Consider the following 72,089-nt stretch of genomic DNA (forward strand, 5'->3'; position numbering starts at 1 on the left):
TTATTTTGATATTTTAAAATTAGATATGATTCTGTAAAATTGAAAAGTTATGAAACCCAAAAAAAGTTATCTACCGTCACGGAGTTCGAATTGTGGTATCTAGTAGACATATACACACGAAGCTTGTATTCTAAACCATTGACTAGGGGTATCATCACGTTCATTATGTGAAAAAAATTTATTTATTAAAATGTATCTATGGCAATTTCGGCGAAACTTTGGTGTCTCCTACTATAATTCTGGCGAAACTTTGATGTCAATTACAATTCCGGCAAATTTTGTGTGTCCAATTTCAATTTCCGACAACAAACATTAAACCAATTTTCTGCTACAATTTCACAAACATTTGACAACATCAACATTAACTAAATTAATTTACTTACAACATATATTTCCAATTTTTATTTTTAAACATCAACCAAACTTTTATTCAAATAAGTTTATTCTTCATAAGTATTATCATTAAAATTTAATTTAATAATTGTAACCCACTGCGAGTACGACGGGAAACAACAGGCAGAAAAAAAAATAAAATTGGTCGGCGACGTTCAAATATTCACCAAAAATCAGTAGAAATCGTACAGGGGTCAAATTACTCAATGAAGAAACCAAGAATGTAAGATTTCTTCAGTGTTCTTCATTCGATGGAGAGAGAATAATTTGGCAGAGAAAAAATTTAGGAGAGAGAATAAAATAAGGGGAAAAAATCAGAGAAAATTTATTTGGGGGATTATATACTATATTAATTTAGGTAGTTGAAAGGCTTGATAAATTTGAAATTCAAAATTGAAAATTTAAAAAATAAGGTTTAAAATTCAAATGAAAATGAGGGTGACCCACACAAAAAAAAAAATTCATATTCAACCAATGGGATGCTAGTGTACAAGATACCTTTGTACATAGTATGGCCAGCATGTGACCAATACTTTAGTCATGAGGAGAGAGAATAATATATTGACATTTAAATATTGAAAATAAATAAAAAATAAGGTTTTAGGGTGATGACTAAGGCTTCCCCATGACCAAAACTAAATTGTTGGGCAAAGCATGGGAGAGTGCCATGTGGTAAAATAACTCCATGATGGTGAGATTGAAGAAAGATAATGTATGGTAAAAGGAGGAGAGAGAAAGTTCATGAACAAACTTTCTTGGGCAACCATTGGGGCATTAAAATGTGAGTGGTCATGAACTTTGGTCATTAGTGAAGTGGAATAGAGAATAATAATACTTCCTCCGTTAACTATAATTTGCAACATATACTATAAATGGATGTTAACTATTATGTGCAACAAATGTTTTCTTTCCTTTTTAGGTTATCATTTCTCTCTATCTCTCTCCTCATCACATGCACCCAACTTTTTCTCTCTCCATTTTACACTCACAAACAATTTGTCTAGGAATCCGCAAACACCCCTTTTGTTGCAAATAATAGTTAATGGAGGAAGTATATAATTACATGACCAAAATTTTTTGTCATCCAATGGCCGTGCTCTTAGAGTCTTAGTGTACCCCTATTTGCTCCCGTTTTTTTTTTTTGAAACAATGGGTAAATAACTAAATGTCCATAATGCAAACTGTGAGAGTGCTTTTTTTTTTTTGGAGTAAATACAACCAGTCCATAAATGTCATAATGATAGCAGTTACGTCACTCACAATAGTAATATCCATAATGTGAGACTGTGACTCTGTGAGAGTGCCTTTTTTTTTTGGAACGTAATCTGAGAGGTTGAGACTTGAGAGTCTTCAAAAAAAAAAAAAAAAAAAAAGACTTGAGAGTGCCTAAGATTCTAGACTCTTTGGATATTTATGGGTAATGAATAACTAATTTTCATAATGTCCGTAACAGTGATGATGAGACATACTAATTTCCAGTATTTTTGTATGTATAGGTATTAAACATCAATTTGAAAAATAGTTTCTCCAAATTTCAATTTCTTATGTGTTAGGAAATATACGAAGTATATATTTGTCTCAACTATAACAAATGTGATCCATTGACCAAAAAATGTCATTTAAATTATTTAGCCATGGGATTATTATTCATGCCACAACAACGATTTGTATTGAGTATATATATACAACCTAATTCAGGAGCTTAAACTTAGCCCGTTAACACTAAATACAAAATATATACGGGCTTAACATAAATGAATTTATTTGTCATGGGAATACTCGTGCCATAAAATTCAAAGACGGAGACTCAAATCAAAGCAAAACAGATAACTATAAAATTAACACAAATACACAATTAGCTTAGGAAAGCAAGAACAAATATATTAAAGGTCACTTTAATATATTTGTTCATTCCTGCCAAAAAAAAAAAACTTAGGAAAACGCAATACTTGTCACTCATGGCACACCTCCTTTACCCCAAATGAATTTTTCCCCTTATCAGAAATTCAGAATGTTGAAGGGGAAAGACAAAGATGTTTGATGGAGATGTTGATGTGGACTTGTGGAGTTAATTTACGGCCATGGCATTACATCAAGGTTTAACGCCGATAGTGAAGTCGGAGAGGTGTTCCAAACGGAGGGTTGTGAGACAATGAAATTATGTCTCGCAAGGGCATTAAGGCATTCCAGACGTCATTTTAGAGATGTCTCATTGAGCTGTTAAAACATACCACTGGAACTTCAGTGGTACAAAATACACTCTCAATGGTCTAAAATGTAGTCTCAGTGGTACTCAAAAAAATTCAACTAGAGTTTCAGTTGAACAAAATATAGACTCAGTGGTAGTGGTCCCGTTAAATTTTTGTCCTTTTTGCACGTGAAGTGGGCCCTCACTACCTTTTTTACTCTTCCCATCTCTCTCCACAGCAGAGTAAAGTTATAATTCTGTTTTCCCCAAAAAATGGAGATGCTAGGAGTCGAACACTAGCTACTTGGCCTGTTTCAACCTTCGAATCTAACATCTTAACCAACTTAGCTATAGAAATATATATTATTATTATACAAAATTAATTGTTAAATAAAATTAATTGATTCCAACCCTGAATATTTCCACTCTAAGATCACAATTGAAGACTATATATAACAGCCACTGTCTCCTCAATTTTCCACCTTATACCCCCTCCACAATCCATTATCATTATAAAGCCCATCAATCCTACTGCATGCCTTCTATTACTTGCTTCTGTCTGCTTAATTTTCTTCTTCACGCTGCCAAAAGTTTTAGCAGCCCATGATGAGAGACACTCCGCACAGTTAGCTAGCCTTTGCGCTGCTTGTAACCCCGAGCTGCTATCCCACGCTTCTTGTATAACCTTCCCACAGTCGTCGTTTGAAAGCTCATCATCTCTTTTACTAAATTATTTATGAGAGAATAGCTTGAATTGTATTGATGATCTTGGCTATTATTTATAGCCTACAAAAGATAACCTACACAATATAAATTCTATGATCATATAAACTTCCATAAATCTATCTTAGAATATCACTAAGATATATTATTATCCTAAATATAATATTATGAGATCTATATGGAAAATATATCACAATAATATATTTTCCTATATTCCTAACACCCTCCGCAATCGTAACGGCAGTAACACGAACGTTACGATTGGAAATTCGCACTTTGTTGAAGTCGATCGAGTTGCACTACTCTGTTGATGTCGCCTTCAATTTTTTTTTATTTAAAAAAAATGAAATTTTGCTACCACGACCCTTTGCTGGTGTCCATGGTCTTCTGTCACGGCCCTTTGCTGGTGTCCGTGGTCTTTTGTCACGGCCCTTTGCTGGTGTATGTGGTCTTCTTTGCCACGACCCTTTGCTGGTGTCCGTAATCTTCTTTGCCACGGCCCTTTGCTGGTGTCCGTGATCTTCTTTGTCAGGCCCTTCGCTGGTGTCCGTGGTCTTTTGCAATTTTAAACGCCAAACGTGGCTTTTCTTCATCTCCATGGAGATGCAATAATGGAGGAAGCACACTCAAACACTTCAACCTAACCAAATCACATATGATCATTCATATTGATCACATACACCAATAATAACCCACGTATCACATGGTTATTCCATAAAAAAAAATTAAATCAAAAAATAGAAATTCAAAGAGCAATACTATTGCATAGCGGAAGAAAATTTATGAATCCCACCGGTGGGTTTAATATGCTAACCCACCGGCAGGGGAATATTTGTGTGAACGGTCCTAAGATTTAACCTGCTCTTGATACCATGCTAAAGTATTTATGAGAGAATAACTTGAATTGTATTGATGATCTTGGCTATTATTTATAGCCTACAAAAGATAACCTACACAATATAAAATCTATCATATAAACTTCCATAAATCTATCTTAGAATATCACTAAGATATATGACAAATTAGGGTGAAGAGAGAATAGAACAGCTTTTGTATTGCTTGATTATTATTCGTCAATAGGTTGAGTATTTATACAAAACCTACGCTCATAAGATAGGAAACAATATTCCTAAAAGATATACCATATATCCTAATGATATATTCTCAAAATAATATCTTAACATAAATATCCTAAATATACTATTCTCTTAAATGATATATACGGAAAATATATCACACATATATTTTCCGATATCTCTAACACCCTCCTGCAATCGTAACGGCAGTAACACGAACGTTGCGATTGGAAATTCTTCACTTTGTTGAAGCCGAGATGCACACTCTTGTGATGTCGCCTTCAATTTTTGTCTCTTCTTTTCAATGATGAGAACGTTCATCTTTTCGAACTCATCAGTCATCAATCAAACAGGAACGTTATTCTTTTCGAACCTGCAAATATAACAATTTTTGGTTTTTCCAGAGCAAAACTGAGCTCCAATCAAATATTGGTTTGTCAGAGTAAACCACACTCAAATTTCTTATTGGTCTTTCAGAGTAAACCACACTCAAATTTCTTATTGGTCTTTCAGAGTAAACCACACTCAAATTTCTTATTGCCCTTTCAGAGTAAACCACACTCAAATCCAAAGAAGCAAAATTATGCTCGAATCAACTCACAAACCTCGTCTCACGGCATAAGGAGAACCAAATATATCTTGTCTCACGACACAAGAGAGCCGTTTTTTTTTTCTTTTAAATATTGGGTCAAGCATAACGCAGTTTAATTTCTTCATCTCCAAAGATGTGTTATAGTGGAGGAAGTCCACTCACATACTCCCAAAAAAAAAAAAAATTCTCCCAAAAAAAAAAAATTTACATACACATATATGATACGTGTACCAATTTTGAAATAAAAAATAAAAATTTAAAGAGTATTAATATTGCATAGCAGAAGCAAAATTTTGAATCCCACCGGTGGGTTTAACTTTCTAACCCACCGGCAGGGGGGAAATTTTTGTGAGCGGTCCCAAGATTTAACCAGCTCTTGATACCATGACAAATTAGGGTGCAGAGAGAATAGAATAGCTTTTGTATTGCTTGATTATTATTCGTCAATAGGTTGAGTATTTATACAAAACCTACGCTCATAAGATAGGAAACAATATTCCTAAAAGATATACCATATATCCTAATGATATATTCTCAAAATAATATCTTAACATAAATATCCTAAATATATTATTCTCTTAAATGATATATACGGAAAATATATCACACATATATTTTCCGACATCTCTAACAATATATTATTATCCTAAATATAATATTATGAGATCTATATCGAAAATATATCACAATAATATATTTTCCTATATTCCTTACATCTTTCTTCAATTATTTTTCGTTTAAGTGAGCCATAATGAGTAAATCCAAGGTAATTTTTTTTTATTTGATTTGGTTTAAGTGAAAATACTATGAGCAATATGGCTATTTTATTTACGAAATACTATGAGCAATGTTATGAAAATACTATGAGCAGTAAAATCCGTATGTTATTATGTTTGTTCGTTGCTATTTTATTTATGCAAACAATATATATTATTTTTTTATTATATACATTTGTTAATTTCTATAAATATACATTGTTAAAACTTGGTATTAAAAGTAGAAAAATAATGGAAAATAATAGCTCACTGTAGTTAAATTGTTATTAATTTACAAAATGAGATATGATAAATAGAATTTTTTTTTTTTTTTTTTTTGAGGAAAATGGTAAGCCACATGCTAGTTTATTGAAGAATGAATTGGATTCAGCTGCTATGCCATGGATGAATTCTATTGTGCTTTATGTGGTTGGTGTTTTTCCTACTATTGCTAAATATGCACCGTTATATTGCTCGTGATTGGAACTTTGTGAGTAAACCTACTGTGTTTTATCATGATGATGGCTACTTCCTGGTGACGTTAAATTCTATGGAGGATAGGGAAAGGAATCAACCAGTGGCGGACCCAGGATTTGGGGAATGGGGGTACGAAATTACACTTAAAATACAAATTACAAAATAAAAAGTAATATGTGGAGCGTAATAATTTTTTCCTAACTAAATTTTAATGTGAGGATTTTTTTTATCTAAGATACCTGTTATTTGTAACAGTAGGTCTCTTTGATAAAAAGTGCTAATCTTCCATACAAAAAACAAACTTTATCACTTAAGAGAACTGCTTTTGTAATAGTAGCTCTCTTTGATCAAAAGTACTATTCTGAAATTTATGGGCTTCTAGCGTGGAAGGTATTAAAAAATCACCTAAGAGACCAAAGTTTTACATAGGCGGTCTCTTTAAATTTAACATTAAAGGCGGGCTGATTGGGTGTTGCGGCATGCTACATAACAGTACCTAAGAGACCGCGTGTTATATATAGGCGGTCTCTTTTGTTAACAGTTTTTTTTTTTTTTTTTTTTTTTTTTTTTTTTTTGCGGAATGGGGGTACAGTTGTAACTCTATGTACCCCCCTAGATCCGCCACTGGAACCAACACTCTTGTCATAAAAAATTTAGGCCCATAGCTTGCTGTAACACCATCTATAAAGTAATTTCTAAAAATGCTTTGTAATAGACTAGGTATTTTTGTTTATACTACGCATATGTTTTTATTTTTACTAAAGTAGATGAAAATATATATTCTTGATTGATAATGAAAGAGAAAAATATTTTTTGATTAATTATTAAGAATCGTTTGGCATTGCTGTGGTTTTCTGTTTTTTGGTTTTTTGTTGTATAAAAATATATAATATATGTCACATATTGAATAAAAAATTATTTAAACTTATTAAAATCATAATAATTTTGAAAACTGACAACAAAAAAGTGGAAACACCTTTTTCTTGTTTCCTGTTTTTGGTTTTTAGTTTTCAAAAAAACAGGAAACTAAAAACCAAAAATGATGCCAAACAAGCCAGAAAGTGGTTTTTTTTTTTCCTAAGTACACGAATTGAAGAAAATGGAAACAAAATAAAAAATCAAAAAGAAAAAGTTATTTATGGGTCTTTGAACCAACAACCTCAAGGAGGGGCATACACAAAGAATGCCTTCCCACTACTAAGCCGAGCATAAGTTTATGCAATTTATGTGCTCCACATTGGTCTTAAACATCATAAAGGTTTTTATTTGGGGGCCCTGGGAAGCCGCCCCGGTTGCCCGGCCTCAAATACGGGCTTAATGGCTAAATAAGGTGGATTTTTTTTCTAAGGACAGAAAATAAGATGGATTTATTTGGGCTAGTTTGGGTCATAAATAGATTAATTGGGCTTGGTCTAGAAACCCCGTATTGTTGCGGTTTTTAAGTTTTGAGTTGAAAAAATATTTATTGTTTAATTTAATTTAATATTTCTATTTATGGTATTCTATAAAACATATAGATCAATAATAACATAATAAAAATTTTGTTTTGTTAATAGGGGAAAATGACGTTTACCGCTGAGTTTTCCGGTAACGTAATTATAGATAACAATACTTCTTATTCGGGCTTTCACATGGTTCAACATGAACCAGTTAAGGCCAATAAGATGTTTGAGTTTATTCACACAAATGCTCATTCCGGGTTCGCTGACTGTTTTCCTCCGGCTGTAGCTGGGACAAAATATATTTTAGCTCATCATGTTTCTGGAACAACTTTAGCCACTTGGATCAACAGTAATCAGTCTAGCTTGGTGTATCTTGATAATAATGGAATTCCAATTCAAATGATCGATATGCTAAGATTAATTATCCAGTAAGTATTACTTTTTGTAAACTTACTTTTTTAAATGATTTTCTTCTTTTTTTTTTATTAACTTATTAACATTTTATTCATTAACATATGTAGAGATTTGGGTTTGATTGTCTTGCATGGTATTTCCACCGGAATCAAATTGTTTTTGGAGAAGAATAGCATTTACATAAGCAACGATGAGCCTTATCGTGTGTTAGCAATAGCAGAATCAATCATACAAGGTAATTGCATTAGGTGTAACTCATTAACCTCAATCAATTTTCTATATAATTAAGTGTTGTAATCCATTTACCAAATATGCTAATTTTATTTGTGGGTGTGTAGATGATGGAAAGAAGACTTGGGCGGATTTGAGAAGCTTACTAAACCAAATTTGGATAAATTGTCAACTCGTGAACAACGATGAAGCTAAGCGGATAACTCGTACTTTGACAACTAATCTTGCTATGGGGTAAACTTTATTACAAAGTATTATTTTTCAAAGCTCATAGTGTCGATCATTTGTTTTAAATTTACTCCTTTAAATTTGAATTAAAATTTTTAGTAACCTAGTAGGGTATATATAGAGCCAATTCATTCATATTAAGATGACCGTGTCAAAGTGTGTGATTTAGGGTACTAGGGTAAACTTGCATCAATAATCAAGATGGTTGAATGACCATGAAGAAAACCTCCGTGCCACATTAAAATGTAAGAAAGACATTATAGTTAAGGTTGATCAAAAGAAATTAAAGATGATTAAAATTTATAATTTCTTGATGTGCGTTCAATTTATGTTGTGCATGCTTTCCTCTATAGCTAGTAAGCTACTAAATCATAGTACCTAAATACAAACCCGTAAAGTGGTTTAACTGGTTAAAATGCATGTCCTCAAATAATAGAATTTAATTTGTAAAAATCGACTGGATAAGTGGAAATTGTGACAATTAAAATCAAAATTGTATCAACATTAGGCTGAATCTATCTATCTGCTTCATTTTTTCTTTTTTCTTTTTTCTTCTTACACTTTTTAAAGAGTTGAATCATTTTAACAAGTGAATTTATCATTTTAAAACTAGGCCCACTCCATAGTTTAAATTTATTTTTTAAAAAAAAAGATATTTTTTGAAGATGATAGTCATTGGACTCATTACTCTTCAATTGGGAAATGTGTATCATAATCCCATATCCGTAGTAATAAATATAAGGACTAAAACTCTCATTTCCACCCCCAATAATCCCACACACCTTACATCCCATGAGTGAAAATGTAAAATTACGTATATCGGATGAGGCACACAAAAGAGACATGTTTCAATTTTTCAGGCTTAACTGTAATTAACTGATTAACATTGGCGCATTGGCATTGACTTTTGATATATACATATTTTTAGCCTTTAAGAAAATTGAATAGGTTCTGTATATTTAATATTTTCGTATAATTATTAAACAATGAATTTAAGTTATGTAATAGAAAATGATAGCCTAATTTGTGAAATGTTATAATGATTCATTTTGAATTTTTGTTCTTTATTATTGGCTAGTTCAATTGAGAAATTTCTGTACTCGCCCGTATTTTGGACGAAAGAAACTATAATTTATAGCATCATCAAACTTGGAGAGATGGTCGATTGCGCAAAGAATGTTGTTGCAAGAAACAAGGATCATTTAATAGTTTTACAGAATTGGCGGGCTAAGTTTCGAAATGATCCAAATCTAAGTACTTTGGTTACATTGGCACCACAAGGGTCAAATGCAAGTGGCGAAATTGACTGTTTAATCAAGTTTTTGTCAGACACCTTCTCACATTTTTCTCGTATGTGCAAGGTATGTTTCACTATTACTCCATACATAAGTACTTCGTATTTATTTATGTAATTAGACCGTGATTTGCTGAAAAATATCTACCTTTGTACTCTTTTGCAGACTAGAACAACTTTTCGTAACAAGGTCAAAATGATAGAGTACTATGACAACTATTATCCAGATATGATGGACGCACTGTATGAATCACAACTTAGACTTGTTTATAATTTCTTTAGGCGTAACCGCACAACTTAGTAGAATATTTGTAAGGGTTTAAGATGCACTACAAATTAAACTATTTAGCGGATGCGGCAAAGAATATTACTAGTATAAAGATCTTTGTAATGCTTAGCATTTTAATTACCCTCTTCTCATGTTAGACACATTAATGATCTTGCTGTAACTCAAACTATGTTAGCAATATTTATATTAACTAGTTGTGATACAACGCTTATTGCGCTTGGTTAATTTTATAGTTATCTGTTTTGCTTTGATTTGAGTTTCCATCTGTAAATTTTATGCCACGAGTATTCCCGTGACAAATAAATTATTTACCACGAATACTAACGTGGTTACCAACTTATTTGCCACAAATTATACCGTGGCCAACATCTTATTTGTCACAAATAGGGGTGTCAATCGGTTTTTCGGTTCGATTTATTGGTCTTCACTTCAGTTTGTAACGGGCGGTTTTTAACAGGTTGGAATTAATATCGAGTCAGTTCGGGTAGATTTTAAATAATTTCGTGTCGGTTCAATTTGGTTTAAATTTATAACAGTTTCTTTTCAAGTCGGATTTTGATCGGGTAAGGTTATAATTGGTTCGGGTCATAATCGATTTGGGTTAAATTCGGTCGGTTTAAAACGGGGTTTGCCAGTTTAAAGCGGGTTTTGGGTCAAAACATATCGGGTTGTAATCGGTTCAAGTTGAACTCCATCGGTTTGACAACTGATTTTGCCGGTTTTTAAACGGGTTTCGTTAACACATATCTTCTGGTATATTCTCAACATTGTTTAATTAGTTATTCCAGTAGATCATACGGAGGATAAATTAGTTGTTTAGCTTTATGTCCTTTTTTTGTATAATGATTTTGCGGATCAAATGATAAGAACAAATCTAGATTTAGCTTTTGATTCAGATTTTTTTAAATACAATATAGTGTTCCATAAGCCATTACTTCTAAGAGGACGACGATAATATTTTAGCATTAGAGTTTCAATGACATCAAAATTCTAAACCTATTCAAATTAAACCCTTTTGTTTTACTATCGATTAAACCTGTTCAACGGGCCGGACCGGGCCGGACAGGGCTTTATCTAAAATGGGTCGGACCGGGCCGGGCCAAGCCTAATCCAAAATGGGCCAATATTGTCCATGGGCCATTAAGCTCGGCCCGACCCATTTAAAATGTATAAACAATCCAAAACAACCATAAAGTAGACACAATTATAAAGGGCCTTTAAAGGACCTTGCAAACAGAAAAAGACAAACAGTATAGAAAAAGACAGTACCTTGAAAAATAATAAATTTGTGGAATTTCAAAGAATTTGTAAAGCAGATTTTTGGCACTGATCCATCCACACTAGAAAATTTTATACTAGTACGTAATATCATAAAATCTGCCACCTATGTTAACCTGTAACAACTAAATTTAGGAAGATCTATGAACTTGGTAAAACTAATTCAGATTATTATATTAAACTAATTCAGTTATGCAGCTTCTGGTTATGCTTAAGGTTGGACATAGCCACCAAAATGTTGTTTACAGCTTCATGGAGATGCAATTCCTTTAGCCGCCCGGAGTCGTTGCGATCGTCTTAATGTTGTCCTTGTCCCTTCCTCTTTGATATCCTGTTTAAGTTTTTGTAAACAAGTTCGTTGGGCCATGATCATCCTTTGCACAAGTGCATACATAAGCAATTATGTATTGATGAAATTAGAACAGGATGTGTTATATTGGTTTTGTATTAACAACAATGCTCAATCACATTAAACAAGTTATATTCTGTACAAAACAAGTTATAAGCAAGGTATTTTTGAGGTCAGATGTTGCTTTGTCAGCCTAGAATAAAGCCAAAAACAGGACCATAATTAATAACTACACATAATTAGACTCAATCAAGACAAATCAGCAACAAAAGGAGATAAGATGAATGTAAAAAGTCGGTGCACCATAAATAAGTTATCATCATCATATAATACTCCAGTGTGAAATGTGACGATTTGTGCAATTGTAAAGCAAATCAGATAATGGTTATAGTTACCAATGGCATGGCAGCTTCAAATTAAGAAAACATCAATCTTCAATACCAGCAAGAATTCATAGTATAACCGCTGTAAAACTCGGATAACGCCTCAATCTTTTGGTGAAATTTAATTACAGGAAGCTCAGCCTCTTTAAAAACATAACATGCTTCTTCTAGCAACAACCTCATCATGAAATGCATATACTCCAACACAATGCAGAACCATGTTAGACTGTTTCATAATTAGATCTATAATTAATTAAACCTAGAGTTAACAAAAGGACCAAAATGATTGTGAATCGCAATTAACACAATCCAGACACCCAAACACATGAGAAACATACATTAGCCAAATAATACCTTGCATAATCAAATTTATCAAACAAAGAATTTGTGGATACACATACATTAGCCAAATCATCAGGAAAGTCATAACTACAACCACGTAAGATTTACAAACTGTAATACTGTATTGAAAAATAATGATCCACAAGAAATATTTCAATATTTCATCATACCATTAGCACAGCACTATAACTATAATCTACAATATTTGAGCTATATATCAGAACATAACTATGATATCATACACATAACAAAATAACATTCTAAAATATATTATGAAGCACACAAATTATAACTCAAAACAAGAAATTAAAGCCATACCTCTTGCTTTGCAGTCTGAAGCAGAACTAGATACCTTACTCTTCTTTGTTCATCAAGTTGCTAGATATTCTGTGTTCTCAGGCTTTCTATCAGTTTTCATCAAGGATATTCATAAAGGAAAAATGGAAATAAAAGCAATAAAAAGCAAAATAAAAACAATTACCTAGTATAGGAAACTATCATCAACCTCATCATCATCATCTCCATCATCAACGGCCTCATCATCATCCGAGCTAGAATCACAATCCAAATTTGAAGGGATGTTATATTCATCACGACGCCAATCTTGAACACAAACTAGGGCTTGAACCGTTGAGGGTTTCAATGAGCTACGATTAGGAGATATAGTTTTCCCCCCTACACTAAAAGCCGACTCGGAAGCCACCGTACTAACCGGAATTGTTAGAAGATCTCGTGCCAATATTGCAAGCTCCGGAAATCTCACGGCATTTTGTTGCCAATACTCTAAAATATCTAGCTCCATGTTCAAATCAAGCTCCGATTCCTCCAAATATGACTAAAGTTGGGACTTTTTTGTTTGAGTCCTTGTAATTCTTGAACTATAGCTTTGATAATCATCAAAGAAGTTTTCATCTTCAATCCTACTACTTGTAGTAGAGGGAGCAACAATTGGGGAAGTTGAAAATGTTGACTTATACTCATTATACAAAGATCTTAAAGTGTTCAACACTTTTTCAACTTTACACATAGCCTCATCCAAACCATATATCTTGTCAAAACAATACTCCACAAACTTTAACTTAAACCTTGGATCAAGAATTACCGCACAAGCTAGATATATATGTTATACTCGGACCAATATTTGTCAAATTTTTCCAACATAGGTAACACCATTTGAGCTAAAAATTCATGTGGACCTTAAGATGTCTCAAGTAAACGACGATGCACCATACATGCTCCCTTAAAATACATGTTAGAAGTTCGAGACTTATTGGCCGAGAACATACATGTAACATCATAAAAGAGTTTCAAAAACTTGTGAACAACACTCAAATTTTCCCATTCATCCTCTAAAGGCACATTACTCTTGAAAGATGCATGTAATGACCCCAAATGAATAAAAACATTTTTGTAGTAAAGCACATTATCAAGCATCATATATGTAGAGTTCCAACGAACTTGCATGTCCATACGAAATTTCCTCTTAGCCTCTAAATGAAAATGCTTTTGAGCGGTATCATAAAAGTCCTTGCTTCTAGAAGATGATCTTGTAACAAATTTTACCAAGTTTCTAATCTTATCTAATATGTTCTCAATACAAGATAGACCGGATTGGACAATAAGATTGATGATATGAGCACAACATCTTATATGAAAAAACAACCACCACTAACCAACATACCCCTTGACCCAAGACGATTTTTCATGTGCTTAACCATCACATCATTGTAACTTGCATTGTCAACCGTTAAGCTAAACACTTTGTCATCTAAATGCCATTGATTAAGAAACATAAAAATCTCTTCGGAGATGCTTTGTCCATCAAAGGGGGGTGACAATGATGTGAACTTAATAATCCTTTTATGAAGTTTCCAATCATGATCAATAAAATGGGCAGTTATGCAAATGTAATGTTGCCAAGTATGTGATGATTTCCAATTATCAGTTGTCAAACATATTCGTCCGGGTGCATTCCTCAAAAATTTTTTAATTTTCTCTCTATAAGAGGCATACAAAGAAAAAAGGTCTCTAGTTAAAGTTGCTCGACTAAATGGTTTAAATTTAGAATTAGCCTTTAACATCATCCGCCTAAAACCTTTTTCTTCTACGGTCGAAAAAGAATGAGAACCTTCAACAACATATAATAAAATCTCTTTTCTTAATTCACTCATATCAAAAACAAATTCTTCCTCATCCTCAACTGCCTCACCGAGTGGAAGTCCCTTAGTTTTTTACACACATCAAGCAACTGACGTATTAAATGAGATGTGCCACTATTATTGTGGGCAATTAACTCCACTTTACAATGCTTACAAATAGCGATTCGCTCACCTTTTGCGTTCTTTCCTTCCGTCATTTCTCGCCAAACTTTAGATTTCCTACTCCTTTTACGCTTACGGGCAGTATTAGATTCATCAACCTCATCATCTACCGGCATTGATGTTGTAGTTGCTTCACTTTCCATGGTTAAAAAAACTGCAAAAGTAGGTAAAAGTTGAAAAGGAAAGAACTTAGCCTGGAGATTTAAACTACTGCAAATGAGCTTTAAATTGCATGAAGAGGCAACTTCTAGACATAATCTCTATCATAACATTCATAAGTCCTCGAAAATTGACAGATTTAAACTCCCCAAATTCAGGCAAGTCAAAACATTCATTCATTTCAATATAAAATGCTGAAAACTAAAGTATTTTGACACATTACTAAAACAAGCTATAATCTGGAGAAAAATCAACAGCATTACACTTAAACTCACATAAAATTTTGTTGAACCCTGATCTTTCTTGACCAATCAGAAACTGTTATCAAACAAAACAATCCTTTTCGATGAGATCAGAATCAAAATATATCTCATCCATAATTCATGCTCAAAGTTAAAACTTTAAATATAATTCAAAATCAATAAATCAAAGAAAAAAAAAAGGGGGGGGGGGGTCATCAATTTCATTCAATATAAATATACAAAAGCATTGAAAATTCTACAATTATAACTATAGTTAAGGGAAGAAGATAAAATCATATAACCCAATTAAAAATCAAAGTTACAAAGACAACTAAATTTGAAAAGACAGAAATCCAACTAAAACAATGAAGCATGCAAAAATTAAGAAGAAAGAACACACATAATAACAATAATTCATCTTTGTCCACAATCGTAGTCTGTTCATCCTCCATATTTCAATTTTCAAGGAACTGCCTGTAACTACAACCTTATTACTTGCTACCCAGATATAGCAGCAGATTACAACTTCGTGGGTTGCGTTCTTATTCACTAGATCATAAATAACTTCATTGCGTCATTTTATCAAACACCTTTCATACACTCCATAAATCTCAATCAATTTTCAAAATTTCTCCTTTTTAGATTTTTAAAATCGAGTAGATGATCATCAGTTAGCATTCAAACTTCAAAAAATATTATATAATTTAAAATCCAAGCACGAAATCAATAGATTCGTATATTATTGAGAGCGGCGAGCAAGAATACATAAATTGACATAAAAACAAACGAATTTAGAAATTAATACACGAAAACATACCTTGGTAGTTGAAGATTAAGAGCGGCGAGCAAGAAGAAAAAATTAACTTGGGAAGAGGAGGAAATTTGGAGAATATTTTTAGGGTTTATAATTTGGGGGAAATTTGGGGAAATTTGCTTGGAGGTGTTTGAATTTTCAGATGAAGTGAAGTCACGTACAAGGTACAAAGGAGGAAATTTCTTTGGAAATTTGTTTTAAATTTTAAACACTAGTAATTATAGACCCTATAAGAGTCCAGCAAAAAAAGTATAAACCATATAAGAGCCCAGCCCAGCCCTGTAAGGATCCATGGTTAGCTAACCCTTTAAGGACCCGACCTGTTTAATTATTGGACGGGTCTGGCCCGTTTATAATTGGGCTGGGCCAGGGCTTTTAATGGGCCCTCTGTCCATTGAACAGCTCTAGTCATAAATAACATAAAATGATAAAACACTATAAAAATCTCAAATTTAAAATTTATAACATTTTTAGACTAGTTGAAATACATTAATCCATCCACAATCTCATTATGTACGAGCTCAAAAGGCTAACTTGTCCAACAAGCCTTCCTTAAGTCTACCTTTGAACCACATAATTGTTTTTTCCTCCTCGTCATCGAAATACTCTTCCAAAAAATAAGACCTGGTTTTTAAAGCAGACCGATCCTTTGGGAAGCTCATACCATGGTTACTTAAAGCTGAAAAGAATAGCATATATGATAATGATGACAATCCTATCAAATATTTACAATTTGATATTCGTATATTATATTTTACAAGGAGAAAATTTGAGATATAAGAGAGATACCAGTCTTGAAAGCTTGGAAGTCTACTTTCATTTTTCTCACCTGAAAATAACAATGAAAATATTAGAAACTGACATGTAACAAGGGCTGCAAATAACACTGGAAAATTCCCTTCAAAAATAAAAAAAGCACACACAAATATGTGACAACTTCAGCAGCAGATAACCAAGTCATAGCGACCAATTAAGACATTTACCTCCTCCTCATTAGAAAAGCCAAAAGAATCGCTGAAAACCACCGCAAAGGCAAGATGTTCGAATTGAAGGGACTCTTGAACTGCAGCCCAAGAGAAGGAAAAGCTATGTTACAACAGGATTAGTGTTTTTTAACGTTTACAGCCAACAATATGACAACCCAAGATTATATACATGATTGCCCACATCAAAACAGGAAAATGTCCTCAAAGCCACACCATAAGCAGCTCAAAGTTACAAGGCAATAGGAAACATACCAGCCTTTGACAACGCAAACGCAGTCTCATATATGTGATAAGGAGGTTGATCAGCTTTATCATCTGCAATTCTAGAGGCTGCAATATTCATAAAAATACTAGGGAGCTCTGCAGCAGCATGAACCCAACAGAATTTGTGTTAAATAAACACTAGTAGCAAAATAGACCTTGAAGAAAATAATAAAAAAAATATTTAAGTAAGGTCAATTTCAGAACAAGTACCATATCCTCTCTCACGAAAGGCCCACATAAAATGATCCCTTTTGATAAAATGAGCCCCTTCAGCCTTACGACGAAGTTCAGCAAGTTCACAAAAGTGATCTAAATTCTCGGGCATAGACATGTCCTCTCTCATAAATAAAAGAATAAAAGGAATAAGCACACTCTCCACGTTATCTTTGACCTGGAACATAAACAAGATGAAAATAGTTGGGAAAATTTCACGCTTAAAAAAGAGCAAATATTTGAATGTTTAAAAACAGCCCACCCTCAACCATTGATGAACCAGTAGCACACACCCCTCAAACATAAGGATATCAAAGAGGATTAAAACTTCGAAGGTTAAGCAAACACACCATCATTTTTCTCCACAGAATAATATATAACAAGTGACGTTTAAGAAGGCTGTCAAACTCTTCATGGGGAGACCTCTCTGAATTTAGCCACTCCACAATAAAAGACAGTGAATGAGCATCTAAGCGGTACAAGGTTTCAATATCAATTATCTCCACAGCTTTGGCAACCAAGAACTCTTGACATTTCATATCACGATCCGTAAACATCTCCATCAGTAAAACTGTATATTTGTCAACCTGCTCCAGGAAAGAAGACCACGTCGTCAGCAAATATTATTTCTTTTGATGGCATTTCAATTTAAGCTTTAAGGTACATTCAAGTTCAACAGCTCGAGGAAGTGATGTGCTAGAATTGTGTATGAAAACAGAGAGTATTCAAGCTAGTATCAGAGATAGAAATAGCAGCCAAGGGATAAGTGTATTGCAATTAGCATAATTCATAATACAAGGCATTCTTTAGAGAGGAAGGTTCTCTAAAAAACAAACTTCAACAATAATTTCTGGATACCTACCCCCTATCCCACTAGCTCTATTTAATACCAAGGTCAAGTTTAACAAACTCAAGCAACAGCTAATACAGGGAATCAAAATAACAAACTTATTCTTGAATTACTATTTGGCCCACTCCCCAAACTGATTCCATAACAAACTACTTCCAGCTCATCAAGCATTTCCATGCTTATTTTAGGCCTGCTCCTTGCATATGTGAAACGGACCTCAAGCCTAGACTGATCTCTTGCATGATGAGATGACTAAAGCACCCTGTGGATGCTCTTAATGATGCAGATAAGAAAGAAAACATGTATAAAATTCATTATCTTGAGTACTAATTGAGGAAATCTATAAGTTCTATAGAATTGAGGTTTATTTGCATTTTCAATCAAATTATCGACAACATTTTATTAGGACTTAGATTTAGAATATTACTATATTTACAACTAAAAAACGACTCCTTCAACCCTATTTCTTTGCTCCTTGTGGGCTATGCACACAAACGAATATGAAGAAAAAGGAGAGAAGAGTAATGGGGCTGGTATGGCCCCCATCATGTGTGAAAAAGTAGGGAGAATTTTTTATACAAAGAAATGAAGCAAATATTTGGGACTGCCTAAAAAGAGAAATAGGATGAAGAATTAAGGATGAAGGGAATAGTATTTGACTTGTAATAGATCATTAGATATATTCTTTTTCTTCAAGCAAGTTTCAGGCTACAATATCCACATATATTATGGCATTATTTGGAGTGATTTATTAGTAAGAATTTAGAGTATTGGTTGGAGAAGTTATCCTTCCATTTTACAATCATTCTCCCATCCCACTGTAGCTATTCTAGAATCCAACCGAAGTCTTCCTATTATGATAGGCAATGGAGAAGATATCTAATTAAATAAAAATATACTTCTACCCTCTTTACAAAAATTTGACAAAAATGGTTCTCTAACAACATTCTGCCTTTGAAGTGTTTGAACACACTCTCAAAAGAAACAAAGGATGTTGATTGTCACATAACCCATCTTCCATTAGCCACCACCATTGCTTAACTTCCTAGGAAGAGAAGTGGCTATATGGGTGAAAAAAAGGCAACTTAATTTGGATGTGATCTAGAGGTGTTGCATCAACTGTACAGATGAGTATTTAGTCCAAATTAATGTAAAATTAATGCGACAAAACAAAGCAAAAAGTACAAGAATTGACATATAGGTTCACTTTATAGTTTAAACCAAGGATTATGAATAAAACAACTAATACTAAGCCAGATTAAATTTTTTTAGACTTTAACAGCCCCCAGAAACCCAGGATAATATAAAGCAGTATTTTCAATTCAAACAAAAGTGTTCATACGTCTATGTATACCCTTCAACACAAAAAATGATCATTGATAAGCAAACACACTTATCAGTATTTAGAATTTTACCGTTAATCTAGGACAAAGTTTCACTTTTCTGATTGCTTTCAGAATCTTGTCATCAATAGTACTCTGTAATAACAAAAAAGCTCAGCAAATTATGAACATAACAAGAAAACCTGGTAGTCCGTAGTCAGCAGAAAAGCAAGAAAAACCATGCTACCTTCATATTTTCCTTGCAGCGGGCAAACTGGGGAGACAAACAAAAAAAAAAAGTCAATATACAGCCATACACGGACGGGTTGAAGTTCCTATGCAAAATAGGTACGCCAAAATCTTCACAAATTCAAAAAAGGCATTCGGCTTATTGTCTAGCATCAAGTCATATCTTACTAAAGCAATAACCAAATTATTCATACATTCATCTTATGCACCAAGATGCGCAAAATATTAACTAGTATATGCACATACCATATAAGGCTTTTCATATGGGAAACTGCTATAATGCTGCACATTGAAAGCAAACATCAGAAGGAATGGAATCATCACATGGAAATGGCAACTAAACAACATCAATATTTCAAAGCGTTACCGAAACCATATTGCCAAGATCAATTTCGGTCAACAAAGAGTATCTTTCCCGGTCAACCTTTCTATGGAAAATCCACTTGCACAACTCATGAACTGATTCATTCTGCAACAGAAAAAAAAAATAAAAATAAAAAACATAAATTATTGATCAACTAAACCCTTTAAATGGTATATTCACTTGCAAAACTCATACATTGATTAATTCTGTGAAAAAAATAAAGATACATGATTGATTGACTTAACTTGCAACAAAGATACAATGGCACTACTTTCCCATACCTTCCTTTAATCCTCTATACAAGTGATGTGATAGGACAATTTATTTTTACTATAAAAAAATATTGAATTTTGAGCTTTCAAGCTTCAATTTCAGAGTTTAGGCATGTAGTTTCATACAAGGCACCTCAAAAGGTTTTATGACAGTTTTTAGACGATAAAGTATCAAATAAAAAATACCTTTCTTAGTAATGGCATTGCATTAAAAAAAAAAAAAAAAATCAACATAAGCATACCACGTGCCTATTTGACATGTAAATAAACCTTTACCAAAAAAAAAAAAAAAAAAAAAAAATTGAGGAAAAAGGAGTACAACTTTTTCCTCATCATTCACCAATGAAAAAAATACATAAACTGAAGGAATACACTTGCAAATTGCTGATACCAGTTTTTAACCAAAAGAGCAAAGACAAAATGTACGGTACATTCCACACTAAACACACACCTTCTCTCCTATAGGTGCAAGTTCTTCCCAAAAAATTTTTTGTTGATCAATAACTATGCGAGAACTTCCTATCCGGTATAAATCCTCCTGTCAAGTATAGATGTATAAACAATATAATAAGCATACAGCAGAAAGGAACAATGACCAGACGCATGTCACCATTCTGGTTTGAAACATCCCAACTTTTAAAGACTATAAAGCAGAAAGAGGACAGGAGAAAATCACAGGAATTAGAGTACCTTGTCATACAGCAGGTAAACAAGAGTGGTAATTCCTTCAATCAGACTATCATAAAGTTGATCGGGTAATTCCTTGCAATCTCTTAAAAAATCTCCGCAACTATCTAAGATTAACTCTTTTAATCCAGCTTCCTCAGTTGCTTCCAAATGCTCATCAATAGTGACTTCATTAAGGTCGCTCTGGTTATTTTGCAATCCAATAGTATATGAGTTAGTTCATAAACAGATTTACATAGAAGGTTTACTTCAGGATCTATCACTTTGAGAGAATCCAGATGGTGTTATTTATTTAAGATGCCCACCCAGAAGCTTAGCTATGTCGCACACCTGGCTTATGGGGGTGAGTCTTCCACCAAGAGATTATGCATTTATTTACTAATGTTAAATAGTGTAAAAACTCTCTAAATATTGGATATTTTGACATCATCAAAAATATTGGAAAAAAAAAATGCAAATTCTTCTCATTTTTACATTGTAAACTAGTAATTAACCCGTCCTTATGTTAAACTACATATATTCTTGCAAGGCTTATTTTTAATGAAAATTGGTATACAAGCTTTTCCCTTTAATTATAGTGTATGATTTTGCCCAATATGCTATTTCTAACTATCTTACTAACCCAAAGCATATAATCATAATAATAGAGATGGAGAATAACTGGAGAATAAGTAGATAGAAAAAAATTACAGCAAGTTTTGGCTTCTTCGACAAAGGTTCATCGCCTGGACTTCCGTTGTCCGACAAAGTCTTTCCAGCTTCTTCGTCTGAACTTTCGTTTTCCCACATGCTGTCCCATTTTTCATCGTATGAACTTTCGCTGTCCGACATCCTCGTCCCAGCATCATCGCCTCTGCCCGACATCGCCTGAATCAAGTTGGATAAACAAATTTTACAAATTTAGGCGATTTTCGAAATTTGGAACAAATTACTCAAACAGCAAATTAAAAGCTAAAGCAGAACAATTAAGAAAAAAAAGTTTGAATAATAATCATAAAAATGGAATTTGGAAAGAAATTTAACAACAATACTTATAATTATTAGAAGAAATAGAAACATACCGACGAGAATTTGATAAGCCAAGAGGGAGAAGGTCAAGAGAATGAAAAAGTTAGGTTTTTTAGGGGGTGTTTGGCAAGTGGGAATTGAGGTTGAGATTGGGAATTTTAATCCCAATTGAATAAATAAGCCTTGTTTGTTTGGTGGGATTGGGAATATAAAAGGGTTTGGGAATGAGATTATTTAGGGTGAATTTCCACCACTTTATTACCTAGGGAGGGTAGGTAATAAATGGATGGGAATGAGAATAGAGGAAAAATAACATTTTTGCCATTAATGAAAAGAATGAAATAATAATCTTAGTAAGGGTATTTTGGTAAAATTGTTATTTATTCCTTATATATTCCCACCCACCATCCAAATAAGGTATTGATATATTTTCATGTATTCCCATCAATTAATTCTCAATCCCATTCCCATCTTTTAATCCCCGAACTCCCATTCCCACAATCCAAACGTCCCGTTAGGGTTATGGAAATCGAAAAAGTGAGGTGTAGAATTTTAGATGAAGTGAAATGGGGGAAAACTAAAATAGAAGAAATCTATGTAATATATAAAGAGGAGGTGTTTTTGGTTGGGAAAATTTGAATGGACTATTTTATCCTCTTTAAATAATTTATTAAAACTAATAAAAGAATTAAAATTTACTTAAAGTCTAACCTTAAAACCCTTAAAAAAAATAAAGTATAGCTTATAAATACAATTGTCATTCCTTTTTGAATCCAACTTTTTGATAATATTTTCATTAGCTTAGTTTTAGAGAGAGAATTTAGAGAGAAGTTAGAGAGAAGTTCTTGGATTTGGATTTGCAACTCAACATTTGATCAATCAAGTTTGGATTTCTTCATTTTCAATCATCAATATTAGTGAGAATCTCTTCCTTTATTTCATTTTCTTACTTACTTGTTGTTTGATTCATGTTTGTTGCTTGTTTTCTTTGGATTTGAGTTTGATATTGTTGAATATTTTGATTTTTCTTAGATTTTGATTTAGAATGATGATCAATGCAATTTCTAGTTATTTGTTCTTGAATTTCACCATGATTAGTGAGTAGATTAGTTGCTAGGGAAAGGGGGAAGCATGTTTGATTGATGAATTTGCTAGTTGATGTTCTTTGATTGATTGATTGTTGCAATTAAATTGGTTGACATAGTTTTACATGTGATTAATTAGACTAGGAGTGATCAACCTATAAGATTAATCTAGATTGCATTGCAACTCTTAATGACATGAACAATTGATTTGAAAGTTGCTCTAATTGATTGGGTTTGTTTGTGATTCTCCTTGATTTGCCTTTCATAGTGACCCCTAGATTGGCCTATAGGAGATAGCATTTAAGCTCTCTTGATTGCTACTATTGTTTGTCCCTTGCAATACTTAAATTAATTGATTGGGCTTTAAACTAGCATTATCATTGAACTTGCATGTGGAACCAATATCCCTAGTGTTTAGACCTTTGATTTACTTGATTAGATTTGTTTTAGTTACCATAGTGCCAACCATAATCTCAATTCCATCTTCGAGGTAGCTTGACTTAGACTCTAGTTTTCATCATTGCATCCCCTAGGGATCGACCCTTAACTTGCCATATACTCATATAAGGTTGGTTAAGTGTTTACAAATTTAGTTTGACTTGGGGAAGGGTAGATAACGACCTACATTTTCCACTTGTCAAAATGGCTCCGTTGCCGGGGAATGCTATTGGTGCTTAGCTTTTGTTGTTGAGTCTACTTCACTTTAATTGAAAAATACAAAAAGATTTTGTTTCTTTAGCTACACTTGTAGCCGTGCTACTAATATTTTCATTGAGTTTTGCATGCATAGAGCTCGTGATCGATCCATTGTGCCTTTTGACCCGGAAATCGAAAGGACTCTCTCAAGGAGAAGAATAGCTAATCGATCTTTGGGGTATAGTTCTTCAAGTGAAGAAGAGATTGAAGAAGAACAAGGCATGGGAGAAAATCCAAGAGTGGCCTTGAAAGAGTTGGGAATACCCGGTGCATATAGGTTTGAGAGCGGCATAGCTCCACCTACAACACCGGCAAATGATTTCAAAATTTGGCCGGCCATGATTACGTTAATTGAGATGAGGCAATATAGTGGGGCTAAGAATGAGAGTCCGTTGAATCATCTTAAAGAATTTGAGAAATATTGCAACACCATCAAAGTCAACGGAGTTTCTCAAGAGTTCATCCGCCTCAAGTTGTTCCCCTTCTCTCTCATAGGCCGATCCTTAGAGTGGCTAGATAAAGAGGTGAAGCCCAACTCCTTAAGAACATGGGACGATGTTACAAAGGCCTTCTTGTCCCGCTTTTACCCTAAAAAGAAGACGGCGGAGGCAAGAGCCTTGATTCAAGGGTTCAAGCAAAAGCCAAATGAAAGCCTTTACGAAACATGGGAAAGATACAAAGAGTATCAAAGGGAGTGCCCTCACCACGGAATCCCAACATACCAAGTGATCCAAATATTCTATGGCGGCTTAAGTCCCCAAGGCAAGTCATGGGGGGGCCGGGGGTCCTATCATAAACAAGACCGAAGAAGAAATGGTGGACATTATTGAGGACGTGGTGACGTACGATAGAGATTGGCAAGATGGTGAGAGGAACTATTCAAGCAAGCAATCTTCATTGTACTTGGTGGACCATCTAAATGCGATGAATAACCTTTCCTCCCAAATGACAAACTTGGGAAAGGAGGTGACCGTAATCAAAGCCAAGTTGGAGAGCTCCTCTTCTTCTCAAGCTTCAAATCTTTCCTCCCAATTTAAGGGGAGAGGTACTCTTTCTAACTCTCAACCCCCACCACATCCTACTCCACAAGATGATGCCCCTCCTCCTCCTTTACCCGCTCTCAAATTTTGGAACCGGTCTAAACAAGCCCCACTCTACAACAAAATGAAAGACCGGAAGTTTAGACCATCCCGTCATTACTTTCGTGAGGATATGGCCAAACTAGGAATTGATAATGACCTTGACATCCTCCTAAACAACCTCGGCCTGGATGAGTTTCTAAAGTCTTCCCCTATAACCTATTTGGAGCCTTCCATTGAGTTTTTCTCCACTTTTGAGTTCAATAGGGTAGGGGAAACCGACTTTATTATTTCCTTCCAACTTTTCAATGTCAAACACACCATGAACCTCGCCGAGTTCAATGTAGCCCTTGGTTTCAATCCCAATGGTGATATTTTCGAGCCCCTTCTCTCCCTAGCCAAATTTGAGTATAATGAGGTTTCTTGGTGGAGAACCATAGCCCATAAGAGGGAGTTTGACTCGAAAAAGTCTCTTGCTAGTGAGATTATCCATCCGGCCCTTAGGATCCTTCATAGAATTCTAGGGTATTCGGTTTTCAATAAGCAAGATTTGGGGAAGCTTTCTCGGGAGGAGATTATGGTGTTATGGATGGCCACCAAACCGAAGTTAGGGTCAAGGATTAATTTTTGATATATCTTCTTGGAGTGTTGTAAGGAGATAATGCATGGGGCAAAGACGGGGGAAATTCATTGTGGGGGCATGGTGACACGCTTAGTGTTGTATTTTAAGCAAGAGGGGTTCTTGAGGTCTTGAACTCCGGTTGGAAGGAGTGAAGACGTGTGGATTAGTTTGAAGCAAGTTAATACCTTGCGTTTTATTACTAGCACTAGGAGAACCGGAGTATACTCTTGGCTAGTGAGAAATACCCACCATTGCCTACTCCCTAACTCGGCCGCCACCTCCATTCTTCGCCAAGCTAGAAACATTTGGATGGTACCAAGGGATAATTGGAGGATTGAGGATGAGATGGAGGAGGATGATGAGGTTGATGAGGGTGTTGGTGGTGATGATGATGATGATGATGTTGAGGAGGAAGGAGGAGGAGAAGAGTATGAAGGACAACAACAACAACAACCAGAACAACAACAACAAGAGCATTTTCATGAGGATGGTCAACAAAGGAGAAGAGGAAGAAGACAACAAAGACAACAACAACAAGATTTCCAAGGAGATGCCTATCTCCGAGAGATGGAGGCCATGAGAGCCAATATGGAGCGCATGCAATTGAGCATGCAAGGTATGTATTCGGACCACCAAACTCTGTCTTTTCAAACTAGCGCCTTGTATGACGCTAGTGTGCGTAGGGGGGAGGTCACACCTCTGGTCAACTACCCTTATGTGCCGCCCCAACAAAGGCCGGTACCTTCCCGGGGTGGTGACAACCTCCCTACCTATCCTTATTGGCCCGGGGTTGAAAACCCCGATGTGCCAAGGCGCGACTTCCCACCATATGACTATAGGGTCTCGGGGGGGAATGATTATCGAGGTGATCCCGCCTACTATTATGTTGACCCCCGACACCCCGAGCCCCTTATTCAACGTGAACCCTTCGACCAATTAACCCAATCCCAATGGGACCTATTCAAAGGTCACTATGGATTTCCTCCCGGTTACAACGGAGGTTGGGATATGGGTGATGATGGTGCCGACCCTAGTGGCCAATAGTCCCCCTATGGTTGTTTGTTTTCCCCTTTTGTTCTCCTCCTTTCTTATTTTGCATGTTTGCAGGCATCGCGGTCGATGCCTTTATTTTGATTGGGGGGGGGGTCAAAAAGGATGTTTTATGGTTGGTTTGGGGAGGCACCTTAGGCTCGGTGGGAAGTCTTTGAAAAGATTTTTGGTGGATTTTGCTAATGGTCTCGTTGGTTTGTTACTTGTTGTTGTCTTGATTTATTTGATGATGGGCTTCTCTAGGTCGTCCTTGTATATAGTTTGTGTCTAAGTTTTCTATTGCTTGATTTTGTTTGGAAGTTACTAACAATTTCATTTTGTATATATAGCCTTTTTCTTTTACTCACCTTGCTCGTAGCTTATGCTTTGGATTACGGAGTTTTTTGAAGGAGCACGTTCTTAGTCCTCGGGTATCATAGTTTAGCACGGACGCTTGGTGAGGCCTTTCTTATTTTAACTCTTTATTTTCATCTCTTTATTTTTCTTGGCTGCTTAGATTAGGATTAGATTTAGGGGAAGTCGGACGGTTCGAGGATGTATGATTTTAACACCTAGCGTGTTTGGGGTCTTTGGCGATGTGGCCATTAGACCGCTTGTATGTCGATTGGGAAAAACGTGTTATGATTGCATCTTTGCCCCTTTTCCTAATTCCCTTTCTTTTCCTTTATCTTTGCTTTCCATCTTCTCTTTTCTTTCCTTTCCCTTTCTTCTATTCTTGTTTGTGTGCATAACTTTTGAGGCTTTATTTTCACTCTTTCTCTTTTTGAAAATTGGACTTGTATGCAATGGACTCTTGCTTTTGAATAATACTCTTCCTAGGTAATAATGGTATACACGGTTTGAGATTACATTTGGTTGATTCTAGGATAAAGCATGCTAAGATAGTTGTCTAGAACTAGGGGGATCATGAAGCCGGATTCTACTTGCTTGTGGCATGTTGGTAGTTGCTCCCTATCTTTGATTTGACAACCTTAGTGAGTTTTTGCTACAACCATGTGAGATGTATATTTGTTCAAGCTTTCATCATATTCTTGCATGAGCGGCATGGATCCTTGATTTTCGCAAACCTAATCTAGAATCTTAACGTATGATTCCTAAGACCGTGACCGAACTACCTAGGGAGGACAAAGGCAACTTTTCGGGGAGGTATTTTCATTTTCTAGGATAGTCTCTTTATGTTTAATTTTTGGGTTTGGGATACATTTGCCTACTTGTTACCCCTTTGAACCTTTTTCCCTCTTTTCAAGCCGCATGATTAGATATCTTGAGCCTTTTGTTTCATTCTCCTTCTTCTTGGTTTTTGTGAAGCAATGGTCAATGTTGGGTGATTGTGGTGTATGGAGTTGGAATGTGGTTCGATTTGGTAAACAAGATTGAGTTGTTTATATTTGGTAAATAATGGCAAATGCCTATGTAAAAGCCGTCCCTAGTAAAAAGGCAAGGACTAATGCTTATAAAGAGTAAGAGAAAATAAAAAAAATTCATAAATGAGAAAATGCAAAAAACAAAAGAAGAGAAATACCATAAAAATTCAAGTGTCTTTCTCCCCTCTATGCATTGAGGACAATGCTTCTTTTAGCTTGGGGGGGGGGAGGCGTTTGCTTTTTTTTTTTTTGTTCTTATGTTTGTAGATTTTTGCTTTGAATAAGCTTGGGGGTGTTAATACGTTTTTGTTTGGTAATTACTTAAGTTTGGTGTTGAGATTTGGCCGGTCTTTGCTTCACAATTTAGGATAACCACCAAATTTTAAATTTTAGCCTACCTTAACCCTTTTTTCCTTACGTTACAACCTTTGGGAAGACCTTTGGACCTAGGGGTTGAGTCATTCATCGGTGGAAGGAATCATGGGTTGTAGACTAAGGAAAGGGGATGCGAAATCAAGATGTCGAGTAGCCCAAAATTTTGTTCTTTTTCCGGTTCCTTGCGGAATCTATGAGATGCTCACTAAGGGGAGATATGAGATTAGTAGGGGGAACGCGGTAAGACCATTTGGGATGTGGAGTGTGATAACTAGTTCCTATGCTTAGCATATATATGTTTCAATCAACCTAAGGTATCTTATAACGTGCATACCATAATTCACTTTAAAAAGGTTGTTATTCATTTGAATTATAGTCACTTTGTAAAGTCCATTTCGTAAAGATTTTGTTTCCTTTTTCCTTTTTCTTTTCTTTTTATGGTTTGCCTTTTGGGGTTTGGTGGAGAGTTATGGGTAAACTCTTAGGATACCCTTACGAGAGCATCACTCGTCCTCTAGGGCGATCTAGGGGTTTAAATGGCTTGTTGTAGCTAAAAATAACCGTGATTCCTACGACAGTGAGTCTTAATGTAAATTCTCGTCTCTCTTTTTCTTTTTTTTTTACTTTGAATAAGCCCTTCTTTTTCCTCTTTAGCCTTTTTTTTGCTCGGGACGAGCAAAAGTCTAGCTTGGGGGAATTTGATGAGTGTCATTTATGGCACTCATAGGGTAGTCTTTTAGGGTGATTTCTTTCCCTTTTCATGCTTTCTTATCTTATTTTTGGTCCTTTTTCCTTTAGTTTCTCTTTCTCCTCCTTTCTTTATGATTCTCGTGTTTTCTTCGTGTTTTCCTTTCTTTTGGCTCTTTTTCCCTTTGATTTCCTTTCTTTGTTTGCTTGTGTAGGTACTTGGAGAATTATCTTTGCAAAGGAATCAAGTTGGGGCCATAATGACTAAGCAAGGAAGAAGCATTTGGCTAGAGAGGTCTTAGAGAGGCCTTGGAGGGGCCTCGGAGAGGTCTCTAAGGAATTGCCAGCAGGCCGCGGGCGTGGGACATGGAAGCCGCGGGCGCGGGTCATGGAAGCAAAAAATGGCAAAATGTGGCAGTAGCAACCCGCGGTTTCCCCAAGGGCTCTCCGCGGGCGCGGCAAAATTGGAGAGGGCGCTCCGTCTCAGAGAGACCACGACCCCCCTGATTGTTCTTTGGGAGCAGGGGAATCGCCGCGGGCGCGGGTTTAGATGTCCGTTGGCGCGGGAGTTGCCCAGACAGCCCGCGGAGGGTTCCGTACCCATTTCTCCGCGACCGCGGGTTCATCGAGAGAGGGCGCGGGAAATCCGGAATTCTTCTTTGCTTATAAATACAATTGTAATTCCTTTTTGAATCCAACTTTTTGATAATATTTTCATTAGCTTAGTTTTAGAGAGAGAATTTAGAGAGAAGTTAGAGAGAAGTTCTTGGATTTGGATTTGTAACTCAACATTTGATCAATCAAGTTTGGATTTCTTCATTTTCAATCATCAATATTAGTGAGAATCTCTTCCTTTATTTCATTTTCTTACTTACTTGTTGTTTGATTCATGTTTGTTGCTTGTTTTCTTTGGATTTGAGTTTGATATTGTTGAATATTTTGATTTTTCTTAGATTTTGATTTAGAATGATGATCAATGCAATTTCTAGTTATTTGTTCTTGAATTTTACCATGATTAGTGAGTAGATTAGTTTCTAGGGAAAGGGGGAAGCATGTTTGATTGATGAATTTGCTAGTTGATGTTTTTTGATTGATTGATTGTTGCAATTAAATTGGTTGACATAGTTTTACATGTGATTAATTAGACTAGGAGTGATCAACCTATAAGATTAATCTAGATTGCATTGCAACTCTTAATGACATGAACAATTGATTTGAAAGTTGCTCTAATTGATTGGGTTTGTTTATGATTCTCCTTGATTTGCCTTTCATAGTGACCCCTAGATTGGCCTATAGGAGATAGCATTTAAGCTCTCTTGATTGCCACTATTGTTTGTCCCTTGCAATACTTGAATTAATTGATTGAGCTTTAAACTAGCATTATCATTGAACTTGCATTTGGAACCCATATCCTTAGTGTTTAGACCTTTGATTTACTTGATTAGATTTGTTTTAGTTACCATAGTGCCAACCATAATCTCAATTCCATCTCCGAGGTAGCTTTACTTAGACTCTAGTTTTCATCATTGCATCCCCTAGGGATCGACCCTTAACTTGCCATATACTCATATAAGGTTGGTTAAGTGTTTACAAATTTAGTTTGACTTGGGGAAGGGTAGATAACGACCTACATTTTCCACTTGTCAAGTACATTGAAAGCATTTGGATTACATAATTTAGTAGAAGATGATGATGATTTAATACGTGTAACCAAAGACATAGAAGATGCAATGAATGCACCGATACCACCAGAATGTCTAGAATGTAAAGATAAGTTAAATCAGGCTCAACGAGTTGCATTTGATGTCATTATGAATCATGTTACAAAGGGAAAGCCTGGTGCTTTTTTCATAGATGGTCCTGGTGGAACAGGGAAAACTTTTTTATATAATGCTCTATATGGAGAAATCATATCAATGAATAAGATTGTTTTACTAACAACCACTTCAGGTATTGCTGTAGCCAATATTCCTTCAGGTAGAACTGCACATTCACGGTTTAAAATCCCTTAAGATCCTTTAGGCTCTCTTACTTGTAATGTTCCTAAGCAGGGTATTCTAGCTGCACTTATAAGGGAAACAACTTTGATTATTTGGGATGAAGCTTCTATGGCTAAAAAGGAGAATATCGAATCCCTCGACTCACTACTCAGAGATATTTGTAGTTCAAGTGAATTATTTGGAGGCAAAATAGTAGTTTTTGGTGGGGATTTTAGACAAGTTCTTCCTGTTGTTCCACGCAAAACACAACAAGAGGCAGTTACTGCGAGTTTAGTCACTTCTGCTCTATGGCCACAACTGCTGAAGTTCAGGCTTACTGTAAACTTAAGAGCTAAAGATGATCCTACGTATGCCGCTTTTTTGTTGGCACTGGGAAATGGTGAATTGCAAAACACCGAAGATGCATTTGTTGAGCTGCCACCAAAAATTGTTAAATCATGTTTTAATGGAGAAGCTGATGATGTACATCTAACAGCTGTAGCATTTCCAGAAATGGATATGCTTCCATTCAGCTCAGATATTTTTACTACAAGAGTTATACTGACACCGATGAATGAGGATGTTGATGCTATTAATTCAAGCTTGATTTTCAAATTCCCAGGTCAATCAGTAGTATATAAAAGCTATGACACAATGATTGATGAATATTGTGCCGTATATCCTACTAAATTTCTAAACAAGCTTTTTCCTGGTGGTATGAGTCCTCATGTGCTAGAGCTGAAAGTAAATAGTCATGTTATTCTGTTAAGAAACATTCTGCCATCATCTGGTTTGTGTAATGGAACAAGACTAATATGTAAATGATTTTTTCGTAATCTCATTGAGTGTGTTATTGCTGTTGGACATAATAAGGGTCAGCATGTGTTAATTCCGAGAATATCCTTACGCCCATCATACTCAACAGGCTATCCTTTTCAATTTAAGAGGAAACAGTTTCCTTTGAAACTTAGCTTTGCAATGACGATCAATAAAGCTCAGGGACATACACTTAGTCAAGTTGTGGTTTTTCTACCACGATCATGTTTTTCACATGGACAATTGTATGTTGCGCTCTCTAGAGCTCGAAAATCAGCTAATGTCAGTGTAATAACTGAAGCCAATACTAAGCAACAAGATGCAACAAAGGCGAAAAATATAGTATCTTATGATATTCTTCGTTTGGCAGGAATCATTTAGCAGAATCAAAGGGTAAGTTATCATCATTTTTTCATACATAATAGTTAGGAGATCGTGTATATTTTTGTAAAAACCATTTGTGAGGTTATTTTAATTTATATATAACTTCTAATTGTTTTCCTATAGGTTTGCAGTAATGGAACAACTTGGAATTCAGCCTAAGTAGTTTATTTTTAGGTTATTTTTCAGCTAAACTCATGTACATATAGATTGAAAAAATCAAGAGTAATGCCACATATTATAATGTAAGTGAAAATAGCGGAAAATTAGATATGTTAATCTTATTTTCATTATCAAGGAGAAAAAAAGGGGATTTTTTTTTTAAAAAAGGCAAGAAAAAGGAGGAGACAAGAACAGTATTACATGCTGAGATAGCTATGCATGCTTGCAATTTTCTTTTAGATTAGAAAGGGGATGGAATTTTATGTAAGATTAATGCCACATATTATAATGTAAATGTAAGTAGTGGAAAATTAGATATGTTAATCTTATTTTCATGATCAAGGGGAAAAAAAAGGGGAAAATTTTTTTTTTTAATAAAAAAAGAAGAAGGAGGAGACAAGAACACTATTACATGGTGAGAGAGTTATGCATGCATGCAATTTTCTTTTAGGTTAGAAAGGGGATGGAAGTTTCCCACATCAACTTGTGCATGCATTCTTTTTTCACTTAATTTTCCACTATATAAGCAATGTATAGCATCATTTACATTCTCTAAAAAAACCCTCTATATTTAAACTTATGCTATACATATCAAAAAATATCAAATACATAAACAATTGGTTAAGCTGTACCAGGTTCAACACACATCAATCATTGGCTACTTCATAGGTATGATCAATTTAATTTTCATGTTTACATCAAAAAAATCTGTTTTTACTTCATGAATTTAGATAGATTTGCATGTGTTGTTATTTTTCAGTATATGAACTCTTAATTTTCTCTGTTATAAACATTATGCATGCTAATAATTACTAATTTAAGTTTGCAAAGCATCTGTTTTAAACATGCAGTATGAAACTTTTAGTTTTAAATCATAACATGCTTCAAAAATTTTACAGATTTTGCATAATAAGTAATACATTCCGAATACCTACAAGTGCATGCATAGTTTTCTTACCTTTATGCCTTATAAACAATAATTTAAGGAATGCAAACTGATTTATAAATCATAGACTTTAGATATTGTACAATAAGAGCAATGATAGATTGATGATATTTTTCATGTCTAACATTTTGCATGCACATCAATTGTTTATTTAATTTTGCAAAACATACACTTAAGACATACAATGTAATACTCATACATTTAAAATATACAAAATAAAGAAAAAAAAACTACAGAATTATAAATGTATTTTGAACCTGTACATATTACATGCATTATTATCTTTGTTTTCTTCTTCTTGAACATCAAGTTAAGGCATATAGACTGATTTTAAAATCATCTGCATTAGATATTTTTCAATAACAATCAAAAGACTGATGATATTTATATTTCAAACATTTTGCATGCATAAAGATTGTTAATTTAAATTCAGATTTCATCCACTTAAGGCATGCAATATGAGGCAGTTTGTAGTTTCTAAATATATTTACTTTGATCATATTATTTCAAAATTGTTACACAGAGAACGGTTTCATGGCGCCACATCAAAAATTCCTAGATAAAATTGATACTACTCCACTCCGTTTATCCCCTTAAACCACACACCACTCGAAACCCTAATCTGATAGCATCAAAGTAGGCAACAAGTGTATGATCGCGGTTTTCCTCAATCACTCGACCAATCTAGTATTGGTGGACGGCTCGTTCGAATCTCGTGGACTAAGTAGAGAAGCAACGTTTGGGGCTCTATTCTCTCCCTAATTTGCCTGTCGAATAGCTTCGTGGAATTCACGCGTCAAAGGTATGATTATGTGTCTTGTGTGTTATGCATGTGATTCTTAGGATTGGTACTTGATTGAATATGATTCATGTTTTTCCGCTGCGTAGTATCTATAAACTGCTACCGTGGTATCAGTTAGCCTCTTGCATGAACGCGCTAGATCATAATAATACGATTATTTGATGTCCACGTTATAATCAATTAAGAGGGAGAAATTAATTTAGTTATGGTTCAATTATTATATTTAATGTGATTAAACTTTTGGAATTGATTAAATGTGATTAATTATGCTCAAAACAGCCATGAAGAGACCGAATTTTAGCCCTAAATTGTTCGAAAATTTTCGAACCCCCTAACCCTAATTTCGAATTTTTCGAAATTTATAGCTTTAAAATATGACTTTTGTGCTTGATTTTGAAATAATTCGATATATTTTTTGATTCATAATTTTAATTAGATTGATTTATGCATAAAAATATTTTATGTATGATGATCAATTTAATTTTAAAAGTTAAAATTAAATTAGGATTGATTTTATTATGAACCCTAATTTTAAGATTGAATGTTGATTTAATTTTAATTTTTGGACTGATATAATTTAATTATGATAAGTGTTATTTAAATTAGATTAAAACACAAAAAAAAAATTATTTAAGGTCGGCAGCCGCGGCTGGGTGGCGCAGCCACGGCGGCTATCGACCAGGTGCTGGTCAAAGAGGGAGGGGAAGGGGAGGGCGGCGGTCTTGGTGGCTGAGGCAGCAGATGTGCAAGCGTTGCACGCTGCTGCCGTGGCTGCCTCTGCTGCTGCGAAGCAGCCAGCCACCGTGGCTAGCTCCGGCTAGCCAACCACGGTGGCCAGCAACCGTGCAGTTACGGTTTTTTTTTTTTAAAAAAATTATCTTGTTTTGAAAATTATTTCAACATAATTATGAATTATTTTGGGATAAAATCAGTTTTATTTTGGATAAGATAAAATATTTTGAAAATATGATCTTTTATTTTAAAATATAAATTTGGTTTTATTTGGCTAAAATATTTTATTTTAGAATAAAATCAAATATTCAAAAGTTGTTATATTTGATATTATCCATATTTAAAGTTGTTAAATTGGTAATTATCCTAATTAAAGTGGTTAATTTTGGATAAGATTGATTGGGATATTTTGAGCATATTCCAAAAGGATAATAATTGATTTAAATAATGTGATTATCCCATAATTAGATTAGGATATAATTGATTTTAAAATTATTTGATTGGCTAGTAATTAGGATAGAATCTCCTAAATTTGTTAGGATAATCATGGAAGATTAAATATGATTTATCTTTCTAGATTAAAATATGATTTGATTTTATCTCATGACTAAATTAAATATATGATATTTTATAAACGGTCATGAATAATATATGATATTATCTAATTATGATTAAAATGTAAGATATTTTAGGAAATGCGTTGACTTTATTATGAACATTCGATGTTGTAGTTTGACAAGCATGTTGAGTGATATATTATATGGCACTTTTATAATATATGATATTATGTTGCTATATATTGACTAGTATGGCCCATAGATAATTCTTAAATACGATCTGCGCATCGTGAAGTGTTTTTGTAATCTAAATACGGCCTGCGTACCGTTAAGTATTTTTTATCTTTTATTTAAAGTAAATAGAATAGTTATTTAAATAGTGTTAGTCCAAAGAAGCCCATGAAGTGAAGGCCCAAAGGAGCAAGGTGGATGGAGATCCATGATGATTCAAGTGGGAGCATTTTCATTTCTAGTTTTCATAGGACCAAGGGGCCATACTATGTCATGCTTTACTTTATTGCATTAGTAGATTATGCATGTTAGATTTTATTTATGTTGATTGATGATGCGCTAGAGTTCACTAAATAATCACAACATAAATCTAGGTCCCAGTAATATTGAGATTGCTTTTCCAATTAAAAACCCGATGAAACCTTTGATATTTATGATGGGTCATGCCAAAGCTGGTGTCATATTATATCTTAGGGAAGTAGGGGTAAAACAAATTTTATACTTTTAATTGGTTATGCTCAACAAGGTTACCTAAAGAGTTTAGAACCTTAGGGCAAAGGGAAATAATTAAACATGTGATGATTAATTATTCAACCAAGGATTACAAGAGTTGTAATCAGTAAAGAGTTTACTACCTTGAAAATGTAATGGTTGATGGTAGGGCCAAAGTCCGGTCAGTTATTGCACGAATAAAGGATCTTGGAATCACTTAAATTCAATTGGGATCAATTAAATATTGAATAAAGTGTTTTAAAGTTACCAAATGAATGCGTTTATGGTACTTTAATTTAAATTAAACATAATTATTAAACTTTTCATTATTTTGACTTAGATGGGTAGCCGTAATCACAATGACAACAACGTTTACAACCTTCGACCATTCCTTGAGAAGGATAGGTTGACAAGGGATAACTTTTCCAACTGGGAAAGAATGCTAAGGCTTGTTCTGAAATCTAAATGTAGAGAGGATGTCATTGACACCCCATTGCCAGGACCTCTGCCAGAAAATCTAACTGCGGCAAAGATCAAGAAGCACAAGGAAGCTCATGACAGAGCTATACCTATCACTTGCTTAATGATTGCTACCATGGAGCCTAGTATTCAAAAGCGTTTTAAGGACCAGGATGCCTACTCAATCATGCAAGAACTCAAAGCTTTGTTTAAGAAACAAACTAGAGTTGAAAGGTATGAGCTCCATCGTGAGATTCTGGATTGTAGGATGGAGAAGGGTGCCACAGTTCATGATCATGTTTTCAAAATGATCGGCCTAATTCAAAGTATGGAGAAACTGGGGCACCCATATAATGATGATTTGGCAGCAGACATCATTCTCTATTCACTACCAGAAAGTTTCAACCAGTTTATCATGAATTTTAACATGACTGCCACTGCAAAGACTATGAATCAATTGCATGCAATGCTGGTTAGTGCTGAGAAACAAATCCCTAAGGAACCTAAGAAGGAAGTTCTTATGATTCAAAAGGGAAAGGGGTTCAAGAAGAAGGGGCAAAAGGCTAGTGCTAAGAGCAAGGGTAAGCAAGTTGCCAAGGCTCCTGAAAAGCGTAAGACGACTCCAAAGCCCAAGGCTGCAAGTGAAAGTTAATGCTTTTACTGCAAGAAGAAGGGGGCATTGGAAGCGGAATTTCCAGAAATACCATGAATTCCTCAAGAAGAATGGAGCATCAACCTCAGGTATTATGTTATAAACATTTTCACTTAGGTATGTGATACCAAGTTGCAGTGCTTAACATAGTGATGTTGCGTGAAAGTCAAACACATTCAAACAAATATTTTTGAATGAAATAAAGTTAAACATATTTAAACAATCAAATCAAGTTAAACATATTCAAATAATGCTGCAAACAAGAAAAACTAGCATGGAAATGGAGCTTGAAGGTGCACTAGAAGTTTTAAGTGACCAGAAATAATTTCATAGTTTTAAATTTTGATTAGTTTATCATGATTTTAGAACAATTTCCAGTTTTGATGAGACAATATTTCGGGTTTCTTACTTTGAATACTGAATTTGGTTTACTTGGCTTGGACAAGTGTTGATCCATGACCAAGGTAATAAATTGTTTTCATTTTGCTAGATATAAGTCAATTTTGTTTTATGACATTGATATAAGTAGATCACAAAAGTAAAGTTTAGATGATTCAAAATACACTTACTTATAACAAGTAAGGTTAGGTCACATTAACCATTTGCACATCCAAATTTATGGATGAACTCATATTCTTATATGATTATGAATCACTTGAGAATTAGAAGTCATGCTTGATATGAGTAAAAATGACCAAGTTGCCTTTTAGTAGAAAGAGTAAAAGAAGCTAAAATGACCTCTTAGAATTCATACATATGATGTGTGTGAACCAATAAGTTCAAAATAAGCAAAGAGATTTAACTACTTCATTGCTTTTACTGACGATTTAAGTAAATATATCGATAATTACTTATTGAAGTAAAGCTTGGAAACATTGAAATGTTCAAAATTCCAAAATGAAATGTACAATCAGTTTGAGATAAATAATGTAACACCACAATATGATTGTTGTGATAAATATTTAACTCAAAAAAGGAATGATCATCTAAAGGGAATTGTTGAATTAATTCACAATCCAGAAACATTACAATTAAAGTGTATGTTTATGAAGATGGAATCAAACTTTGCTTGCCATTGTTCGATCTAAGATTTAATGATTTACAAATATCGTTTTGAGGATATGCATTAGAACAACAACAATTGCGAATATACTAAACAAGAAACTTAACCAAAGTAGAAGAACAGATGTCATAAGAGTTATGATTTGGAAATGTTCCAAAAGTTATATTTTCTAAACAGGATTAAGGGTTATGAAATCAATGTAAAATGTTTACAAAGATGACATAATACACCCTAAATTAGAAAAATAGTTCTTCATGGGATTTCTCATGGAAACTAAGAGGTATTATTCCTATAAAGCCAAGTGGGAGTAAAGTTAAATCTCGATGAGATTCGAGACGAGCAACAAATGGATGTGGAGAATACTACATCAGAGACGAATGCGCATGAAATCAACTAATTTGATAAACCATGTGTCAAAGCAAGCTAATTCCACTAGCGAGGCTTCATCGTCCCACTAGAATAAAAGGCTTCAAAGAGTTGAAGAGAATAATTCTATTGTCGCTCATACCTATCGTAGGTCACTTGGGATCAAAACAAACAGTTTGTTGAAATTCTGAGAAAAGGTGGATTCGAAAATTTTCTTGTTAGAACGGTTAGAATCCATGCCCTACAAGCAAGCTTTGGATAAGTGTCAACTCATGAAATGGCCTAAAAGCCATGAAATCCAGTATGGACTCCATGTTTGTAAAGATGTGTTAAGTCCATAATAGTCTTACAAATAGGGTCAAACCTATTATTAGGTAAGCCTATTCGGATTATTCTAGTTATGGATATTAAAATCACCTTTATGAAAAGTTCTTTATGGATGGTATGTATATGATACATCCTAAGAGTTTGAAATCCAGAAATTCCTATAAAGTTTTGCAAACTTCAGAAATTCATTTATGGATTGAAGCAAGCATTAAGGAGTTGGAACATTCGTTTTGATTAGGCAATCAAATAGTTTGATTTCCTTAGTAGAACAAAAGAATTCTTGTAGAGACAAGAAGTTTAGTGGTAGTAATTGGTCTTTTTAGTCTAGTATGTAGTTGACATGCATACTGTTCATATGAAATGATATATCAATGCTTGAATAAGTCAAGCAATGGTTAGAAAGAATGTTTCTATATGATAGACTTAGGAGATGTTGAGTACATATTGGGAATTAAGATCCATGAAGTGAATCTTGAAGAATGATTAGAATGAATCGAGTGACTTATGTTGATAAGGATATTGACAAATTCATGAAGCAAGACTCTAAGAGAGGATGTCTTCCCATGTTTCATGGTATCACACTCAGTAAAACTCAGTCCTTCAAAAGCTAAAAGAGTTGAGTTGTATGGATAGTTTACCTTATGCTTTTACAAAAGGATTCATTATATGTGCCATGAAATGTACAAAAAAAGATGTTGCATATGACTTGTGCATATGTAGCAGGTTTCAAGAAAATTCAGAATAAACATACGGAGAATTACCAAGAACAAATCCTAGAGTACTTGAGAAGCACTAAGAGGAATTCTTCTAGCTATTGTGTTAAATGGTAATTTAAGCAAGTTGTCAAAAGGTTACACGAATGCAAGTTTTCCAAACAGGCAAGATGATTCTAGATGGTGATCTAAATGCATATTTGTGTCTGGATGGAGAAGGACAGTGAGCTTGAAGAGTTCAAAGCAGAGCACTGTTGCATACTCAATGTCAGAATATGTTTATTAAACTATAGTCAGATAGTTATAGAGGAAGTTTGGATCAGAATGTCATGTGACTAACAGGTCATCTTTGCCCAAGAAAAAAGGAGCCAGAGTCACATCACAAATCGAAACAAAAGGATATGAGATATCACCTCAATTATGAGATCATTGACCAGCGGAAGGTCATGTTTTGCAAAATTTTATTATGAGTGAGAAATCACTAAACCCCTTCCATGGACTAAGGTATGAGAGTCATATTAAAGTCTTAGGATTGAAGCAAGTTATGTAATTTAAGTTGTATATGTTTTGAGAAAACATATTACATGAGAAATGCATCAATTTGCAGAATTATGTTTAAAATAGAAATTATTATTTCTCTTATTTAATCATGGTTTTGGAAATTAAATAAAATGTCCAAAATAATTATGAATTGATGGGCTCATCAGGTTGATGACCTGGTGAATTGAAACCCCACAAGTGAACAAAATTCATATATTATTTAAAGTTCCTAGTTCGAGATCATTAAAGTGGACATAAATGATTTCAATAAATGAACTAGCATGTAAGATTGATTGGATAGTGCAGTTTCATGGGCTATAGGGGCATAGTGATGCTCGGTCAATCACTTGGATATGCATGAATGATGCATGATCGAACTATTGACCTATTTTGAAGTTCAAGTATAGATCTTTCGTATATATTAGTGGATTCCTTTGACATGAGTGGAACATTGATTTCATTCAATGGATGTTGTGACTGTGGTACACTCAAACGTCTAGCCATAACTGGAGATTATAAGGGTGTTTCCCAGTTATTTCAGAAGTTGAGTGGGAGTCATGTTGCCACAAGATTGGATAGAGTCTACCTATTAAATTAGGAAATGTGTCATGGCCGCTTGAAGAGGGAGAATTCAGAAAATACGTGGCCGCGTTCAAATGCATTACACAGTAATCATTTGGTTTTGTAATTCTAACTCAGATTTCAAGAAACGATTTGTATATTAATATGATCTCGACATGTGATGTAATCATACTATCAAATCGACACATATATTAACTTAAGGAATTTGAATATTGCACCCTTGTCTCATACAAGTGGGAGATTGAAGGAGTTATGTCTTTGTCGTGTGCAATTACTAGATATATAATTGGATCAAATTATGGAGATAATTAAGTTCGTACATTTGGGTTGTCGTTTTGCCATAGCTAGAGATACTAACGATCTTTGGACTAGTAAAATAGGCCAAATCCCAATTGGATGGATCCTATAAGGTCACACAAAGAGGCTAGATCGAGCATTAGAGGACGAGGCCCATCATAGGCCTCATCACTCTAGGTGGCCGGCCATATGAAGGATTAGAAGGAGTTTTGGGCTTCGTGCCCTAGGCTAATTATAATGAGATTATAAATAGACTAGGTGCCTAGGTTTGCAAGTACAGATGGAATTAATTGATCAGTGTGATCAACCCTAATTATCAAACACAAAACCCAACCCCTCTCATAGTCCTCTCTCTCACGGCTCTCTCCTCCTCATTGGCGCCGGTGGTGTCACGTGGTGGTGGTGGTGGTTTGTGCGGTGGTCGGTTGTCCATAAAGGTGGTGATCGCGGTTTTCCTCAATCACTCGACTAATCTAGTATTGGTGGATGGCTCGTTCGAATCTCGTGGACTAAGTAGAGGAGCAACGCTTGGGGATCTATTCTCTCCCTGATTTGCCTGTCGAATAGCTTCGTGGAATTCACGCGTCAAAGGTATGATTATGTGTCTTGTGTGTTATGCATGTGATTCTTGGGATTGGTACTTGATTGAATATGATTCATGTTTTTCCGCTGCGCAGTACCTATAAACTCCTACACTTTGGTCCTTTTTTAATACATGATGGGTGGATTAGGGAAGGGGGACTATATATATATATATACATCTAATATTATGGTTCCTAGTAATACATACAATAGACGCTCACTTATATGTAGAAGGCGCATAATCAAGAAGGGACTCGATCAATTATCATGAAATCATGTACGATTCCACAACTAATATTTACCTATCAATTTGAAATGAAGATTAAAGTACATAGTAGGAATTAATCCTAACACAATTTTCTCTTTTCTACAATGTAGGATGCAATTCACAATATTCACTCTTACTTTCGATAAATGTGAGATAACTCTTCTACTCACATATGTGTTTGTTCATGGACTTAATACTCTCCTCACATGTGATCAGTTGTCCATAATATTAGCCCAGATTATAAATCAACCCAACTTGGGATCTGATACCATGTTAAACGAGTTTGGGACACACCGACCACTAGTGTCCACTTTAAAAAGTTTAAGGAGGTTCTACCTCAAAACCATATGACAATTAGAGAAGTAATACTTTAGAATTTTAAAGTACACACAATTTTCTCTTTTATTGTTTTATACAATGTGGGATGTACATTCCAATACTCACTGTTACTTTTACACATAATTAATATGGGACAATTCTTTCAATCACATGTAGGTTTGCTCATGAGCTCATCAGTTATGCATTCAAAAAGAACAAAGGAAGTATTAGAGATATGATCAAGTAATGGCCACAATAAGTCTATCAATTGTAGAAAGAACTAAATGGACTAGGGAAACAAAATCTTAGTTTATGGATGTACTACAATAAAAGACGAAAATGTCAGATAAAAATGATGCTAGCTAGTAAAGTAATAAGGAGTATTCTTGAATGCAATTGTGAAGCATTGAATACTATTTTTTTTCCTTTCTTTCTTTTTTCGACAATAGCAAATGTATTTATAAAATCAGAGTTTACAAAATACAGAACAAGAACCAAAACTTAACATGGCCTTTAACACTAAATCCTTTTCAACAACTTTTGACATTCACTACTACAAAAACTAGAATAAGAAACGCAAGATACAAAACGGTTAACTTAGATAGGCGATCTCCAGGATTATATAAAACACCTATCTAAGTTAACCGTTCTATTTGATTTATTTATTATTTTTTTAAAATTGTAATTTTATTTTATAGAACGCATTTCTTGGTTAACCGTTCTATTTGATATATCCAAATTTTACACTTAAGTTATAGATCGCCCCTCTTAATTAGCCGCTATATATGCTTAACATTATTTTTTTGAAAAAAATAAAATCTAACATATGAAAAGGCCCAAATGAATTCTAACCCTAACTCGGTAACTCCTCTTTCCTTAAGATAGCCGTCAATCCCTTATTCTCCTAATTCATATCTTCCCCTCTTCATTTCATCTTCTTTTACTTCTTCTCTCCTCTAAAACATTAACTCCATTCTATTCTTCCATCTTCCCTCAATGTCTTAAAAACTCCGAGCTGAGACATCCGATTAACCTCCTCACCACCATAGTTGTCTTATCCGTACCACCGCTAATGTTACGTATAATTTAGAAAGATAACGAGCCTTGTTTTCCAACCCCCAACTCCGATGCAGAGTGGTCCGTGAAAGTCCAGCACGAAAGATCAAACCATTGATTTTTATAGTCAAATAATACTATATTTTGCTCTGTTTATGGTCTCAAGTTGTTGCGGGTTGATTAGTGTTTAACTCTCAATTATTAATTCTAGACCTATAACTTTTATCAATTGATTTTTATGTTATGATTTGGATTAAATTCTGATTCCTCATCTTTGATTGTTGTTTGGTGCAGCTTCAATATTTGCGTGCACTGGTGGAGGCTCTGCAGTGGTTGAGGTTGGTGCGAGTCCGATATTGTATAGGAGTGTGTCTCGCAATAGTTGGTTGCCACGGCTCTAGGGGCTGTCAACGTTAAAACCGATGCAGCTTTAATGGGATGTATAGGTGTGGGGCTTGGTCCGGTGGCAAGAAATAGCAGAGGGGAGTTGGTGGTTGTTGGGGTCCGAAGTGTTATACGGAAGGTCTCGGTGAAACTAGCTGAAGTGTTGGCTGCGAGGTACGGGTTGCTGCTTGCTCGACATTTGGGATATGAGCGAGAAGATCGAGCTCGAATGGGACGCCTTGATTTAGTCTTTCTCCTTTTGATTTGGTAGTAGGTGATATTATTGTAGCAGGGGAGCAATGTCATGATTTTTTTTATAAATTACATTAGACGGTATTTTTTTAATTTCTTAGGCACGCATGAGGTGTAATTAATTGAATGTAAAGGATAATAAAGTTTGTTTTAATTTGGTATTTAATTTTGGCTTTTACAATTTCAATTCAATTTGGTTTATTAATTGAAGGTGTAGATTAGTATGTATGCAACCTCCCTGATGCAAAAATTAATATTATTTTAAAAAAATATTTTTTCAAAAAAAAAAAATCAACAAAGAGAACTGTTATCTTTGCTAACCGTTTTCTATTTTTCATTTTTTATAAGCATATGAAACAGAATAAAGAACGGTTGTCTCTTCCATATAGAACGCCTCTTATATCCGTTCTCTTTTCCCTTGCATATAGAACGCCTTTTGTACCCGTTCTGTAAACTTTACACATCGCTTAGCAGAAGAACGCCTCTGAGGCGTTCTATAAAGCCTATTTTAACAGTTCACTATTCCACTTTTTGTTGTAGTGATTAAAAATAAAATTAAAATTTGAATAGGCTCGACATGTCGCAGATTACGAACTCCTTACAAACTAAGGAGCAAAAACATACTACACACCATCCCGAGAGCAACGGAGGGAATCGAAACTGTTTGACCATGGCTAGCTTATCCTTACCTGGCGAGATAATTAAATTCATCACCAAATAAGGTCATCAAACAGGTCACTTGAACTAGTGACCTCAAAATCAATAGCTTTCCTTGTTGGCAAGAAATCTTTGACAACGTTAAGGCTCGAGAAACCCCAAAATAAAGTTTGGGCGCCTGCTTTAGATAACAAATCTCAAGAGTAATGATCACAAGAATCATTATGAATGAGGGAAAAGAAATGAAACCAATACCGCTCCAACAAAATACACACTTCACCTTAGCCAAGGCCAACTTCTTGTTCAAACCCCCAACAACAAAGCCTGTAAACTCTCTTACTACTATAACCACACCACAACCCTTAACAAAGGATCCTAAGTCACTCAGCACACAACTATCCAAAATACTATAGCCAAAACAACTTAATATCATGGGAAACAACCAAAGGGGGCTAACAAATACCATAAAACAAAACTAAGACAAGTAAACTTTGATAAATACCAACTAAAAACATACTTAGGAGAGCACCGTCCAAACCAAAAGCTCAAAACCACGAACTTAAGAACACGAACCCACGAACACAAGGAACCTCGAAACCCTAGCCCTAACTTCACCATTTTTATCACAAACTTCTTTGGACGGCAGCGTTAGATCTAGCCCTCCAGCGCAAGGACCCATGAAACCCTAACCCTTACTTTAACGTTTCCGTCACAGTAAAAATTACCGATGACCTATGATGGTTGTGTTAGGCCTAGTCCTTAGGCCTTATTTCACCGGCGGAGAGACCATTAAAACGATATCCTTCCACGCACGCTAAGGTGGGGAAGGTGACAGAGTCAAACGTTCGGAATTACTCCCCTCAAAACTTCTTTAATAGGGATATGCTCACACAAACACCTTCAAACTAGAAGAAATGAACTTGAGAAGGTGAGGGCGTCGGCTTTTAAAGTGCGAGAAACTAAAGACGCTTAATAGAGGAGGGGGAAAGGGAGAAGTAAGGACAAGAATAAGAGAAAAGGATGCTCGTTGGAGATAGGATGCTCGGCTTCTAATGGGTGAGTATGAAGATGCCTCAGGGAAGGGGAAAGAAGAAGGGGAGGAGGAAACTCGTTAGAGTTCGACTGCGGTGCCAATACTCCGGGGAGTTCCTAGGGTTTTATGGGGTTGTGGGTCATAGGAGGTTTAGAGAGAGAACAGAGAGTTTTGGTTTAGAGAGAGAACGACCAGCCTTTTGTTCACTTAATTCAAGCCTTGAATAATTGTTTTTAAGTCTAAAGAGAAAGGTGATGCAACTATTACTAGAGCTTAATATTGAATGTAATAACAATATTACCAATGAGCTATCACTGCATTAATATATACTATACATGACTTCTGTATATAAAGTATATTGCAAAAAATAAAGAACAAGAATAGATCAGTGACATTGTGAAGTATGAGTAAGGCCCTGTTCAGTAACCTTAGAAAAATTATTTAGTAAAAATAAGTTTAGTTTACTAAAATTAATTTTAGTTCTGTATAAATAATTTCAGTTTAGTAAAAATTTGTAACTCTAAAGAAGATATATAATAGAGAATAAAAAAAAAAGTTCAGTTTTGTAAAATTAGTTTTATTTTAGTAAAATAATTTAAACTCAGCAAAAATATTTTCATTACAGTAAAAATATGATAAAGTGAACAGAGTCTAAGTGTTTTATTTACACAAGGATTTTTATAGCAATTTGTTAAGGAGTTTTTAAGCAAGGGAATGAAAGGAAACAACAGCTTTTTGTATTTATTCCTTTACCTCTGTCAGCAATGCAAACAATTAATTTGATTGCTCTATATCTTAAGATTTAATGCATACATATAATAATAGTATGTTAGATTATTAGATTAGAAATAATAACCACATGACTCATCATGCTAAATAATGTTTAAAACAAGACATACTCTTCAAAATCTAATTTCTGCTTTCTTGCGTAATGGAACATATTTGAAGGAGTTATGAGATCGATATAGTTTCGAGAAATCACTTGATCTTGAGATGTGTCATGTTCATTGAGGATATCTATAGACACCCAAATGTGTCTCTCCAAAACCAAAACCAAACCCAGTGATGAATACCATTCATATCATTTAATTACAGAACGAAGAGAAATTGTGAAAGGTCCAGTGATATGGATGTTTTTATTAAAATATCTCTCTTTCTGTTTTCAAAATTGTTTCTTCTTTCACTCTATTTATGAAAATGTACAATCCATTTTAGTTTAGTCCATGATAAGGGTCCAATAATGGTAAAAGACCTTTCCAACGATATATAATAAGCCCAATTTTGATGAATAATGAGGAAATTATGGCCAAAATACTAAACTAGGTCCAAATCGGATTTTACCTACGACCCAATGATCATGTGGAGGGTCCAAAGGTTTAATACTATTCCTAAACTAATTAGGATTTATTAGAATCTTCTATGAGTTTCTAAAAAATCTTAATTATCCTTTTTTAAAAGATAAAATCAAAGAGTTTGAAATTGAATAATTTTTTTAAAGTCCTAATTCCATTTGAATTTAAAGATGTTGTAAAAGACAATCATATATTATTTTTGTGACTCATAATCTTTATCCAAATCATATATTGGATAGATCTTTAAATTATCTTTCCAGTGGTATATTATAATATTAATTCCGAGCTATAACAAAAAAGATATGAAAGAAATACGAAACTCTATCCAAAACAGACACCCTTCCACTATTTCGGCCATATATTTTTTTTCCTACAAAAGATTTTAATAAGAATCTAATTGGGTTGGAAAGTATACTTCAAGAGATATCCAACGACATATTATAAGACTTATTTGGACTTCTGTATCAAAAGATATGATAAAAACGAAATCCGTAAAAAAAATTGTCACAGCGCCTAACGACAGGTTTGTCACCTGGCGCTGCTCCTGTCGTCTGGCGCTAACTCATGTCATTCATGATAGGAGTTCTTTTATTCCGAATGGCACTCAAACTCTTTTCTATCGTTTTCGAGCTATTTTTTTTTCTATAAATAGAGGTCGTATCTCCCCGTTTTTAATCATTGACAATTATCTTCTCTCTCTTTCTTTCTCTAAAATCTAGAATCTTTCCCTCTCTATATATTCTTTTTATAAACCTTTCCTCTCACAAAATTCCTCATTCATTAGTTCTAGACACAACTATCCAAGTTCGAAGTTGCCTTCGCCCTAAATGTGAAAGGTTGATAATTTCTGAGGGGTTTGATCCCAAACCTTATTACAATTCTTTGATTAGATTTACTGTTTTAATAATTTTTTTTTGAAGTTACTAACGTGTGTATTTTGTTATTAGAAAGAGATACGAGGCATCCAAGTAAATAATTTAATTGTTATTATTTTGATATAAAAATCATGCTTTACTTATTTGAATTCCTAGTATCATGTTAGGATGTCTTTATGATTCCTAGTACCATGTTTAGAGTAATAACTAAAATTTCTAATATCACGTATATTATTATGATGATTTTTATTTCTTTATTAATATCATGTTAGTATCATGTTAGGGCTAATTCATCTTTATTGTTTAGTGACATGCTTGGGTTTGTTATTAATCTTGTTACTATCATGCCTAGGATCTTGATAATATTATTATGCTTTGAGATCGATAATATTGATGACGGTTATTATGTTGCTTGCTTTTATTGTTATGTCTTGATCACGCCTTTTATGCATGTTTAAAGGGAATTTGTACTTGTAATCACGCTTAATAAGATAATTAATAATCTTGTTTAGGCTAGTATGATTATAATACAAAGTGATCACCAATAATAGTATTGTTTGTGCATTAATAATGTTCATTCAACATAGATTAAACAGGTTTAGGGTTAATCCTGTTGATTGCCTGTTAGTCCAAAAGCGCAAATGAATACGAGGAGAATGAAGTAGAGGCCTATTATTAGGGCAAGTTCAATCTCTTTTAGGTTGGATTTGTACTTTCATCCTTGAATTTCCAGTCATGGTTCAAGACCTATAGTAGTTAACGATCTCTTGGATCGTTAAGGGGTGTAACCTTTACCTTGTGAGCAGTTTACAAGTTCCTAAAACTTGTTGGAGACTCTTTTACTCTAGCTTCCTTCCCTTTGGACGCCACCATGCTTAAGTGTATGATCAAAGTGGGCTCAAGTGTGGGATGCTTGAAATATTCCCTACAGTTTTTTTGTTATTAGAAAGAGCTACGAGGCATTGAAATAAGTACTTTAATTGCTTTTTTGATCTTTTGATGTAGTAATCATGCTTAAATTATTTTGTTAATTCCTAGTATCATGTTAGGATGTTTTATTGCTTTCTAGTATCATATTTAGGGTAATAACTAAAATTTCTAATATCATGTATGTTTTGGCGTGAGTGGATGAGACCCCGCAAGTTAAACTCGCTTCCATGGTTTGGTGAATTCAACACACTCGAATGTACCCTTCGTTGCCAGGAGCGTTCGATTGGGTAAATGGAGCGTGAATTCCCATAGGATTATGGACATATGTTGAACACATATGGGTTTCAAAAAAAAGGGAAAAACTCAACCAGGAAGTAAAACCGAGCAAACAGTACTGGAAAACTAGTCGAAATAAGAAGATAGATTTCTGGCTCGGTGTTGGAAGAATTTGGCGCGAAAAAATAGTATCTATAGCCAGACGATGCCACTGTCGCTATGCGGCAAGTACTGTCTTCAGGCGACAGTGCCATTGCTCGGCGCTGACGTTTGGCACTGTCGTTGTTTTCTTAGCAATAATTCTTACATGCCTCGGCATCTTTCTGTTCTTGAATTTTTCCAGTTTTTTTATAGCGTTATTTCGACTTTAGTTGTGAAAGATATTTCCCTAATTTTTGACGTGTAAAAATCCTATGTTTTTTACGCATTATGGATGGTCTTTCCAATGCAAACCTTTTTTATGCTTATGGCAATAATGTTAATCAAAATTACGCACATGAAATAAGAACTTTTCGAGTCTCATCCACTCATTATAAATCATTGCCAAAATAAATTTTAGGAATTAAAATAAAATCCTCCCTAGTGGATTAGCCAAAAAATTGTAGGGACTATTTCAAGAATCCCACACTTAAGCCCCACTGTGATCATACACTTAAGCATGGTGACGTTTAAAGGGAAGGAAGTTAGAGCAAAAGAGTCGCCAACAAGTTTTAGGAACTTGTAAACCGTTCATAGGGTGAAGGTTACACCCCTTAACGATCCATGAGATCATTAATCTAATAGGTCTGGAACCATGCCTAAAAGTTCGGGGATGAAGGTACAAATTAATCCAACCTAAAAGAGATTGAATCTGCCCTAAAAATAGGCCTCTACTTTATTCTTCTCGTATTCATGTGCGCTTTCTGACCAACATGCAATCAATATGTTAACCCTTAACCTGTTTAATCTATGTTGATTGAATATTAATGCACAAACTAATCTGTTATTGGCGATCACTTGAATTATAATCATATTAGCCTAAAAAAGATTATTAATTATCTTATTAAGCGTGATTACAACTACAAATTCCCATTTAACATGCATAAAAGGTGTGATCAAACAATAACAATAAATAAACATCAAGCAACATAATAATAACAATCATCATCATAATAATAATATTCTCAATTTCAAAGCATAATAATAATAATAGTAAGATCCTAGGCATGATACTAACAAGATTAATAACAAACCCTAACATGTCACTAAACATTAAAGATCAATTAACCCTAACATGACACTAACATGATATTAGGAAAGAAATAGGAAGCATCATAAAACATACACGATATTAGAAATTTTAGTTATTACCCTAAATATGATACTAGGAAACAATAAAACATCCTAACATGATACTAGGAATCAACAAAATAATTTAAACATGATTTCTACATAAAAAGATTAATAAAGCAATTAAAGTACTTACTTCGATGCCTCGTACCTCTTTCTAATAACAAAAAAACTAAAGGGAATATTTCAAGCATCCCACACTTGAGCCCCACTGTGATCATACACTTAAACATGGTGGCGTCCAAAGGGAAGAAAGGTAGAGTAAAAGAGTCGCCGACAAGTTTTAGGAACTTGTAAACCGTTCACAAGGTGAAAGTTACACCCCTCAACGATCTAGGAGATTGTTAACTCCAATATGTATGGAACCATGATTGGAAGTTCGGGGATGACAGTACAAATACAATCTAAAAGAGATTGAACTTGCCCTAATAATAGGTCTCAACTTTATTCTTCTCGTATTCATGTGCGCTTTTTGACTAACATACAATCAATATATTAACCCAAACATGTTTAATCTATGTTGGTTGAACATTAATGCACAAACAATATTATTATTGGCGATCACTTTGAATTATAATCATATTAACCTAAAAAAGATTATTAATTATCTTATTAAGCGTAATTATAAGTACAAATTCCCTTTAAACGTGCATAAAAGGCGTGATCAAGAAATAACAATAAAATCAAGAAACATAATAACCATCATCAATATTCTCATTCTCAAAGCATAATAATATTAGTAAGATCCTAGGCATGATAATAACAAGATTAATAACAAACCTTAGCATGTCACTAAACAATAACGATCAATTACCCCTAACATGACACTAACATGATATTAGGAAAGAAATAAAAAGCATAAAAATAAAATGCGTGATATTAGAAATTTTAGTTATTACCCTAAACATGATACTAGTAATCATAAAGACATCTTAACATGATACTAAGAACTAAAATAATTAAAGCATGATTTCTATATTACTTACTAGGATGCCTCATATCTCTTTCTAATAACAAAATACACACGTTAGTAATGTCAAGGAAAAATATTAAAACAGTAAATCGAATCAAAGAATCGCAATAAGGTTTGGAACCAAACCCTCAGAAATTATCAACCTTTCACGTCTAGGGCGAAGGCAACTTCGAACTTGGCTAGGTGTGTCTAGAACTAATGAATGAGGAATTTTGTGAGAGAGAAGGTTTAGAAAAAGAATAGAAAGAGAGGGAAAGATTCTAGCTTTTAGAGAAAGAAAGAGAGAGATGATAGTTGCCAATGATTAAAAACGGGGAGATACGACCCCTATTTATAGAAAAAATAGCTCGAAAACGATAAAAAAGAGTTCGAGTCTCATTCGGAATAAAAGTCCTCCTATCGTTAACGACAGGATTTAGCGCCAGATGATAGGAGCAGCGCCAGGTGACAGGTATTAGCGCCAGGCGACGGACCTGTCGTTTGGCGTTGTGACAGTTTTTTTTTTGCGAATTTTATTTTTATCATATCTTTTGATCTAGAAGTCCAAATAAGTGTTATAATATTTTGTTGGAAAGCTCTTAAACTCTACTTTCCAACCCAATTAGAATCCAATTAAAATATATTGTAGATAAAAAGATATGGCCAAAGTAGTGGAAGGTGTCAGTTTTAGATACAGTTTCGTATTTCTTTAATATCTTTTTTGTTATAACTCGGAATTAATATTATAATATATCATTGGAAAGATAATTTCCAGATCTATCCAACCATATAAGATTTGGATAAAGATTATGAGGCACAAAAATAATATTTGTTGTCTTTGAACATCTTTAAATTCGAATGGAATTAGGACTTAAAATAAAGGAAAGTTTAATTCAATTTCAAACTCTTTGATTTTATCTTTTAAAAAAGGATAATTAAGATTTTTTTGAAACTCATTGAAGCTTCTAATAAATCCTAATTAGTTTAGGAATATTATTAAACCTTTGGACCCTCCACATGATCATTGGGTCGTAGGTAAAATCCAGTTTGGACTTAGTTTAGTATTTTGGCCATAATTTCCTCATTATTCATCGGAATTGGGCTTATAATATATCGTTGGAAAAATCTTTTCGAGCACGATCCAACTACATCATAATTGGACCCTTTTCATTGACCAAACAAAACTGGATTGGAAATTTTCATAAATAGAGTGAAAGAAGAAACATTTTTGAAAACAGAAAGAGAATTTTAATAATAACATCCACATCACTAGACCTTTCACACTTTTACTTCGTTCGATAATCAAATGTCATGAAAGGTATTCATCACTGGTTTTGATTTTTGCGAGACACATTTGGGTGTTTACAATATCAAAAATCATTTGTTGTTTATTTGGAAAATCATATAGAACAACAAATTGTTTTTCACATTCAATAATGTTGAATGTGTTTTCCATGCTAGAAGACCTTAGTTCTTAGAAATGACACGAACACGTTAAGAAGGTGGTTACAATGTACAAACATGAAAAGTACTTATTGGAGTTGTAAATAGTGCAATTTATATGCATATTGTATGGGGGGGATATGTGAAATGGTCTAACATCTTTAATAAATATGGATATGAAGCCAATATAGCTGATAAATAAGCTGATATGTTTTATAAACCAGACATATCGGCTTGTCGGTATTCCACACGTGGCAACAATAGCTTGACACTTGGCAGGAAAAGCTTTGCATGCTTTGTAGCCACCTGTCTTGGGATTTATTATAAATAGTAGGTTAAACCTCATCAATGGTAAGTATTTATTACTCTCTCCCCCTCTCTCTCAATCTTTTTCTCTCTCTAATTTCTCTTTCTTAAACACTTTCTGACTTTGTCATCGGAGTGGTTATCCCTGGATCACCCCGGGGTTAGCTAATCCTTTCTCTTTGTGTAGGTTCTCTTCTGGCCGATAGGAGCTTAACGGGTTGTATACTCGGGCTTCGGACTTTTGAACCGGGTTGTCAGATCCTTGCAGGAACAATTGGCGCTAGAAGGAGGGGAAGCTGCATAATTGCTTCTATCGCCTAAGAACCTCACATCCTTAATTAAAAGAAAAATTGCCTGAGAACCAGAGCATGCTGATAGCCGAGAAGGTGGTTAATCGGACAGTCAGAGTGGGGACTGGGGTGCCGAATCCAGAAATTGAGATCGAATATGAAACCCATACTTTAGAAGGCAACCAGTTTCATATGTCGTTAACCCCAGAAGGGCAAGGTGAGGGGGATCAAGATCCAATGTCTGAGTTCACGCCAGAAGAACTAGAAACGGCAGCAAGGGTAATGAGTGCCATGAGTAAGAAAAGGAAAGAAATCAGGGCACCCCATGATGGGGAAGGGGTTCTAATTACCAGTCATGGTAACCAGTCTAACCGAGCTGGAGGTTCGCAAAGATGTTGACAAAATAGGTCGCCGATAAGATTAAAACCAACTCGATGGGAGTCAGAAGCTTAGTCCACGGGTCCTGTTGTAAGCATAGAAAATCAGCAGCAAGGGGCAGTGCGAACAATAGTCCAGTTGAGGGCATCGCCGTTTGCACAAGGGATCCTAGATCAGCCTATGGAGAAGATAAAGATGCCAACATGTTGGTATGATGGAAGAGGGGATCCAAGCAAATACATAACCTCCTATGAGGGGCATATGATCCTATATACTAATTCAGATGCCGTATGGTGCAAAGTCTTTCCAACCACTTTGACTGGGATAGCAGTGGATTGGTTTAACAACCTAGGAAATGGAACCATAGATAGCTTTGAGAAGTTGACAGAGATGTTTGTTGGGCAGTATATCAGCAACAGTGTGAGGCAAAGAACTTCGGGGGAATTGATGGCAGTATAGCAACGGCCAGATGAGTCTTTGAGGGATTATATCAGGCGGTTTAACAATGAGGCGAACACAATTCCAAAATTGCAACAAGAAATCGCTGTAATGACTCTAATGATTGGCTTGAATGATTCTGAGTTCAAGCGTTATCTCACAAGAAAGAATTTTCCCACATTAGCAGCCACTTTCAACAAAGCGCATGATTACATCAAAAGGGAAGAGTTGATGAAGACAAGCAACAAAAATATGTCAGCTGGAAAGGGGCAGTATCAAGCTGAAGGTGCAGCCTCTGGAAGTGCAAGGCCGAGAGCTTCGGCCCCGGGAAGGGGAGGAAATCGGAAGGAAACTAGGGCAGCCAGACCGCCAATGCGATATAGTTCGTATACACCCCTCAATACACCCAGGGTGACAATCTATTCAGTGAATCAAAACAGAGAAGGATGGGTGAGACCGATTCCAATGAAAGCAAAGTCGAGAGATGCTAAGAAATATTGCATGTTTCATAGGTATATGGGTCATTATACTGAAGAATGTATACAGTTGAAGGATAATATAGAAGAGTTGATAAGAAAGGGCCATTTAACTCAGTATCGGTTAAATGCGGGTGGGAGTCAGCCACCGCCTCGGCAAATTGAAAGACAGCAACTTGAGGTAAGGCCGGAAAGGCCGCAAAGTGGGGTGGTTTGACAGGGAGGTGGAGGAATGCCACCATTGTCAATAGGAAGAGGGGTTGATGTGATAACCGGAGGGTCGATTCATGGAGGAACATTTAGTGGAGCAAAGAAACACTTGTCAGAACACCGCCATATAATCAATGCCTTAGATACCAATAGCCGCCGTAAGACAACTTCAATTCATGATGTCGTATTTACTAAAGAGGATATAAGGGGAATAGTTTTCCCGCATGATGACCCACTGGTGCTGATAACCAAGATCAATGGAGCTGACATCAAAAGAGTTCCGGTAGATGGAGGTAGTTCAGCAAATGTTCTATTTATGAAGGCCTTTAATGAGATGATGATAGGAAGTCAATACCTGACGCAGGTATCGTATCCAATTATCGGACTTAATGGGTTATCAGTGAGACCGGAAGGAAGCATAGTTTTGCCGGTACGGCTGGGTGATGGGCCGACTGCGAGAGATGTGATGGCAGAGTTTTTAGAAGTCAATGTTTCGTCGGCTTATAATGCGATTATTGGAAGGCCGATAATTCATGATATCCAAGCTGTTGTGTCAACATATCATTTGATAATAGCTTATGTGTCAAAATTGGGGGCTGTGGAGAAGGTTCATGGAGGGAAAGTAATGGAAAAATCTTGTTATGTAACAGCTTTGAAGAATCCAGTTGGGTATGGTTCAGTGCCGAGTAATCCTAAAAAGGAGCTGGAGCCAACGGTGCGTGATTTTTCCATGAGTAATTTTGATACAAGACCATAAGCAGCTCCAAGGCCGTTGCTAGGGGGAGAAACGGTGCAGGTTAAGTTACAACCGGGTGACTCCAGTCGAAAGGTTAGAGTTGGGGTGGATATGGATGTTGACATGAGATGCAATTTGATAAGTTTGTTGCGCGAGAATGCAGATGTCTTTGCCTTCTCAATGAGTGAAATACCGGGGATTCACCCAGGGGTAATGGAACATAAGTTAAATGTCAACAGGGAATTTAGGCCGATAAGGCAGAAAAAGCGAAATTTCTCTACTGAGAAGATAGAAGCTATACAGGCAGAAGTCAATAAACTCTTAGCGGCGGGTTTTATTGAGCCATGCACATATCCAGAGTGGTTGGCAAATATTGTTATGGTGAGAAAGCAAGGAAAGTGGCGAATGTGTGTAGACTTCACTGATTTAAACAGGTCTTGTCCCAAGGACTGTTATCCATTGCCTCAAATAGATTGATTGGTGGATTCCACTTCTGGCCATGACATGCTTAGCTTTTTAGATGCGTTTTTAGGGTACCACCAAGTCAGTCTTCATAAAGCCGACAGGGCTAAAACGACCTTCATAACGGACGCCGGAGTATATTGTTATAAGGCAATGCCATTTGGATTGAAGAATGCCGGGACGACTTATCAGAAATCGGTTGATAAGATTTTTTAAAGTCAAAAGGGCCGGAATGTGGAGGTATATGTGGATGATACGATTGTTAAAAGAAAGAAAAAGAGGGATCACATAGCAGACTTGAGGGAAACATTTGGGACCTTGCGGAAGTATGAGATTAAGTTAAACCCAGAAAAGTGTGTATTTGGGGTCCAATCAGGGAAGTTTCTAGGCTTCATGGTTAGTGAGCGGGGAATAGATGCAAATCCTGATAAGGTGAATGTAGTGTTTGAGATGAAACAACCAAAGACTATCCAAGATATACAAAGGCTGATTGGCAGAATGACAGGATTGACACGTTTCATCAGCAAGTCAGCTGATAAGGCGCTTCCCTTTTTTGTGGTCTTACAAAAGAACAAGGCTTTTGAATGGGGAAAAGAACAATGAGATGCACTGGAGGTATTAAGGAATCACTTAAGATCTCTCCTAACGGTTACAAGACCAGAAAGAGGAGAGTTACTGCAGTTATATATCTCTGCGTCTCCAAAAACAATAGCTGTGGTATTGGTAGTGGAAAGGAAAAAGCAGCAGATGTCGATATATTTTGTTAGTCATATCCTGAATGCGGCAGAGCGCAGATATCCTATAATTGAGAAGATGGCATTGGCTGTGGTGATAGCGGCAAGAAACTTAAGACCGTACTTTGACGCACATCCCATAGATGTTCTGACAAACTATCCGTTGGAAAAGTCTTTGCACAAGATGGATACGTCAGGACGGTTGTTGAAGTGGGCGGTGGAGTTGTCCGAATAGGAGATACACTATAAGCCGAGGGTATCAATAAAGGCACAGGCCTTATGTGACTTCATATTAGAAGCTTCATATACAGATGAAGAGCAGGAAATAGGCACTTGGCAGGTTTCAGTAGTTTATAATTTGATGACTAGAGTTTAATAAAAGTTTTCTTTTTTATTTTGAATGCTTTGTACATGCTTAACATATGAAGTATTTATTATTATCAATTTATAACATCATAGCTCTCTATGGATGGATCCACAACATCAATAGGATCAGGGGCAGGAATAGTTGTAACAACACCAGATGAAAAGGTCTTTGAATATGCAATTAAATTTAAATTCAAGGCCACCAACAATGAAGCTGAGTACGAAGCAGCAATGGCTGGAATTCAATTGTCTATTGCAGCTGAGGCAAAACGGTTAATTCTGACAATTGATTCCCAACTCGTGTCAAGTCAGTATAATAGAGAGTATGAGACACGAGAACCAACAATGGTCAAATACCTAGAAAAGATGAATCAACTAACAGCACAACTGCAGTACTTTGAAATAAGGCTTGTACCGAGAGCGCAGAACGCGCAGGCTGATGCTTTGGCAAGGTTGGCTAGTTCAAGTTTCACTAACTTGGAAAGATTCGTGATGGTTGAAGTTTTGAGTCAAAGAGCATAGATGAAGGATCAGAGCAAGTACTTTGTGTCAATAGCGGCACCCAGTGGTATGATAACTTTAGACACCTAAAAATGTCTCCCAAAACCAAACCCGATGATGAACAACCTTTCACCGCTGCTATTGGTCGGGTTCAGTATTTAATCCCGAGAGTGCTCAAAAAATCGTATTTGATTAAATTCATATTTTTGAACGGTCCATGGATTGGTCTTGATGTTCGGTAAAAGCATAGTTTTTTATTTCAGCCCAAACTTATTATTTAATTTTAGCCCAAACCCTTTTTTATTTTATATTTGGCCCAAACCTTTTGTTTATTTTTATTTAATTATTTTCTTATTTCAGCCCAAATAATAATAAGTCAGAAAAGGCCCGAAATTATCAATCGGCACTTAAAATACCGAATGAAATTAGGGTTAAAAATTATTTTAGACGGAAAAGTGGGTTGGAAATTCCCGCGCCACGGTAGACAGCCACCGTGTCACGGGAATCCTTCCCGTCTGACGGTGGGATTTCCCGTGACACGGGAAGTCTACCGTGACATGGGACATTCCGTGTCTTTTCAGCGTAAACCTTTAACGCGTTTTCTTTCCTGTTTTCTGAAAATTTCCCGCGTCACACTAAAAATGTACCGTGTCACGGAAAAGTTTGTCGTCTGACGGTGGGACTTCCCGTGTCACGGTACAGTTTGCCGTGTCACGGGATACTTTTTTAGGGTTTTTATCATTTTAGGGTTCCGTGTGCTCCCTCAGCACATTTTCCCTATAAATACCCCCTCATTTCTAATGTACGGGGCATCAATTAATTCTCTGATTTATTTTTCTCTCTTCTATGCTTTAGCCAAAACACTAGCCTACCCTTCTCATATCAAAATTCCTTCTTCAAGTGCTCAAAGGAGTCCATACTTTACTCGTGGTTCTGTCCTTAAGCCAAGGCGTGAAAGGTAGAACTGTTTGAGGGTTTGGCCCCAAATCAACTCTACTTAATTTAATTTAATTTAATTATTGTTTTATTATTTCCTTGAAGTTACTAACTCGTTTATTATTTTGTAGTTGCAAACAAACAGAATCAAAGTAAGAATTATGTTCCTTTTATTTCCGTTATTTTTCTAACGATTTTATGTTGTTGAAATTGTGATTAAATTGTTTTCAATATTAATGTTTGTTCTATTATTTTTATGATCACCATATTGCATGTTTAAAGGGAATATGAAATTGAAAATCACGCCTAATAAGATAATTTGGACAACCGGTTTAGGACCCTTTTTAATCTTGTAATTAATTCAAGTGATCACAAATATTTTAGAAGTATATGGTGCATTAATATTCAACCAATTTAGTTAAATAATAGTTTGGAGCAAATTGAATATTTTGTTTGTATGCCTTCGAGATCACATGAATGTTTTTCAATATAAGAATCGAGTATAGGCCAATACGGGCGAATGTGACTCCATGACTCACTTCGTACCATCATCCTCGATCCTCCTTTCGTGGTTCCGAACCATATGGAGTTAGTAATATCATGGATTATGAATGGGGTGTAACCTTCACGGGTCAATCGTTGTTGCTTCGTTGTCCCTTTATTCGTGGTTGTCTTTTGTGATCCGTGAACGGTTTACAAGTTCCTTAAAAACTTGTTGGCGGCTCCCTTTTTTCCTTGTCCCTAATCGTATATGTCAATTCCCACATACTATGAGTGCCAAGCATATTCACCACACGCTTTTAACGTAGGCGCACTTCGAACGACGCCTACAATTTGGCGACTCCACTGGGGAGGATTCTTGATTATTTATCGATTTGAGTGATCGGTATTTAATTAAGATGAGTTGATGAGACTTGAAAGATTCTTGAAAAAATATTCTTGTGATTAATTTGGCATTTTTGCATCTGCATAGACATTTTAACGTCGCATTCAGGTCTGTCCCGTAGGAAAAATTGGATAACTTGGTTGCGCACGAAGGAAAACAGGGCACCAGTCAGATCTTCTGACTGCCGTGGCACGGCAGTCCTAAAATCAGTCCGGTGGCTTATTTTCTCTTCGCACAGTCAACTTCTTTCGATTTTTCTGAAAAAACGTATGTGTTCTACCCAAAAACGCTCATGGCAATAAGGGTTCATCCGAGTTATTAAATCCACCCAAACCATGGAGTCGAGTTCGATTTCATCAAGAACTCGCGGAGCCGCCCGTTGGCATACACCCTCAAGGGAGGATGCCTTGCTAACGCGTCCAAACTCTTAACCATGGTACCCTTTTGACACCCAAAGCCTGACCAATAGTTGAACATAGATCTTGACTCTAGGATGCGAACTTTTTTTACATCATTGTGCCTAAATGCTATGTGGTTGTTTGATGCTAACCTTCATGTGTTTCCTCTTTAGTTTAAGCCATGACCGAGGGTTTTTATTCTCACATAGTAATTAGTACGGACCTAAAATCGGTTAAAATCTGGAAAAATCACAAAACTGACCTGGAACTGTGCACCGTGTCACGGCATGTTCTGCCGCGTCACGGTGAACAATGCCGTGACACGGGGCTTTCTACCGTCTGACGGTAGACTGCACCGTGTCACGACAGTCAGCACCGTGACACGGTGCCCACGAAAAGTGTCTTGTCAGCCTTTTTTCGATTTTTGTGCGTACGTATGCGGATGTTGTCCAGTTTGGAGTCATGTCTAGCTATACGGTCAAAACACGCGTCCATAACCTCACCTAATCACTCACATATCGTGTTCACATACTTTTTTCTTTAAGTCGTACACTACTTTTTGACCGTATTTTTAGGGTAGTCTTGTTTTTGTCTCGTTTTTTTTTTCAGAGTAAGTCGGATTGTATCCTCCTATGTCTTTTTTTTTTAAAAAAAAAGTAAACATGTAGAATTTCAAAATTATAGATTTTTAATAAAAAAAAAAAATTCTATTCTCCATTTTTTTAATCCGGATGGGTTAAGGTTATGTTCGGTCATTAAAGGTGTGTTTGTTTCGGTGTCACAGCACTTGGTCAAGAAGCAGGGGTAGATTGTTACGGTTCGAGTCAATACCTCAACAACCTCTTATACCAAAGAGGCGTACAAGGAAACCACCTCAATCATCTCCACAAGATCCATCTCCAGTCTACTTTCAACCAATGGCCACTAAGGAAGACATCGAGAACCTCAACAAGACAATTGAAAAATTATCTGACATGATGCAGACACTCACCACTAGAGTCAGCACGGTAGAGCAAGACAATCAAAACAATGTCACTACCGCTGCAATGGACAAGATTAAGGAACAGATGAGCTAAATTTCTGAAGAATTCACTTATGTGGAACAACCTGTCACCTCTTCGTCCATAAGAGACAAGCTTCCTGAGAAATTTTCCACTGCTGACATTCCCAAATTAAAGCCTACTGATAATCCGCTTTTCCATTTGAAGGCTTTTTCTGCAACCATGGCTCTTAAGGGAGTAGATGTGACACTCTTCCCTACGGTGTTCCCTCTTTCCTTGGAGCATGCCTGTCAACAGTGGTTCTATTCTTTAGAATCCAAACATGTCGCGACCTGGGAGGATGTTGCTGAAAGCTTTATGAATCGTTACAAATGTAACATTCAGGCTAAGACTTCTGAACATGAAATCTCCATTCTCAAACAGAAAGAGAATGAAGGCTTCACCACTTACTTAAGCAGGTGCAGGGAAACAGCTGCGCTCCTGGTGGATCCCCCCAAGGTGAAAGAAATGGTTCGCTTGTTCATTGCCAATCTGACTCATAAGTACAAGCAACACTTGAAGTTTCTGCCTCTGAGTACCTTTGAAGCTGTATACGATATTGGAATCAATATCGAGGACAAACTAATGAAGTATGTTGGTAGCAACAATAATAACAACACTTGGAAAAACAAGAAGAACGACACTCCTTCTTCTTCGTCTTCTAAGCCCAATAATGCTACCAACAATATCAATATCAATGATGTGCTGGCCCTTAATGCTCCTCCTCAAAGATTCCAAAGGCAAAGGAGGGTTTACACACCTTTGGGAATGACTTATGATGCTGCTTATGACCGTTTGCATGGTCAAGGACTAATTATGCCAATTGGACCATTTCCAGAACCTCGACCAGAGAATAGGACCGCTAGCTATGACCCCAATGCTTATTGCAAGTTTCATCAAGGCAAGGGTCATAATACTGAGAAGTGTTGGAGGCTGAAGGATGCAATCCAAGACCTGATTGATGCTAATCAACTTCCTGTCCCTCCAGGGGGCAAGAAGCCTAACATTCAAACAGGTCCTCTTTCTGATGCTTTGGCTATCATGGGAGATGAAGTCTCTTTTGATCCGTCAATACTTATTCAACTTGTGAATGAACCTCTTCCGGAAGTTGTATTTATCTCGAGTACTGAAGAAGTGAATGGAATTTGGGATAGTGACGATGAAGACGTCTATCTCAAGGATATAGTCTGTTCATCTCTTGGCACAAGTGAAGATGTTTGGGGGGACTTTGAGGTCAAGGTTCTCACTAGAAGTGGATGGTTGCAACAACCTAATCCACCTCCACCTCCACCACAATCACATCCGATAGTTGATCCCATCGACCCTGTTAACAGCGATGTGGTCAAACAGTTGCAAAAGACCAAGGTGGAGATGAATGTATGGAAGCTTTTGGCCACTTCCCACGAGCATCGAAAGGCTGTGATGAATGCTCTGGTGAAAATAGGAGTCGGTGATGACATGACTCCTCAAGGGCTAGTCTACTTTCTCACTACTGTGTTGCCAAGTACTAGCAATATGATTTCGTTTTCTGACAAGGATCTGCCCCCGGAAGGAGATCAACATAATAAGGCCTTACACCTCACTGTGGTGTGTAGGAAGATGAATGTTCCTATGAGCCTGGTTGATAATGGCCTGCAATCGATGTGTGCCCGCTCCGTACTGCAAAGAAGCTGGGCAAAAAGAATGAAGAACTGATTCCCTCCACTCAAGGGATTCGCGCTTATGATAATACTCGCCGTCAAGCCGTGGGTACTATCATACTGAACATAACTACTGGGGCCATTGAACGTCGCACTAAGTTTCAGGTGGTGGACATTAAGGCCTCTTTCAATCTGTTGTTAGGACGCCCTTGGCTTCATGAGCTAAAGGCGATTCCATCATCGCTGCACCAGAAAGTGAAAGCCATAGTTGGAGGGGTTCCAATTACTATTGATGCTTCTCCTCTGCGCATTCAAGTTATCGACACTCCTATCGTCCATGTTGAACATGACGAAGAAGATGAAGATCTTTGGGGGTTTTCACTAGATGATGTTCTCGTGATTGAAGAGGAGGAAAAGTGACATCTCGACTTCGATCCCTATTCAAACACCAATATCAATGCCATTCTGAAGAAGCAAGGTCATTTCCCTGGAATGACCCTTGGACTCAAGAAGAAAATGGCTGAATCTTGGGGCCATCCTGGTGCACTCAAGAAGGATACTTTTGACTTGGGATTCAAGCCAACAAAAGAAGATGTGAAACAAGCTTTATTGAAGATGAAGGCTCGCAATATTGCTCGAATCACGAAGATGGAAATGGCCATGGATCCATATCCGTTCACCCTCAATGGCCAGTACATCAAAGAAGGGGAAGACTTCCCATGCTATGAATTCCCTGAGCCATTCGTCCACGATGGGATTTGTAAACCAGGATTCGAGATGTTCCTCGATTGTGACTTTGTTGATGAAGACGAAGAGCTCTTCACAAACGATAAGCCAGCTAGCCTGAGTTCTGATGATCTAGGAATCAACCTCCTTTTTGGAATGGAGACGAATGAGTCTAAGCCGGTCCGCAATGATAACTCCGAGCTCGTTCAAGCTGTCATAGCAAATAAGGATTTTGACCCCTCCGAGTTAATCGTCCAAGCTTACAATATTTCAAGGGGATGGTGCAAGACATTGAGGATCACTACACCAAAGTGGAGAGAAGTTAGAAATAACCGCTGGCGAAGGTCCTATGTTTGATGAGTCTGAGTCGTCTGGGTCCGAGTCCGAGTCTGAGTCTAAGTCTGTAGACGAGTCCTTAGAGTCTGAGGCCGACCCTCTTTCTTCTATAGAGTTCAATCCTGAGTCTCTTGTTGAGTCCTCTCTTTCTAGTCCAAATAATTCCGGTGAGGTTGCAGCCGACCTTGCCTCTCTTGATGTATTAGCCAATGAATTCAATAAAATGAGTACCTTTGCTTACAATGCGTGTCGTTCCCTTAGCCCTGATCAATATTGCTTTGCTAATGATAAAAATGACAAAGAAATAATAAAAGCAATGGAAGAACACGAAAATAAAACAGCAGTTATCGAAGATACAGAAACAGTTAACATTTCCAATGATACGACTGTCAAAGAAGTAAAAATTGGATTAACACTAAGTCAAGATGAACGCAAAGAGCTAATTAACTTGCTTAGTGAATTTGTTGATGTATTTGCTTGGTCATACCAAGATATTCTAGGAATTGATAGGGATATAGCTCAGCATACGATACCACTTATTCCAGGTATGAAGCATGTCAAACAAAAGTTGCGCCGTATGAAACCGAATGTGGCTCTCAAAATCAAGGAAGAAATCAAGAAGTAGTTGGCCGCAGGTTTCATCAGAGTATCCAAATATCCAGAATGGATAGCAAATGTGGTTCCAGTTCCAAAGAAGGATGGAAGGGTCAGAATGTGTGTTGATTACAGGGATCTCAATAAAGCAAGCCCAAAAGATGGGTTCCCTCTACCTCACATTGACATTCTGGTCGATAACACAACAAACCATGCACTCCTATCATTCATGGACGATTACGCCGGATATAATCAGGTATTGATGGCCAAAGAATACATGGAGAAAACCACATTCATCATGCAATGGGGTACATATTGCTATACGGTAATGCCATTCGGGTTGAAAAACGCGGGTGCCACCTACCAGAGAGCAACTAGAGCGTTGTTACATGACATGATGCACAAAGAGGTGGAGTTCTATGTCGATGATATGATCGTTAAGTATAAAGATCGCCCAGGCCATATTATTGCACTTCGCAAGTTCTTTGAAAAACTCCGCAAGTACAACATGAGATTAAATCCAGCAAAGTGTGCATTCGGAGTCACGTCAGGCAAATTACTTAGATACGTGATCAGTTCTCGAGGGATTGAAATCGATCCTACAAAAGTAAAGGCGATCATGGCCATGCCACCGCCCAAAAATGAGAAGGAGATTCGAGGTTTCATTGGAAGGTTGTAGTATATAAGTAGGTTCATATCAAACAGCGATATGTGAACCTATATTCAAGAAGCTCAAGAAAAATTTCCTAGTCACATGGGATGACGATTGCCAAAAAGCTTTCAACAAAATCAAAGAGTACTTGGCAAACCCACCCGTGCTAGCGCCAGCAATACCTGACTTTCCTCTTCGACTCTACCTTACGGTCACAAGAGAAACGATGGGGGCAATGCTAGCACAAGAGATCGAAAATAAGGAGAATGCAATCTACTACTTGAGTAAGATGCTCCAAGGATATGAGACGCGATACACACCACTTGAAAAGTTGTGTCTCGCACTTGTGTGGGCCGCACAGAAACTAAGACATTACATGCTCACTCATACGGTGCATGTCGTGTCCAAGATGGATCCTCTCAAATACTTGTTCGAAAAAGTGACACTCAATGGCAGATTATCAAGGTGGATAGTCAATATTGCTCAGTTTGACTTGAGATTTATACCACAAAAAGCCATCAAAGGTTCTGCGGTTTCTGATTTCTTAGCAGACTTTCCACTAGAAGAAGTTGAGAAAGAAGAAGATGAGTACGATTTCCCTGACGAAGATTTACTCAGAACCGAAGATGATAGCTGGACGCTCTATTTCGATGGAGCTTCAAACCAAAAAGGATGTGGTGTAGGAGTCTTGCTTGTATCACCCAATGAAGAGAACATCCAAATTTCCATGAAGCTCGACTTTGATGTCACCAACAATGTCGCAGAATATGAAGCATGCATTTTGGGGTTAGAAACAGCTGTCGCCTTGGGAATTAAGAAACTCTGAATCTACGGTGATTCTTCACTAATCATTAACCAAATCTCCAAGAGATGGAAAGTGAGAAGTGAAAGTCTCGCTACGTATCAACTCTCACAGAGTAACTAGATGAAGTGGAATATACGTATTTGCCAAGAGAAGAAAACCAATTCGCCGACGCACTAGCTAAATTAGCATCAATGGTGCGAATTCCAACTGATACAATCAGAATGCCACTGACCATAGAAAGAAGATATGAGCCGGCTTATGTTCACGCACTCGACGATGAACAAGAACCACAAGAAGAAGATGAAGAGCCATGGTATACAAATATCCTTAATTATGTGACAAGAGGAGAATACCCTCCTAATACTGATAAAAGGGCACGCTGTGCTTTGAGGCTCCTGGCCTTACAATATGTGCTCATCAAGGGAGAACTCCACAAGAGAACTGCAATGGGAAGAAATCTATTATGCATAGCCAAGAAAGAAGCACATAAAACCATGGAAAACCTTCATGCCGGTATATGTGGAACACACATGAATGCAAAGATGTTAGTCCAGAAGATTCAACGACAAGGTTACTATTGGACTACCATGGAGAGAGATTGTCACGAAGACGTCAAGAAATGTATGAAGTGTCAAGTCTACGCAAATTTACAGCATGTTCCACCTTCGCTTCTCTACACATATACTTCTCCATGGCCTTTCTCCACTTGGGGCATCGACATCATTGGATAAATAAAACCACCAGGACAAGGGGGGCATGAATTCATTCTCGTAGCAATCGACTATTTCACCAAATGGGTCGAAGCTGCCTCATATGCTAAGCTAACGGCGAAACATGTAGCTCAACTCATTGAGAAAAATATCATATGCCGCTATGGGGTACCACATGAGATGATCAGTGATAATGGAACACATTTCCAAGCCGAATGCGTGAAATTATTACAGAAATATCATATCAAGCATCACAGATCATCACCTTACAGACCACAAACAAATGGTGCAATCGAATCGGCCAACAAAAATGTGAAAACTATCATCGAAAAGATGACAGAAAATTACAAGGATTGACCAAGTAAGCTACATTTCGCTCTTTGGGGATATCGAACCTCTATTCGTACATCAACAGGGGCTACTCCTTTCTCTTTGGTCTATGGAGTTGAAGCTGTACAACCAATAGAACTCAAAATCCTTTCTCTTCGAATCGCATTGGAAAGCCAATTAGATGAAGTCGACTGGATTAGAGCAAGATATGATGAACTAGTCTTACTTGATTAAAAACGCTTGGCAGCTTTGCATCATGTCCAAATCTACCAACAGCGTATGGCGTGACATTTTAATAAAAAAAGTCAAGACTAGGAATATCAAAGAGGGTGACCTGGTGCTTAAGGCACTTCGTAAAAATGTGTTAGATCCAAGAGGAAACTTCAGACTGAATTGGTCAGGCTCGTACATCGTTAAAGCCATCCTGTCTGACGGAGCGGCACAATTGGTGGACATGGACGGTAACGGCTTCCACAATTTAACCAACTTGGATCAACTCAAGAAATTCTATGCCTAGTCGCATGGGTTCATGACCCAATAGAGCTACGTTTGGCCTGATTCCTTTTTAGGATACGTAGGCAACCCCTCAAGGGGGCCCGACCACTTTAAAAAATAAAAATCCTCCCTCTGTTGATCAAATATGCGTGTCAGTTCAGCATTGCGTCACAACAAAAAAAGGGGTTTTTGCCGTGATACGGGACATTCCACCGTGTCACGGTATAGTCAACCGTGGCGCGGTGGACCTGAGTGCAAAAAAAAAAAAAAAAAAAAGGAATTGCCGTGACTCGGGAATTTGTAACGTGTCACGGGTTTTTTCACCGTGACACGGTGGAATTTCAGGTTTTTCGATTTTTTTTAGTGACGCATTCATTGCGAATTCATTGTTTGTTCGAGTTTTTTTTATTTTCGTTCTTCCATTGCGTCCGAATCCTTGACTCGGATAAATAAATAATAAATAAAAGTCATTGTAATTTTTTATTTTTAAGGCTGAAATAAATATGCTATTATTATTGAAATAAATGTGACTACAATTATTGGCATCATATGCCTTATTTTAAATAAAAATTATAAATCATAAAGAGCAAAGCACTATTGATCTAATCTCTCTTCACTTTAGGAACATCCTTCTCTTGGTCAATTAGGTCGGCCTTCACCATTAATGTGTCTTTCGTAGCCCGAACCGTCACACCCCTAGTCGAACTTTCACCCCTTTCACCTTTCTTGAAATTCTTCGGTTGTTTCTCCCTATAGACCATCTTTTCTTTACCCTTCCCTTTCACATAATTCTTCTTTCTCGGCATTATAGGAGTCTTAAACTCAATCCCTTGTGTTCTCGGACCTAGACGATCTTTAGGAGGGGCTTTCTTATTTCCAAGACGACTTTTCACATCAGACTTGCGTGATCCGAATCGTTCCCTCCTACTTCTAGGGTTCAACCATGCCTTGTATGCACTAGATAAAGGAGGAGGAGCTTGGTCACTTGCAGAAACGGTCCACAAAGGTCTTCCAATTTAATAAGTCTCATACTTGTGAACATTACTTTCATGCAACGATACTTCACGAGGACTATCGTTATAGCGTGGAACTACTTGTTCAAGTCCATACTGCCGCATCAGTCGAGAAGGACAATAAAAAGTCTATTTTGAGATACTAGGAACACGGCAATATGGAGTATCATTCGTGCCAACCATCCTAGTAAGCCTCCACAAAGGCACCACCCAACGAATGGAAAATTCCCTCTTTGCAAAGAAATTTTTCCAGTCTTCATACGACATGTTCGCAGAGTAATTCTTTTTGCTGCGGACTAGGTCGTTAGGGCCATATTTTTCAACATCGTCGGGGGCTTCAAATAGTTCTAAACGCTCCATCAACCAAATCTGCAAAAAAAAAAAAAAAAAAAAAAAATCAGTCGTTGATAAAAAAAAAAGTGCAGATTCCTGTGACACGGCAGATCTCACCGTGTCACGGCAGACACCCACCGTGACACGGTGCCTGTTTTGTGTCACGTGGGCTACTCGGAGCGTCTTTTTACCTGCAACAGTACCAGAGAGCCTTTCCTGATGGCTTTCCGGTCAGCTTTTGCTTCGTCAAAGCCACGAAATGTTTCTCCAAGGCACGTCGGCATAGGAGATCTTCCAGATTCGACATGTTCAAGTACGGACGCTAGACAAGCATGTCCTACCCTACCGTTTACAAATAAAAGCTTGCTAAACATGCAAAAAATATATGCTCTTCTACGACATACATTATAAGACTCAGAGATAGGGCGATTAAAATATAAATTTGCAATCTTTTCTAAGTCTACCTCATTACCACACACAATCCTATTTAAATCTAGATCTGTTAGATACAGATGGCGTTCAAAATCTTGGTAATAATATTCACGTAGGGTAGGCATGGCAATAAGATTTCTAGCAAGAAATCCAAAGATTACACCGAATTCCTCCGGTAGGGGACATATTTCATCATAATCAAATTTAAAACAGTGTGTTTCTGGACTCCAATAATCTAATGCTGCCCTAAGAAAATCATGTTCAATAGCTACATGTCACAGGGCTAGCAAACCCCTGACATGAAATAATTCTAACTCTCTTTTGTCCGCATTGGTCAAAGAATAAGACCAGTCGCGCAATGTATTATTAAATTCTGAGACATGACTATTGAAATATGAAATTCTAAATTATTTTGTGTTTCGTAATTATGCATATCATAAATATACTGGTCCTATTTTATAACAAAAGCGCTCGAAACTGCTCAGAAATTATCTTCTCATACGCGTAAAACACACCGCTGCGGAATACGCGTACCGTGACACGGGAAATCCCACCGTGTCACGGGAACTTTTGCCGCGACACGACAATTTTTCCCGTGACACGGTGTACAGTGCCGTGTCACGGCACCTCATGCGTTTTCTTTTTTTCATCTTTTCCCGTATCTATTTGGGTTTTTTTTTCACCGTTTATTTTTCAGTTTTCTAAGAGTTTTATTTCTAATAAAATTCTCAACTTTTTTATTTTTGTTATTATTTTTTTATTACTATCTTTATTTTATATAATTATTTATTCATCACTTTAATATTTTATTTTTTTATTTTTTTTATTGTTCTCTTTATCATTTTATTTACTTATTCGATCTATTTATTTTTACTTGTCTTTTTATTTCTTTTTCTTTTGGGGAAGGTCGGTACCCTCCATTACTCCACTTACGCTTTTTGTCGCGTCATTAATAAATACACGATCACACACAATGAGTCTCAAGCACACACTAACACACAATAATAAATACATAAATTGTGTACAAAAGAGTCATAATAAATAAACATGTCAAGTGTCATCATAGTATGTACAAATAAAAACCCTCGGTCAAAAGTCTCTAGAGCCAGAATCAGTATCATCTCCACCCTGTGGATATGGGAACGGTGAGCCAAAGAGTCCCTCCATCATCCGAGTACGGGGAGTAGTGTCCCTACTAGTCCCTATGACCCCAGCAGTAGTCAAACTCAAGGCAGGACCCGTCCAACCGGCAAACGGTGTAGATTGACTCAAAGATGCGGGAATCGTCGGTGAAGGCATCGTCCCATACATCGGAACTGAGAACAAGCCCGACACCAGTGGAGGAATCCCAGACAATGGAGCTGAAAATGAACCAGGATTCACGGGAGTCAAAACAGACCCAAGCTCAGGCTATGGAGGCTGTGAAAACGACTGTCGTTGCCCCTGACTCTGGCCCGGAAAGCGCTGGGAAGACTGAGGCTGCTGCCACTGAGCCTCCTTAAACAGCTGAGTAATCTGAGGCTCTTGGTGAGAATGAGAACGCCGGTGAATCTCAGGAGATCGTCTACCACGACCAAGCTCCTCCTCGTCTGAGCCTCTATGCCTCGAGCGCGAGCGGGACCTCCGTTGCTCCTGAAAAATACAAAGTCAAAAGGTGTCAACAATGCAAAATAAAACAAATGGTAGAAGTGAAAAAATGAATGATACCTCAAGAACGTCGCTAGAGCTCCGACAACTCGCACCACGCCAAAGCTTGATGATGCAATACTTCAGGGCGTCAACCAGCTTTATGAATCCCATCATCTCCGGGCGGTTAGGCTAAGGATAAAACAAAGAAAAGTCAGTAACAAGCAGTGTTAAAAGGATGAATAATGCATAAAAAAACTTACCGGCTCAAAGACCTCGGGTAAAGACTCCTGCGCCTGTCTGTAACCCTCTGGCGCGTCAGCAATATGGTCCTCTGTGATACCAATCGGCCCTGGATAGCGGACAGATTGAGGCGGAATCTCGATCCTCCCTACAGGGCGAATAGTCGTATGAAAATATAATCGAATAATCAAGTTATTCGACTATTTAAAACAGAGACTAGTAACAAAGATCTTCAAAAGAAATCATACCTCAAGAAGACGGAGTGGAGGAGCCAGAGAGGGAAGCAAGTCCTGCGCATAATTACCCTCCATGTGCACAAGCTCCTGCCATGGAAAATTATAGCGCTCTCCCCTGTTTATCAACTCCCTAATCAAGCGTGAGTCCAGCATCGACTCTGGTGGAGATGAGGGCACCACAAAGCGATCACCGCTATGCTGACGAACGACACGCTCTCCTAAGTACCAGAAAAAGCGTCCGGTACCAACCAAAATGGTGCGGTGCGCTGAAAGACGCAAGGCCTCAGGAAGATCAGTCATCCTGGCCCAAGGACGATACTGGACATCAATGGCAACCTGAAAACCATAAAAAGTTGGCGTGAAACACCGGAAACAACGTCAAAGGGAAAATAACAGGCAACAAAAACTAATTCTTACGCCAACAGAAGAGGTGCCTCGGCGTAGCAGCCCACGCAGCGCAGGGACAGACTCCACCCGTGACTCTCCTCGATCACGGCAGCTGGCCCCGACAGGGAAATCATGGACCGCTCCACGACGCCGGCGAGAAGCCAAGCCTGGGAAGTACTCGTAGAGCCATAGCTGCAATGAAAAGTAATCTTTGAGCACATGAGTCGAACAAGTTAAAGTGAAACAAGAAAGAAAAAGATCATCACCTCTACGACTCTCCACAAACCATAGATAGTGATGGGAGACTCGTCGTTCAGCTGCCGACAACCATGACGTAGCGATAAGAGAAAGTCGGCGTATCCGAGGCAGGCCCAGCTATAGGATCCTATCTCATGGTTCTTGACCAA

At 36.4% G+C, this 72,089-nt stretch overlaps 2 protein-coding genes, 1 long non-coding RNA gene and 1 pseudogene across 3 annotated transcripts; 1 reads left to right on the plus strand and 3 right to left on the minus strand.

Annotated features, from left to right (window-relative positions):
• Positions 1-11,372: 11,372 nt before the first annotated feature.
• Positions 11,373-15,373, minus strand: LOC145636100 (uncharacterized). The gene is made up of 3 exons (XR_014114016.1): positions 15,210-15,373; positions 12,773-14,929; positions 11,373-11,711 (listed from the first exon to the last, which is right to left on the minus strand). It is a non-coding gene; the product is annotated as an uncharacterized LOC145636100 (long non-coding RNA).
• A 1,042-nt stretch (positions 15,374-16,415) lies between these two features.
• LOC145636098 (uncharacterized) lies at positions 16,416-22,359 on the minus strand. Its single transcript, XM_081687553.1, has 14 exons — positions 22,259-22,359; positions 21,888-22,064; positions 21,201-21,380; positions 20,962-21,048; positions 20,242-20,343; positions 20,121-20,156; positions 19,873-19,899; positions 19,719-19,781; positions 17,804-18,040; positions 17,451-17,631; positions 17,229-17,336; positions 16,974-17,053; positions 16,780-16,819; positions 16,416-16,669 (listed from the first exon to the last, which is right to left on the minus strand). Exons 2-14 carry the CDS (start codon positions 22,059-22,061, stop codon positions 16,512-16,514), a joined length of 1,473 nt encoding a protein of 490 aa, XP_081543679.1. The 5' UTR covers positions 22,062-22,064; positions 22,259-22,359; the 3' UTR covers positions 16,416-16,511.
• Positions 22,360-24,599: 2,240 nt separating this feature from the next.
• On the minus strand, positions 24,600-24,698 carry LOC145637686 (small nucleolar RNA R71; annotated as a pseudogene).
• A 6,195-nt stretch (positions 24,699-30,893) lies between these two features.
• Positions 30,894-31,967, plus strand: LOC145636981 (uncharacterized). The gene is made up of 2 exons (XM_081688508.1): positions 30,894-31,140; positions 31,186-31,967. Exons 1-2 carry the CDS (start codon positions 30,894-30,896, stop codon positions 31,965-31,967), a joined length of 1,029 nt encoding a protein of 342 aa, XP_081544634.1.
• The last annotated feature ends 40,122 nt before the right edge of the window (positions 31,968-72,089 follow it).

Source organism: Chenopodium album, chromosome 6, assembly GCF_948465745.1.
Source record: "Chenopodium album chromosome 6, dcCheAlbu1.1, whole genome shotgun sequence".
NCBI classification, from domain to species: Eukaryota; Viridiplantae; Streptophyta; class Magnoliopsida; order Caryophyllales; family Amaranthaceae; genus Chenopodium; species Chenopodium album.

Coding starts and splice junctions, on each gene's coding strand:
- LOC145636981 (XM_081688508.1), top strand. CDS start 30,894: ATGAATGCACCGATACCACCAGAATGTCTAGAATGTAAAGATAAGTTA. Junction 31,141..31,185: donor TGTAGCCAATATTCCTTCAG/GTAGAACTGCAC, acceptor AAGATCCTTTAG/GCTCTCTTACTTGTAATGTT.
- LOC145636098 (XM_081687553.1), bottom strand. CDS start 22,061: ATGTCGGGCAGAGGCGATGATGCTGGGACGAGGATGTCGGACAGCGAA. Junction 19,900..20,120: donor CATATGAAAAGCCTTATATG/GTATGTGCATAT, acceptor TTGTCTCCCCAG/TTTGCCCGCTGCAAGGAAAA. Junction 18,041..19,718: donor AACTTTGTCCTAGATTAACG/GTAAAATTCTAA, acceptor TTCCTGGAGCAG/GTTGACAAATATACAGTTTT.